We start from the raw sequence: 72089 nt of genomic DNA, 5'->3' as shown, positions 1-72089 counted from the left end.
TATGTAATATTTTTCATTCAGGCACTTGAGGGGCAATGGAATGAAGCACAAAAGATTTGATTTAAATGCTACGTTACGTGAGTAAGAACTTGTTATATGAGCACGTCCTCTTCTGGCGACATGGGGTTTTTAGGGTTACATCAAACTTTGGATCGTACTTATAATATTATCCCGGGGGTCTCAATAGCTTTATTAATATTTATTTTGCAGGTCTAACCCTCTCGGATGAATTGAACTGAAAAATTTTGATTTCTAAGGGACAAAATATCGATCTAAACTGTACGAACATGCTGGCGACCCGAATATCGCAGTTTTGCACACTTTTTTTTTTTTTTTGGAGAATGGCCCATAGATATGTTTATAAGTAAATGTTTGTCAATGATTATACATATATAAATCATATACATAATGCACTTAATTGATTATACTTGATACTTTATCCGATATTTGATTTGTATATATATGTATATGGGTGAAAACGTTGAACGATGTACAATTGGGCAAATCAGGGGTCAAAATTAAAACATGTGACTCATTGATATAGATACATCTCAGTGAAATGTCATTATTGTCAGCTTTCTTGTAAACCCAATTATACTGGGATATCTCCAAGGGTGTTGTTTTTATTCAAGGTTAAATAGAACTGTGACATAATGGCGAACGTCTCTGACTAAAATAAACATCGTTTTAGTGAAAATTCAAATGAAGGGTGAAAAAACATTCAAATGAAGATAGTTTAATCTTGTTCATACTTTCGAAGACTGTGTTAATTTGTTCCTAAAATATTGTTTGCCTCCTGTGAAGTTTACAAAAGCTAATACACATGGAAGTTAAAGACAAAGTGGAGTTTTTGTCATTTAAGCAGAGATTTTCATATTCTTATCTTCACTTTCATCTCATTTGAACAAAACATGTAGCAGGGGTCTCATTTGTTTAAATGTTAATGTTCAGTAGATACTAATAATGAATTAGTGCATTTCGTTTGATCAAATCACCATAAAAGCCCTATACAGACGCTGGAAGTAAGCCATGCTTTGATCAGAGACGTTCTGGTTTCGCTCATAGACGTTCCTCAGACATAGGCAATACAAATGATGTCCTTTGATCCATATTTAAGAGTTTTGTGAGCAAACAACATTTTCCTTTATTAAACACATGTCTTTTAATCTTTTGTCAACAATTCAGAATGGTAATTTCACCTTGAATTATTTTTCATACTAATTGATTATAACTACGAATCTCCAAATTGTAAGAGGAATTTCGATTTCTGCACCAAAAATCAACAACAAGCCTGTTCTTGATATATCATTCAGATCTTACAACACCTTTTAATGACAGACAACAAAATTACCTGAAAAATTTGCAATTTCAACTACTTTACCTAATTACTCATTTATATCAGAGACATTTGCTTTTCCATCAGGGACGTTTCGGCTGTAAGTTATCACTAAAATTAAACATCAAACTCCCTATTTTAAAAGATGCTCGCAACTGGACATTCCACATTCATTAAGAAATCATTTACCTAGGCCTAAATGTCGAGAATTGTTTTTGTTTATGATGACCACTACTTTGCATTTTACCTTCAGGTGTATATGCAGGTGTGCCCACACGCTATTAATTTTGTATATGTTTGCTTTCAATTGTAGTCCAAATCTAATTTGACCCCTTAGTCTAAAATATAATTGTATGAGTATAAGCCAGTTTGTATTTTCATTAGGGACCTTACCTGGGCCACTGTTATGATGTCGTCTCAGAAAGCTGTAATTAACCTTTGCTTATCCTAGAAGCATCAAATTTCGCTACGCTTTTTTCATACTATGGCAGATATAAATTGTAAACAATGTAATGCACTTGCCACAACACCAAACTCAAAAGAATATCGACAGTATGGTATAGCAACTGTTTGTTGACGAAAAGTGAACTGAAAACCTCTTTCAAGAGGTTGACAATGATAACATAACGATATCACATTTTATCTGTCACATCGTTAGGGGATTATTAATCCTTCTTCCTTCAACTCAAAGGCGATGCATTATAGTGTTCATAGTGGAGACTAGGTAAGGGACATTCTTAATAGACGTTTTCTTGTTTCATCACAGACGTTAGTATTTTTCCTTTTCTCCTGTATTTGGCTTACAAACCTCAAAAATATCACTAGAATATTTCACCTTACTTCCAAAGGAAAAAGCTTCATTCAAGGGGAAATTCAGCCCAAATGTATAAATTTATTCGCTGATAAGAAAGAAAATCATACGGGCTCCACAAAAATGAGAAGGTTGTGACATTTTGAAGTTTCGCTAGTTCTTCAGTAAACAGTTTTTGAATGGTCATTATGAATCTGCAAATGGCAAAATGAGCATGTCATCCCCTCACAACTTGCCATAACATTTGAACATAATATTTTGAAATTTCCAGTTTTTCATTCAAACATAATTATGCCCCAGGCTTAAATCCGGGTATATATGTAACTGAACACTATTCCGAAGGTATATAATCGACCACGAATAGCATTATGTTTCAGATTTCAATGCCAGAAACATTAAATTTTCGTTATTTTTTGTACACGATCAATGGAAAATGGAGAGGTTATGACATGGTTAGCTCACTCATTTGCATATTCTTATCCACTGTACAAAAACCTTATTGCAGAAATTGGCAAAAATTCAAAAAGGCAGTTAAGTAAGGGTGCAATTAAACATAATTAAGGGTTCAAGTGTGTCCTGCCATTGTTTCAAATTGGGTGCAAATTATTTGAACCTTTACTTCTTAGCGTATAAGCCTCAAATTTCACAGGCTCAAAAGCAAACGTAGTGACGTGCATTAAAAACGGAGTCGGCATTATAACATTGAACTGAATTTCTCCTTCATTTGGTATTCAATGTCCTCAATCAGTGCATAGTATCGACTGTGTCGCTTGCGACACCTGAAACCGGGGTTGGGAAAGTCATTATTGTGTAAACAGATGGCACCTCCAATCAGATATCCGTCCGGTCTTGCCAGTACCACGGCCGTGGTCTGGAACTTGTAGGCTCCATGAACATGACTGAGACTAAAGATCCTAAACAGGATATTCGGAGTGTTTACAATCCATCCGGTCTTCCCATCTTGCTGTAAGAAAAAAAAATAGAGTAAAAATGATATTAAAGTTAACTTACCATGCACTGGAGCAATGTACGCACAAAATGAACGTCTCTGATCTAAATTATAAAATCAACATTGTTTCTAGATTGCGCAAATTACCTAGAACAATGTATGTATACGAGGGCCATCTACTGTGGAATAATGAAAGATCGATTCCCAATTGTAGTAGTTGAAAATATGTAAAACGTCCCGTATAACGTCTCTGACGTAAACATCTTTGCTTATCAGTATTTAATGGGTTTGATTTTTACAAGACATTAGCATTATATTTGGATTGAGGAACCTATGTGCTATGTCATCCCCTCACTACTTGCCATAACATTTGAACATAATATTTTGAAATTTCCAGTTTTTCATTCAAACATAATTATGCCCCAGGCTTAAATGCGGGCATATATGTAACTGAACACTATTCCGAAGGTATATAATCGACCACGAATAGCATTATGTTTCAGATTTCAATGCCAGAAACATTAAATTTTCGTTATTTTTTGTACACGATCAATGAAAAATGGAGAGGTTATGACATGGTTAGCTCACTCATTTGCATATTCTTATCCACTGTACAAAAACCTTATTGCAGAAATTGGCAAAAAATCAAAAAGGCAGTTAAGTAAGGGTGCAATTAAACATAATTAAGGGTTCAAGTGTGTCCTGCCATTGTTTCAAATTGGGTGCAAATTATTTGAACCTTTACTTCTTAGCGTATAAGCCTCAAATTTCACAGGCTCAAAAGCAAACGTAGTGACGTGCATTAAAAACGGAGTAGGCATTATAACATTGAACTGAATTTCTCCTTCATTTGGTATTCAATGTCCTCAATCAGTGCATAGTATCGACTGTGTCGCTTGCGACACCAGCTGAAACCGGGGTTGGGAAAGTCATTATTGTGTAAACAGATGGCACCTCCAATCAGATATCCGTCCGGTCTTGCCAGCACCACGGCCGTGGTCTGGAACTTGTAGGCTCCATGAACATGACTGAGACTAAAGATCCTAAACAGGATATTCGGAGTGTTTACAATCCATCCGGTCTTCCCATCTTGCTGTAAGAAAAAAAAATAGAGTAAAAATGATATTAAAGTTAACTTACCATGCACTGGAGCAATGTACGCACAAAATGAACGTCTCTGATCAAAATTATAAAATCAATATTGTTTCTAGATTGCGCAAATTACCTAGAACAATGTATGTATACGAGGGCCATCTACTGTGGAATAATGAAAGATCGACTCCCAATTGTAGTAGTTGAAAATATGTAAAACGTCCCGTATAACGTCTCTGACGTAAACATCTTTGCTTATCAGTACTTAATGGGTTTGATTTTTACAAGATATTAGCATTATATTTGGATTGAGGAACCTATGTGCTTCAAACGTAGGCACCAATTCGCCATGATGGGTCATTAATATTGGTTTGAGAACAGATCTTATTTTGTTCAGAGAACGTCCCTGACCTAATCCTGTTTTTCTTACATTTCTGCTTCTCTCACAAAAAAAAAAATACGTAATTCAAAGTGACCATTACATTATAATTATAGACTACTGACCTATTACTAGTCATAAAACACAGTTTCTGTCTAGGCAATGTGTTTAAACTTGCTCAATCAACAGAAAACCTTAAATTTGAAACTCTTCTACATATTTTCAACATCTTTCACGAAGCTTCATTTTTCTTAATATTATAACACGCCCGTGTAAACTTTGTTCTTCTTGTTCCTATAATACTAACCGCACCCATCCAGACCTAATTTTACTTTAATGTTCTCATAATTTGTAGAATGGATGTCTTTATTTCATGAAACAGTAATTATCAGAGACGTTTTTCATTTTGCTCAGAGACGTGCGGTCTTTGATCTTCATGTAGAATCTTACATATTTACTGTCCATCCTTCTTTAATCTATTTATAATCTAAAGGTTAAAATACATAATTTCACAGATGATACTAATTGGCAAATCTACGGAATGATAACTGTTATAAATCGACACAAACACCAGGAAAGTTTTTGTTATTACTCACATTTTCAGGATTTGTGGGCATTTCCGTTGTTGAATTATGCCGACTCGATTCCAAGATGGCGCGTCAGTGCGTACTATAAGCGCGCAAATAAAGTATCATGCAGTGTGTACGTGTCAGATGAGGGAATATCCCTTTAGAGATTTTCAATCAGAGACATTCGCTTTGATCAGAGACGTTTGCCAATTTGGATTTTCAACCAGAACTCATTTTTATGGACAGTATGTTGCTCTTGTTGCCAATCATCATAATCGCCTGGCTCACACTGACGTACTGATCACCAGTTTTTATCTCAAGCATAATCAACTTTCATTAATGACACCATTAACCAATGGAACATCTCTGATGGTTATTCAGTATAATTTGCTTTAATGAGCCACCACGCGATTACTTTGTACAGCTCACTCACAAATTTTGATGGAATGGTAGTATGGATAATACGCTAAATAAATATGGCCTTACATATTTTCATATTCATCCTGGAGTTTTTGCGTCAAGGAAAAGATAATTCATTCAGAGACGTTCTTTTTCAGACATGAGTGAATTCAAAAGTTCCTGATAAGATGAATAATAAACACGTTCATGGCAGAAGTACTTGATTAAATAGTTGGAGCATGTGGGCTTACTCACAAGAAAAAACAAAGCTGTAGAATTGGATAAGAACAAAAATTGCGACGTCTGATTCTGGGATTTTTTCATAAAATATGTATTTTTGTCAATTTGTTCAGCTTTAAGGCATTATTTTTTAAGGAAATGCGGTAACAACAATACAAAGTGTATATTTTCTGAAAGGCACAACCCTCCCCTACCAAATGATACATAAAACTATGAAAAACACCCACAGGTGACAATTTTACAAGGGTTTGAATATCGCAAAGCCCGAAAATGGCCAATTGTACATCGTTCAACGTTTTCATCCATATATATATATACATATATATATATATATATATATATATATTATATATATATAGTTATACATATATATATATATAGTTATACATATATATATATATATATATATATATATATATATATATACATGTGTGTGTGTGCGTGTGTGTGATCACTCTTCTACCACTTCGTATATGGTTGCTGATCGTACAGGGCCCAGTTTGTAACTATACAGACGAGCGCAGCGGGTACCCGTTGTACTGTGTCCGCCCGTCGAACCCTGGTCTAAGCTGCGAGGATTGGAGACTGTACACCACTGATAACACCAAGTCAACAAAATATACCATGGGTGCCATCACACTGAAAGAACAAGAGTATTTTAGCTCGTAAGTATTCTTTTAGCCCAGTATTGATTGTGACTCAGTATATTACAATGATTTTGTATTATTTGGATATGGAAAGAAATAAATTGAATGAAATGAAATGATTATTGATATGTTATGATTGCACAGTGATTCCGTCCCGTATTTACGGTCAAGTAAAGATACTCATCCCCTTATGCTCCTAATCCCCGCACTTATACACACTCGATTTGACTTTTTTTTTGTATGTGCCCCTAAACTTTGGAACAATTTGCGAATTAGGATCCAGAATTCCACAAAATATGTCATCACCAGAATCCCTTAAATCCTGACTAAAGTATTGTATGCTAAAATCCCCTGATTGACTGCTATTTTCATACATGTTTAATGAAATGTATTTTATTTTACTTAAATCATTGTTGTAGCTATAGGTCTATACATATTGTATATCTTCTCTTGAGCGCGTATATCAGCGCGATATAAATGTAACATTATTATTATCATTATCATCATCATCATTAATATACAGTACTAGTAATCCATATTGCCGCTTATTTTGCTGATATCTCTGCCCCTATGAATATTTCATTCTGCTGTATTCCTATTCGCAATGAATGCAATCATTGCATGCGTCACAGAGAATGTGTGTGTTATGACAACAGTGTTGTCCTGAGAAACATATGTACTGACTTGATTTCATTAAAGATACAGTATGTTTAACATAGAAAGTAATAGAAAGTAATGGTAATAATACACGGGCCAACATCATTGTCACAAAGGTCCCATACAGGGCCGGCGCAGTGTTTTCAAAAGTGTGGGGGCCCACTTCCGGGTTTCATGAGCTAACAAGCAAAAAATTAAAAAAAAAATTTAAAAAAAAGGCTCATCTCTTCTCCCCGTCCACTTCCGGGTTTCTTCAGCTGACAAGCAAAAAAGTATGGTGCTTAAAAAGTGTGGGGGCCCGAGCCCCCACGGCCCCCACGGCTGCGCCGGCCATGCCATATATTAGGAGGTGCTCACGTATCTGCTTTAAGTTACTGCAATCTCCAATACTATTAATTGCGACACGTGTATACTAACTACTCCTGTCTGGAAAAAAAAAAAAAAAACGTTGCAGTTTAATACCTCGGGAAACTTGTACAAAAATGACTGCAAATCTTGAACTTGACGCTCAATTCCAAATCATACAGCCTTTCCGTATTCCCTTGTTATTTAGCTTTACCCTATGTAATTTGTTTGTTTGTTTGTTTGTTTTTTGCAGACACAAGAAACTGCTTACGAGTTCTCGTGTAGTTGTAAAGGTAGTCGGTGATATGACAGGTGTGTATGATATTTCATGAAATATGTGCCAGACGGTTTTATGTACCGACTCTTCTACACTACTCTTCTCTCTTTCAGAAAAATGAGACTAAGCATAATGTAAACACATATTCACACACACACACACACACACACACACACACACACACATTTCTGTATATATTTATAAACTGAGACCAGCCTTTCATGAATTTCACAATAATTTTCAAAATAAAATTGAAATAAGTAAACATAGACGTAACAATTCTTGTTCGGTGCCTTAAGAAGGCCTGTCTCGTCGCCGCGACTCGTGCGGCTCAAGAGGACAAAAAAGGGGGGCTTGTTCTCTCAACTAGAAGGCGACTCCAGGCCGACGTCCGTGATGTCTCCAACAAGGTGACACCTTATTCGCCCGGAAGCAGCAAGGACGTCGTCGGAAGGTCGCTCCTGGTCGCGGAGACGTCTTCGAGACGTCGTGGAAAAAAAAATAGTCTCCGAGGCTCGGCCACAACTAAGGAGATGTCGAGGACACGTCGGTCGTGGAGACGTCTCCGAGACCAGGTGGGAGACTGGAAAAAGTCGTTGAAAAACAAACAAACAAACAAACTCGAACATGTTCGATTTTCTCGCGACTCCTCGGAGACGCCGCCAAGACGTCGCCGAGACGTCTCCACAACGTCAGTGGCCGCCAGGTCGCCACCAAGTCCCCAAGCCAATGATATACCCACTTGAGCAACGGACACCCACTTTACATTATGATGCTTCTGACCTCAGAAGACTGCTTCGTACCGTCACTCTGTAAAATGCATAAAATTTCAACCAAAACAATATTAACGTCATGAAGCAATTCTGACATCGTGCCCTGCTTCGTTTGGTCAGTGTTGGATCTTTCCACAACATCGCATCCACCACACAACTTCTCACCTCACATGTTCCCCTTTTAAATTTTTGATCAAAATATAAAATAATTAATACTCTGCCTTATTGAAAGTTTCTGGTCAAAATCATAGACTTTGCTACCTCCAAAAGTACTATTCACGCATGGGGCTTTACCCCTCGGTGAATAGTATATATACATATATATATATATATATATATATATATATATTTTTTTTTTTTTTTTTTTTTTTTTTTGGATTCACGAGGCAAAATATGATGAAGCATATTGTATACTCAAATGATTGGTTGAGGGCGAACAGGTGACCAGGCATTAGGAAAATATAATGACTGCTCAAACATATCTATAAAAACGCAGAAAGATGAAAAATGAAATTGTACTCAGGTGTGAAATAAGAATTTGGGGATGCTTTTTAAGATACGGAATTTCTTATTTCCTCCGCAAAATGAAATTAAAGAACTAACTCTAGCTTAAAGGTGATGTTTACCTTTGGGAGCAGTAATTTTAGAAATGTTCAAGATATCACATTTGATGCATAAGTGTAGATCAGTTATATCACAAAACATCCTACCATATAAATTTTTTGCAATAAAACTTTAAATATAAGGAAAAATCGAAAACCATAAACCATAACTGTAGACGGTTTAGTCTGGAAACATTCTTATTATAACTATTGTTCATTTTGTATATTTAACAATACTTTAACATCGGCTATACTGATTCAAATTTTTACATTGTTTGTTTCCAGCTCTAACTCACATTTTCAAACTATTTTGGAGCACTAATGCTGGTTTTTGTTTCATTTTCAAATGGTAAATTATGCCATGAATTCTACTTCTTGTACCGATTTATTACTGTTTCGGTAACTTTGCGTGCTGATGTCTTTTCTGTCTCAAAACTGACATTTAGTAATCCCACATGCTTGTAATGCCAGAACGTGTGCCTGGAATAATGATTTCTTAAATGTATTACACTAAAGTCAAGAAATCATAACGTCAAAATGTTGATTTAACGTTACAGTATAAAAAATAATTTATGAGTAAAATATTCGCGAGTACGATATGTGATCTGTTTTTACTCTCCGGTTTACATTATTTCCTCTCTTTCTCTGCGTCAAATTTCCAGATTGGAGAAATAATTTGACTCGTTACGAAGAATCTCTCCCCGGTTGCCAGCCTGGACAGCACCTTAAGAACACTATTCCATCTGGATTTTTTCATAACGACGTCTGGTACTCGGACCAATGTCGAATTCGCAGATTCAACGCTGAGTCCACCCTCGCGTGCTTGAGCCACAAATCCGTCCGCATATTCGGAGATTCGACAGCGAGGCAGTTTTACATATTTTTCACGTCAGCCCACCCAAGCCTTAAAGGGAATATTCCGATAGATACCACTCAGTCTATCGTTGGTCCATTGATTGCCAAAGACTTGCAGAACAATATCACGATGACTTTCAACTTTCACGGTCATCCTGCGCGCCCGTCAAAATTCTTGCGCAGGGACCCAGTTCATTACGTCGTCAACAGACTAAACGACCTAGAAGTTGATGACCATACGATCATTTTGTTATCAATTGGAACACATTTTACGATATATTCCCTGGAAATGTACGAACGTCGCATGAGAGATATCAAAGCAGCCATAAAGAGATTGCATGCCAAAAGTCCGAACACGCTCGTCGTGATAAAGAGCGCTAATACCAGAGAATACGCCCATATTGTTCATGTTCTCCAAAATAGCGAGTGGTATATCAAGACCATCGATGAAAAGATGAGAGAAATATTCGCGGATTATCCTCGCGTGGGATTCATCGACGCTTGGGACGTTACCGTCAGCCAAAATTTCCCAGACGGCGTACATCCCAGTCCCAAAGTCCTTCGAAGTCTCACTGATAACTTCCTCTCATTTATATGTCCGTAATATGATATAATTTATACTTTATATCACTGTCATGTTACATACATGTATGAATATATCATTGTAAATAATATATGTATATATTATACATAAATGCTGATATGGGTGTGTGTGTGTGTGTGTGTGCGTGCGCTAGCGCACGCGCATTAAGGTCTCCGCACAACGAGCACGGTAACGGCAACGGCCCCCTTTTTTTTTCCTTTTTTTTTTCTTTTTTTGCTATGGTGCGTCAAAAGGAACCATGTGTGGTTCTGTTACAATATCACTTCACCGCCAATACACAAAATAAATCTCCACCTTGATTTTGACATATGAGTAGTTTTTTGGGTGATTTTGTACAAAAATTATTGATTTATTTCTTTAACAGCACCGTTGCCGCTACCGGGCTCAATGTGTGGAGGCCTTAAGGCTAGTGTATTATTGCCTTTGGGCTTTCCTTCAGAACAGTGTATAGCAAGATGATTCTTATTAATTTTATGATCACGTACTGGAGTTTGATTGATGTAATCAATATTTAGAGCTCTGGCAGGTCATACCGTTCCACTTCGACTAGCTGTCCCAATTTCGATCGAAATTAACCTGAAGTAAAGCATGTAAGGAACTTATTTTTTGTTCTACATTTATGTCGAGGGAAATAATAATAATAATAATGATTATCATGATAATGTTTATTATTATTGTGTTGCTATTGCCAGTATTATTAATATTATTATTATAATGACGAGAATGGTTCCAGGACAAGTACCCCCTTGGCAAGTACCCCGGACCCTTCCCCTAGCCTAACCATAATCCTAATCCAAACTCTAATCCAAATTCTTACCCTAAAGCTAACCCGAACCCTATTCTTTTACTCTAACCTTATCACTAACCAGTATTTAGATAATTAAGCGGTAATTGTCGGGGGGGGGGGGTAATTGCCCTGATACGCAGGAGAATATAAACCAAAAGTACTGAAATTTCTTCTCCTTATAGGCTGTGGACTATCCAATTAGTAACAGTCACAGGCCGCTGAAGGTGACAAACTTAATCCAATGAACACAAAGAACCCAACTGTGTAGCACACCATATACACTGTAGATCAGTTACCTTGCGTAGCCACACCCTTTGTCATACAAAGAAGGTTCATACAACCTGTAGGACCAATGGAAAAAGTCACATGTGTTAATTCCATAAACGTTTTGGTGCATTGCTTTATACAGCCGCGTTTGACCATTGCGTTTTTCATATTTATGCTACTTCCCCACCCGCGCCGCATTCCCACCCCTTCGCGGCATCATTTCATGACTCCAATATACGAGGAAATCACTCATTTCCCTTTAAAGGGGCCGCCTACTTCTGGTTGAGACCTAACTTCAGGTTTCTAACGTTTTTTTTTCTTTTCTTTTTTTTTTTTTTGGGGGGGGGAGATATGAGAAACCTCTTCATGAAATATGAAAGCACATGTAATTCCAAGAGGGATCCAACATTTATTTCATGAAAATTGGTTTTGAAATTGCTGAGATATCCAAAAAAGAGCAATTCTAATAAAAGGTGGGACCCACCTTTTATTAGGATCACTTTGTTTTTGGATGTCTCAACCATTCCGAAACCGATTTTCATTTGATAAACTTTGAATTCCTCTGAATGGTATGCCATGAAGTTTTGTTTTTTGGGGGTTTTTTTTGTTTTCTTGGTATCTCGCAAAATGTTAAAAGCCCAATTCTCATTCTATTCTCCACCCATGCTATACCATCCCTTTAAAACATCTCCTGCATCGAGCACCCGCTATGTGTAAGAAACGAAACAGATGTTTCAGCAAAGATTGCATTGTCAGTGTAACTTTAAAGTGTTAAAAAGAAAATGAGCAAGCATAGATTTGACAATGACCCTATAATTATCATGAGGAGATTGACGGGTTGGATAAATCAATGAACCGTGAAAAGAACGATCTATTTCCTTAAGGTTCATAACAGATCATTAGTCATGTTAGTATGCTTGGTTCAAGTGCCTTTTTTATAATTATGTATTTCATTGTTTAGTGTTGAAATAATATGACATTTGTTGCAATTTTCACTTCTATTCGCCTTTTATTGATAGCCATCCAAAATATGTATTTTTTTTTTTTTAGAATGTTTATTATTTTTTCATCATCAGTGTTCATGCACTATCGTCTTTTCGATACCATTGCATGTCAACGTTGTAGTTGTAAAAGCATAGAATCCACTAGAATTAGAGTTGACAGGAAAAAAAAAAAGAATTTGTGAGCAAGCTATCGTCCACTCCTAAATGTTGGTAGAAACCTGACATTGGTTGTATTCAAAGTTGATATTTGGCAAAATCTTCTATCATTATTCACTTGTTCTTCACTTGTCACTTTCTATGTATAGTGTAGATAATAAAATTACCCAAAATCCCTCTTCATGGTGATGATGTAATTACAGGTGTAATGGGTAAAAAGTGATTGTATCGCACACGTTGTGAGTTGGATGATTTCGTGTACGCCATTGAATTTATTCATTTCCTGGTGAAAAAAAAAAATGGTGACACTGTTTGAACTGACGCATCACTTGTTCATTGTATTTCTAATGCATGAGGTATTTCAGGACATTCAGCTCTTTCAAATAGGTCAATTTCACATTCTGTGCAGTCCCTTTGTACGTGCAGTATTATAATACTCCGATACAAAGGTGTTCTGTTTTGGTTTTTTGGGTTTTTTGTGTGTTTTTTTTTACAAGAGTAATGTAAATGAATGGAAGCAAGGTTAATATCTTTATATATATAGTAATGCCTTGTATAGTAATGTTCTGAAACAGTATTCACTGTACTTTTTTTGTACGAGAAATCATTTCTCAAGGTTATGAAAAACATTCAATAAAGAAAATACTGTTTTTCATTCCAATTTAAAATAGAATCTATTTTAGCACATTAGACGTCTTAGTCCCCATGACGTTGATATCGTATCTTCAGAGCTTAATTCTGTACAATCGTCAACATAAAATAGATTATTGTTCTTGTTGTCATACCGAGACAAGAGTATTTATGTGACTCATCAGCAGTATAATGGCATCCAACTGGAAAGAGTAGATTTTGATAAACAGAAAAATATCATTTCCTTTCGTGATGATAAAGTCTAACAGATAAATAATAAATATATATTTATAAATATATAAATAAATGTGTCGATGGGAATATGTCGTAATATCGCATTTTGTTTTGTATTTGCTCGTTTTTGTCAGTACTTCCTGAATCCAATATTGTAAATGATAACCGTGACACTATATCAGTATAATAATGAGTTTTCAGAATGTCTCTTTCTTGCTGCTCTTTAATTGAAGTGACTTTAATTTTGTAGTTCATGCACAAACATTGTAGTTAAGCTTTTAAATTGTCGTTTTTGCTGTAGTTTAATACGGTGCACATCGATTTCACATTTGCTAAGTTATTGCTTGTACACACTACTGTAGACATGCATGTGCTTGTTTCTGCTAAATTGTTTGTACTTTTCTTTATGTAGAAATATCTAAGAACGGTGCATTTCCACGTTAAAAGGGGTACTCTAATTTACGTATACGATTATTGCGATTACTGAAATATTTGTCTGATGAAAATCAACCTGTTTCTTTCAAATTGTCTTCCAGGTCTGCCAAGCATTCGAGTTTATGTCCGACATAAGCTTCACATAAAATTATAAACTTTTACGTACTGACGCATGGGCAAATAAACAGCAATTATAATAAAGCTGTCTTATTCGCGGGCTTCACTTTTCCAACAAAGCAGTGATTTGGTTCAAAAGGTCCAAATTATGAAGTATACTTCGTAGCCGATGTTTCTTTTTCCGATTTTAAATGTGAGTTTCTGTATTGTGTATTACATTGATTTTTGTAATCATTGTAACTGGTATTCAAAAGAATTTCTGTGATAAAAGATAGATTATTGATGCAGAGAGGTGAAGATGTGGTATGACATATTATGATTTCTTTTTTTCAATTGTCACCCTCTGTATACAAATGTATTTGTATCAGATCGCAACTGACTGAATATATTTTTCACAATGTCTGAAAATTTTCGCTTGTTGTCGGAAATGTGGATCAGCAGTTGGGATCTTAAACGTACAATTGAAATTGAATAGAGGACAGAGGGCAACCATTGGAAAAGAAAGCCAAGCAGAGCACATGAAACAACTCTTTCCTCTTGATCAATTAATCTCTCTTTTTTCGTACGATAAGCCTTGTCCGCCCGAAGGACTAATATTCTAGGATAACAATGTCGGAGTTTCGGCGCCTGGGTATTTTCATTGTGTCACTACCGGCAACCATGGATACGCAGATTGTATTGTCGCTGCCTAGAAAGCATTAGATGGCAGGTTCGATTCCTACTATAGTTTTTTTTTCGGCATGTTTGTTATAAAATAAAAATTTAAAATACATTTGTGTAAAGGTGACAATAGGGAAAAAAACAGCTGCAGCGCAATATGTGTGATAATGGAAAAAGATTTCAATAAGAAAACAAATCAGAATGGAACTGACATGCATTTTGATATTCTTGATACTTGCTCTATGTAATGATATCATGAACTGATATGAGTTGGAATTCATTATACTTGCTCCATTTTCACATGTTTAGTTTGTCATGCGAGGCTTCCTTTCTCTCTGAATTAGCAAAATGTAACTGTGAACTGAAATTAACTAACATAAAAAACGTATTCCATGAATGATAGAACACGTATAGACCGTATTTTTTTCCTTTATCTTTCTTTCTCTTATGTGTGGAGTTGGCAATCCATCTATACCCAAGAGACACTTTCGGAATATGATGATAGAATGGAAAGTGTTAGTAAATGCAATTTAACATTACTATACATTGTGATGGGAATGTTCACTGCAAAAAGTCCGGTTTTAAATAGTGAACACCGAGCTGGTGTTAAATTTTCGGTGCTCATTTATGGTGTTAGATTAACACCTCCGGGTGTCATTTCCAAATTTTAAACTGTTCTTTGAAGAGTTTCTTAGTAACTGCACTTCTTGTTGATTTTTAATTTAAACAAGACGATCAAGAATTTTACATTAAAATACTAGATTTTTGAAAAAAAAGTGAAAATAAATTTACATCAAAGTAACACCAGATGGTGTGGTCTCTTATTGAAGCTGGACGGGTGTTAAACCATTGATATTAACACCAACAAATATCAAATCAACACCATGTGGTGTCATTTTTGAATTAACACCAGTACAGTGTCAAAATAACACCAGGTACAGTGTCAAATTAACACCACGAAGTGTCAGGTGAACACTTTTCAACACCATCACAGTGCATTTTTAACACCTGTGGGTGTGGTCCTCTATTGAAGTTTGATCGGTGTTAGATTTAACACCCGTGGTCTTAAATCTAACACCGATGTTTTTACAATGTTGGATTTCTTTAGAGTTGTCATGGAATTCCAATATTTGCCACTTCAAAAGCATGTGTCTCACCTCATTTTGTGTAAAGCAGTCCTTTGTTTTCGTTTCGTTTATTTCATTTTCAACGGAGAGTAACAATGTACAAACATATCACAAGAAAAGAACTATAATATGAACATAGAAATACACATTCGTCGAAATGTCATATAAACACCATGATTTAAGGAAGAAATGAATAAACGTATACATGCTTTTACTGCGTAGTGCTGAAAATGGAGGCAAATCTGAAAAGCAGACCTTGTAATATGCTTTCCCCTGAAAACCAATAATTATCACTCGTGAATGTACGAACATGTATGGCATGTATGATGAGTAGACAGAAGTATGAATATAACACATCGAACACTAACAAAAGAACTACAGCCTTACAAAACCATTCACAAGGTCGCCTTCTTCAGTCTTTAAAAGAAAGCTTATAGTCAAATTATTTTCCAAATAATGCGTTGCCGGTTTGGCCTTTTCCTCCATTGTTAAGGTCGAAATCGAAACCAGAGAGTGGAGAAAAACGAAGATGCACAATAAAATCTATCTAGGTCATCCGTTTGTACCACCATCTGAGAATTTAAGGAAGTTCGTTCGTACAGTTCGTTTCATACAAATGTGTAAGTCGTATCTTGAAATATGGCTTCAATTACTACTCGTTCCTCGCAATTCTCCGAGAGCTGTCAGTGCTCACCAAACGAGATTTTTTTATTCTTTTGTCCGTCGACAGAGAAGAGACGAGTTGGTTCTAATATCCGCCTGTGCGAAGGCAGTCAAGCGGTATACATGTACTAGTATTCCATGGTCAATTGCATACGCTATGTGCTATCAAACAATGCAAGATATCGATCGGACGTGCAGAGCTTGCGCTGATGGGCTCGCAACATCCTTTGTTACACACTATGGAAGGGCATCCGAATTGAGTGGGGTCAGGAAAAGTCAAATCTCGTGGGCTCATCTTTGATGGCTACGTACGTCTTCATAGGAGTTTTTTTAGGAAAACACGGACACTACAATTTACTTGATACGCTGGAAATGGTAAATCATGAGACAAAACTACACGCAGATGTGGTACAAAAAAAATAGAACAGACCTTGTTCGTCTTAATTTCATTATACATAATATTGTATTCAGAGTAAAATAGGGGAACGGAACGGTGTCTATATTTGATGTTTCAGCCCTTGCGGGCTTAAAAAGATTAATAGCACTCTGCACGTTTGCACAAAACAGTTCGTGCTACTAGTCACTTACTATAGTAAGTAAAATGATACATGCATGATATCTAGCTATTCGGGATGCACAATAGAACATTGCAAAAATACAGACCCGCATGGTGGTAAATCTATGAAAGTTTGAATCTAAGTATAATTCAAGTGCTAAAGATTTTTATAGTGGACCCTTACTTAAAAGCAATCTTGTTAAGCATAGGTCCCATATTGAACCGAATGTAAAGACCAAAATGCGGAGCACGAATAAGACAAGACAAAAATACACGGGAACATAGCAAATTCTTCTCGAATACAGATTAGGAGAACAATGGTAGGCCTATTGATAAGCCACTTGCGTGATATTAGCATGCTGCAGACGGGAAAACAGAGTGTCATTATGTTAACAGTAAAATGTAATAATGCGATTTGGACAACTAGGAAATATTTTGTGTCCTCGGAAGTGGCTGGGTTAAGTGTTGCAGAGACTCCAACTCTCCCGTTTTCGACGGGAGATCTCCCGCCGAAAGCCCATTTTTGCAAAATCTCCCGTTCTCCCGCTTGTGATTTGATTTCTCCCGCCCTGGCTCTGTGTCTCCCGGTGGGAAGGTTTTATTACTTATTGCTATCGTGTGTTGAAAAAATAAGCCTTAGAAAGCACCAGACCAGAGAACATCAGAACCCTAGGATTTCAGTACGAACTTCGCGCTTCGCACACATCAACTTGGAGTCTCCCGTTTGCTGAGGTTTCGGGCGGGAGAATCTCCAGATCAGAAGGTGCTTGGGGTTGGAGTCTCTGGTGTTGGGAAATGAAAACATTATGACAACAACAAGAATCATCTACAGCCAGGTGCAACGAAGTGAGCACAACAATGGTGGTAGGCCTATACCACTTTTTAAACTAACTCACATAATTGACCGTGTATTCATTCGGATGAATTTTATGAGAACCAAAAAAAAAAAATAATTATAATAAGGGCAGCTTTATAGTATATTGTTTGGGAATGATAACAGTGTTCATCTGTATTCAATGCAAAAAAAAAATCAAATCCTTCCTTTGACAGTAAAGCATTGAATATTTTTCTTTTCATAGTTTTGTCCCAATTATAGCCATGTATAGCAGTTCAATACATCTTAGGCCTACCCATCTTGCATATCCCCTAGTCGCCGGAAGACCGTTGGGGGCGCCACAGAAGACTTTGCAGCCAGTTTCCTCCATTCCTCCCTCTCCTCTGCCTCATTTTGTGCCTCTGTCAATTATATTATGTCCAGTCTCGTATGTTGTCTTCCCATCTCTTCATTGGTCTACCTCTTGCTCTCTTTCTTCTCACTGTGCCTTGTAAGATTGTTTAGGCCAGTCCTGTTGATCTCACTGTGTGCCCATACCATTTGAGTTTGCGTATTTTCACGGTTGACAGTATGTCTTCAGAGGGCCCCGATGGCTTGCTGGACTCGGTTTGTTACGTCATCATTGGTAATGTGATCTTTGTATAGGAGATGCCAAGTAGTTTACGATAACATCTCATCTCTGTTTCCTGTATCCTCCTTTTGATTTGATTTGATTTGATTTGATTTGATTTGATTTATTTCCGCATTCAATCAGATACAAATTGAATACAAATTTCAAAAGCACAAAGACAAAGAATAGCAAGTGCAGTGAAATATATCGATAACAGTACACAAACAGATACACATAAGTGATTGCATTGAGCAGTACACATACACAGAAACATAGAATAAAATATACAGTATTTTAAGTAAATAACAGAGATAATTGAATGCAGGAGACCGCCATCGTAAGCAGTTAAGCTTAAAATGGATGGGGCCTCATTCTAGAAAGTATCCTCCTTTCTATAATCTTCGCGTAGGGTCCATGTCTCACATGCCAGGAATATAGAGAAGACAAGGGATCACATCTATTTTATTTTTTTTTACTTTATTGCTCTGTCCATCTAATTGAAGATGTAAACACGCACAAATTTACTACTAAAATACTAGTGGCGGATCAAGGATTTGAAACAAGAGGGGACAGAAATTGAAATATTCTTAGATTTAGCTATATTAATATGCATTTTCAGTGTATATGGTGCTTAAAAATAAGATAAAAAATAGAAGGGGCGCCGTCGATCCCTTGTGCCCTCGCTATACATAGATTTTTTTAAAAAATGTTCAAATTTAGACAAATTGAAAAGAAGCTCTCTAGTTTACTAATAAACACAAAACAACCATTACTTTTGAGTTAAACTCGTGGAACTGTTAAAGAGCTCGTTCTAGTGGCGGGATGAGGGCCGGGGAGGGAGCTGGGGGATGTGGAAAGACAGGTCAGGTGGGTCACATTTCGGCCGCCGAATATTCGGCGTCCCTAGCTACCTACATACATCACCACTGATACTGAGATGGGACTTCACTAACGTGATTTTGGTTTCGGCAGGCCGGTTGGCGTGTTTTTTTTTCTTAGACGGCACAGATTGGGGACTCTAACCCTAACCCTAACCCTAACCCTCGCCCTATTACCCTAACCATCAAACCCTAGCCCTAACCCTAACCCTAACCCTAACCCTAAACCTAACACTAACCCTAACCCAACGTGTTTCCCATAGGTTTAATACGCGCCATGCCCCAATCTGTGCCGTCTATAAAAAACGCGGCCGGTTGTTTGTACATTATGTACAGTAGCCTGACTAGTAACCGCTCACCCCTTAGCGCACGAGTGTAGTTGATGATGACCGCGAATATCTGCCCTACATTCTCGAATACGCACTGCACGCACTGCAGTACGCGTGTGCGCAATGCTAAGAATTCGATGCTCAAACAAATTGCAATATTCAAAGTATTCACGACTATTTTATGATGTTTAAATGCAATTAGCCACATCTGGAGATTCCCGATGGCCGGAAAGGTCTCGTCTACTGAAGTTAGTGGAATTAGTGAGTAGGCCGTGATTTTTTAGCTAAAATCCCGCAAAGTTGAGATAAGTCGTACGAATAGGCGCTAGTCGTCGACCTGACAACTGTCGGCAAATAACTGAACGATAGTAGTGTACGTATTTACGTGGAATTGCGTACGCGAACAAAAAAAGTTCGAAACTCGTACAGAGATGGCTCTTGACTAGTTACCGCTCACCCCCCCCCCCTATAATTACGTGTGTACAGTATGTGGCGCGTGCGCTTTCAGACCACTGATTTATTACCTCCCCCCTCCTCCCCGCTAACTATCCTCTTGGATTTCCGACGAAGTGGGAGGCCCCCGAAAATTCAGATTTTTAATTATAATCAAAGCAATTGACATTTCATGCATTCCTCTATTGTGACATTGTTATGAATAAATATATAATTATATACATACATATAACTATATATATAATACATGTATATATACGGTTACAACTCGATCGTTATTCATAAGGTTTGTTAGTCCCAAAATGAAATAAGGTTTCAAATAAAAATGTCCCCGTTTCTCGAACATTATATCGAGTTTCCCGAAGTACACGTTCCAGGAAGTCAAAAAAGGAAATTGCAGCTACTGAAGCAATATGAGGAGATGATTTCAAAACTCACATGAAATCCAAACAGAAGAGAGAGTTGAAGAAAAGAAAGGAAGAGAAAGAGAGAGAAACAAAGAAAAAAAAAGAAGAAGGCACAAAGACATTGAGAAAGAAGAGGGAAGATCTAAAGAAGAAGATAGAAGAGATGAAGTTGGGTACAGGAAAAAGAAAGATCACAGAGATGGGATTGTTTTAAGGATAGAAAAAATGAACCATATATTAGAAGAAATAAAACAGAAGGAAGAAATGAAGTTGGAAGAATCTGAGTGCAAAAAAAAAAAAGAGAGAGAAGTGAGCTTGGAAGAAGAAATGTAAAACTGGAGAGAAGAAAACAAAGAAGATGACTCTACGAAGAAGAATAGCGTAGAAGAAAAGAAAAAAAAAAGAAGAGGAACAAAAAGGAAGGAATTGAATAAGATGATGTTAGATATGTATGTCCAGCATGCAGGAAAGAAGAAGCCGTGAAGATCAATGGGTTTCTTGTGATTTTTGCGACACATGGTTGCACTTGGAATGCAGTGAACTTACAATAAGGTTGAAGAAGACATATCAAAATACATATATCGGTGTCCTTTCTGCTGAACTGAAAGGGGAGCATGATCGCAGTCTCTCTCTCTTCCCTTCTTCCTTTTGGATAACCTTGCGTACCAGTGGAAAAAAAGATGATCTTGTTCATATTGTATTTAAATGGAATTTTCAAAATGATATTTTGAATAACTGTATATTCAAAATAGTGTTGAGGTGTGTGTAGATTATATTGACTTTTTCTTTTCTCAGAAGAAATATGTGTGTCGACATTATAAAACAAATAATACGTATGAGCGAGCGGCTGAGAAATACAGGTATTTACAGGACTCAAAAGTGATATTGCTGTTATGACTATATCCCATGTAATATTTTTGCTGTATATATACAAAAAACATATCAAGTTATACCACTGAAGTTTGTTTTTATGCATCTTTATTTCAGACATATTTAACGAAAATTACTAATATGACCGAAATTTTAAGCACAAACATACTCTTGCATTCGTAAGATTTATGATCATAAGTATTACATGTTTGAAGGTATACAATGTTTGAAAAGATCGCCAGCCTTGCTGTAGATTTGCCTGTTTATGAAATGTTTGCAGATACTTTTTTTTTATAATAACATTTTTCGAAGTGCTCATAACTGGTATGTTTTTATTCTTTTTCAGCATTCCCTAAATTGACCAGAATGTCTGGGGGACTTTCCATTCAATATATATATAGAATTAAAAGCTTGTGTGGTGAACTGTATAAATATGTATACTTCTATAGTCCTTTTTCATATACTTATAATTAATTCCATGGAAATTGGGATGCAATGATCAACAAGAGATTATATCAATGTGTGATCACAAAGGTATGAGGCAACCCCCCCCCCCCCACCTCCTCCTCCTCCTCCTCCCGCTGAGCGAGATTGTCGGCGCTAACGAAACAATAATTTTTGCATGCATGAAAAGTCAGTTTTCTTTTCTTTATTACGCACCCCCCCCCCCCCCCCCCGCGCCTCCATAGGAAAAAAAAAAAGCCTGGTTACGGGCGTGGTTTGACTCCATGACATCCAGGCAATCACACTTTGGTATTTAGAGGTTAATTTAAACATTACGTTTGATCTATGGTGGCCGATTTGAGTGAATCCTGGCGTTATCAACGGTGTTAAGATAATTATGTTTACACCATGTTGGTGTAAGAATTTTAACACCCTGATTTTGCCAGTTTATAAGTTATGTGACCTTGAAACGGGTGGTATCTAAGTCCACACTTTGGTATAAAGGTTAAATTTATTGTTTTCAAGCTATATGTTTCTGTATTTCGTAGAATGATGTATACCGATAAGCCTTTTGTTGTATGGAAAGTTTTGAGCCTAAAACCAATTTATGCCAGTTCTGAAATCTATACTGTAGGCCTACAGACATTGCGCACGCCGTCTAGGCTTTTAATGGATGGGTGATATAATGATGTTTATAACGAAAGCTTTGTTGAAAAAGTTGTGACATTGACATTACATATAATTGAATGGATTTCTTTTGGAAAGTTCCTTGTTTGCCACGTTTGTACAACTTGAAATGATCCTAGAAAAAAAAAATGGAAGAAACAGAAAGCAAGAAAAGAAAAAGAAAAAAGAAAAGGAATATTAGAATAAAACAGCGGAGGGCACTGGTATAATGCACGTGAATTTATTCGCATTGGATCTATTCTGCGTTTTAGATGTTTTAATAATTGATCGCTATACATCAAAGACCTCACGAATCATCCATTTCAGTACATTATGAATAATGGCTATTTCATAACTTGTATACAGGGGAATCCTGTTCTAACGAGATCGGATACAACGAGAATCCGTTTATAACGAGATAAATCGTCCGGTCCCAAACAAATTTGCATGTTAGCCTATATGGAGATTTGGAGTTCCGGCTATTGCGAGATAATTTTCGGGCCTAAAAACGGAGAAAAGCAAAGATGAATTTGTGCGGATTTTTATACAACGACAACTTATTCTCTTTTAAGCCGAACTTAACAATGGGCAAAATCACGCTTTATTTCAAAACCAGAAAAGGTTAATTCTCCGTAATTATTTGAATTATCGTTTCGTGAAAACAGACTATAACATAGTATTATGCCAGTGCCAAACAGAAGCAATCAAGGTGATAACGGCGCTAACAAGTTCATAAAGTCTCTTTCCGAGGGCCGTGATGGAACAGCATCGGAATATTTAGAAGCTATAGCCTTCGCTATTTATGCCGAAATGTCATCACAAACGCTACAATTCGAATTAACGTTATCTAATGGCTTAAACAAGAAAAAATATGGTGTATATAATACAATGTAATGTTTACGTATCCTAAATGTTTCCAAAGATATACGTAACGGGAATATCTGTGAGCGGCGAACACAGCGAATTGTATGTTTTGGGAGCTTTGAACATGTTCAAAAATCCTTTGCGATAGAAAGAACTGCTTGTTAAAATTAAAACTGTTCTTGAGTTTGATCGCAACTGTTACCGAGCCCTGACGAAAGTTAGAATCTGCCATTATTCGCTGCATGCTTTCGCAAACATTTTATTGGCCGCTCAGTTAGATACCCATTTACGTAACTTTGATAAGATGAATTGAATTAAATGTCAAAATTAAAATACGATGGGATCGTATGCTAAAATTTTAATTAAGTCAACTATATATAGCCTATCGAAATACAAGTAGGCCTACTATTTCACTCGATTTTGCAATCCACAGTTAGCCGGTATCTATCTATACGTGGTTTTCGTTTTCTTATAAAACGGCATTGACCCATCAAAGTCGTCGGGTAAAACATTCACGCAAAGCACGCATTCAACCTCATGCATCACAACCGAGAAGCTGTTTCCCTGGAAGAAATAAAAGATGAGAGTGTAAATTGTGGTGTAAACTTTCACCATAGTACACGTGGTTTATATCAGTAATTTGTCATAGAATGAAGGATACATTCGGATTTTACTCACAGCTTTCATCCACGCGAGTTACGCTAAACGCAGCGTTGATAGCGCGATACTATTTACCTGTAGTTGCATAAATTTTGCTTCATCTCTCCCTCTCTCTCTTCTCAGATGTGCAGCTTGATCAGCATGGGGCTAACAAAAGGAAGGCCCCATATACGATATGATTATATGATTTGACAAATCTGAAATATTTGATAACATGTGTCTAGAACAAAAATAGTAATCATCGCGAGAATGCTCTCTCATTTTCCTGTCGCATTTCTTGTTTTTCTGTTCATCAATATGACGTCGTCATAATAAAATGCAGGTAGCCCATTTTTAATAGAGCATTTATATATAAAGTGTAAATTCCACAAGCGTTAGGATACAACGGGAATCCGGATTATTATGACGAGCAAAATCACCCGGAACCGACGATCTCGTTATAACGGGATTCCCATCTATAAATTCTATTTTCGCAACTATAAATAAGCAGACCCGTCTTCCACATAATAATAATAACGACACATGTCCAATGCAGCATACTTACACAATAAAGAAAGTGAACAAAAACAAACCGAACATTAATGTGATATTAGATTGTTCGAATTCGGACAAGGAAATTGAATACAATTATATAGAATATCCACCACACCTTATGCTGCCAAAAATTTATGTTTATCTCAGCCTCGGCACACGTGTTGGCAGACTTGCCCTTTGCTAGTTAGCATCATTCAGAAAGGGACTTAGCATCATTCAGAGCCTTGTAATGTGCGGCGCGCGCGCCATGTGTTATAGTGAGCGGCTAGGGGTCGGGCTAACTCGGCCCACGGGACATCTCGTCCCACCCGTTGAGGGTGGGCCGAGTTGTCCCACCCGTTGGTATCGATAGTGATCGTGAGCGCTTGTCTGTGTTTGAGTTTATTTCGTCTTTATGACGTCTTTTCTAACCGTAACTTTTATGGAATTGTGCTCATTGGTTTCTGTAAAGAATATTTGCCAACTTTTGGGGGATACAACGACGTAAAAATGAAATTTCAGACGTTTTTATCGCGGTTCGCGATCCCCATAGGTTCACGTTCATTTCGCGCGGTGGGCTAACTCGGCCCAGCTAAGTTTTAGCTGTTGTTTTGTCAGTAAATCTCCGTAAAACTATCGATTTTATCATGTATGAAGGTGTATTCAGGGTTCCTTCAATTAATTTCATCTTCGAGGGAATTTAATTTTGCACATGTTTGGTGAAATGTTGGATATTTGTTCGCATGATTTCATCTTTGCCGTGTCCGCACCGCACTGGTCTCGCCACTGCACAGCTCGCTCACACACACAGGGGCAGAGCTGAGCTGGCAGCGCCATGCCCACTCGGGGAGGCGGGGCGGCGGGGCGCGGCGCGTGGGGCGCGAGCGGCAGAGGGAGCAGCCGGCCATACTCCGTACCCGTATTAGTAGAAAAGAAATCAAATTATTTCTATCATTCGATGTGAACTACATGAAGGTCATTATATGCATTTGATTTTAACTGTTAAATGTTTTGTTGTTGCTGTTGTTGTTGCTGATTTTATGTATAGATCTGCGTTCTACTCAAAAGTTATTTCTGTCCAATAAATGTTACCTTTTTTCTTAATAAAAACAAACAAGCAAAAGTCAAAGGGGTGAGTCTGTTTATGGGCATTACCGTGGTAATTAATAAATTGTTTGATATCCAGTGGTCAGTTATTTGACCTGTAGATATGGATGGTTTGGTTGAGTGGTTGATATCATGAAACCGGTAATGAAATGTAGTGCTAGCTAGATTGGCCTTGTTTATGATTGTAGGGCCTACCTTTTGTGTGTACTTTCAAAAATAAAAAGGAATTGTTTTTGTTTTGATGACATTGCCATTTTTGCCATGGGAATCCTTACCCTAATTCAAGAGAAAAATCCTCTGCCACCTGTACCTGCACGATAATAGCCAACCGTCAAGTTCTTTTTCTTTTTCTTCTTTGTAATTTTCTTTTTATATATGTACTGTATATACAGTGTATATCTCTCTCTCCCTCTAATGTATACTGTGATGATCTATTGAACCAAACTTGGACTTCATATCTTAATCTTTTCCATGCCTTAGCCCTATTACATGTGTTAATCTTTTACATTTTTATTTATTTGTACAAAACAAGGCTGATTATAAAATTCTCAAATCCTTGCTTGTCCTGCACTCATACTGTTGAATTCATGCACATTTTTTTTTTCTTTTTAACAAGCAGCAAAGATGAATAGCTTCTCAAATGGTCTTCCTTCTCAAGCACGGTACTCAAAGTGTTACCTAATTTGCAGTCATGCAGGGTCACAAAAGAAACATTACAACATGCACTGGTAGGCATTGGTAAGGTCATGCATATAAGCTCTCATCTTCCTTCACAAAAGAATCTGTTGTTTTGTGGCCATTGCATCCTTTCGACTGTTGCCCTGCCTGCCCTTGATAACAATGTACCGGTACTGCTCCTTCCAAGACTGCAAGATCACAGCAAATTTCGAATAATATTAATGTGAGCATGTAAAGTATGTTTTGTTTTGTTTTGTTTTGTCATTTTAACATCTATTACTTTATTATTTCCTTTCTATTTTTTTTTCTTGAATAACAGAACATTCTCATTTGACTTGAAATAATACTTTCATTTTCAATTATCACATTACCAAGTATCATCTGTGTACAAAGCTTTCTTTCCACAACTGCTTTGTAAAGTTCTGTATTTTTTTATGATTCTTCGTCTGGCTCTATAGATCGCCTACTGCCAATATTTCTGCTTCCTTTCCCCGTCTCTCTTTCACTCTTCCATCAACCCATTCTTTTCTTATGCGTGATGAATGTGTTTGTCAAGTGTCAAATGAGATTTGATTTGAAACACTGCATACTTCATGTGAATTGCACACCAGTATTTTTTTTACCGAATTCATATTTACATAGAACAACTAGTGTGTGCATATCTACACTGATGTTCAATGTAGACAAATTTGATATCTTTAATTTAAAAAAAAAGTCTCAAGTAGCGCTGTACTATGGATTAAAAACATATGTGACAAAAACATCATTTTTTTTAGAGTCATCACACTTCATCATCAGTGAATAGTGTGCATTCATAAAATGTGAATTTAATTCCACCACATTTTATAGTGTGTTATAACGGTAATACAACATTTGTTCCTGTGACCTTGTAACAATTGCTCTGGTGTATTATTTTCTCCAAGGACTTGGGATCAAGGTTAGGATTGTGATAGGAGTAGGGTTAGAGTAATGCTCCTTTGTAGAATTTATGTTTGGTTTAGCATGCAGAATTTCAAGTGAACAATGTTTGCAGGAGCAAATGTCATGGAACCATTACGACACTGACTTCAGTCCTACTTCAGTTGATAGGCCTACTTCAGTCGATAGTTTGCTTTCTTCTAGATTTTCACCTCTTGACCTACCTGTAAAACATACATGTAGTTTACCAGATAGTTGCCAATTGATGAACTCTGCCCCAGGAGAGGTGCATCGCAGGAAATGAGATTGTTTTACATATGTCAATCCACATACACGTCATGAAATGTTGCATTATTGTAACACTCATTTCGGTGTCCAACATTATGCTCAGTCACTCCGCAAAACCAGACAATGTCCTCTCAAAACTGAATATTCACTACAGCTGTAGGGGCTGAAGAAAGCAGATCTGTTCTCAGTCAGTTCCAGTGGTAGACTCTTTTTAATTCTACCCACTTACTCTTTCCAGAGTAGTTAATTTACATATTAAAATCATAAGATAGACAAATCAACCAAAACGAAAGGAGGAAAGTAGTTTCACCCGAGGACCGAAGGAACCGATGGAAAATAAAGGTAGGGCCTATAGGTGATCACAAGGTGAAGTTGAACATGAATGGAAACAGATCAAAAGAGTTTGAGGACGTAGGTGTGGAGGTGAGTGGAGAAAATTAGGTTGTGTGGAAAACTAAATGTGGATAATTCATTAGGGGTATGTCTGAAAAGTAAACTACAAATATGGAAAGCTACACAAAACAACAAACCAAAGCTACACAAAAAATTAGTTTCTGGTCACATTAATGCTATGACATCATTGTTAGGTGTTTTGTTGATATTTTTTGTATCTATTGGTTTTCCACTGATTGCAATACAGTATAAGACAAATAACCATAAATCTTAATGATTATAAATAGTCAAAATAAGAATTACAGTAAAGATAAAAAAAAAGAGCAGCTTACAAGATTGAGGCATGGCCACGGAGACTTTGCAAAACATATAAGGGACTGAAAGGATATCCAAAACACACCAGAGACAGCCCCACAAACCAACATGAACTTACTCCATAGCTACACCGTACAGAAGCCAGATCCCATTTATTATGAAGTTGGAGGTACCGGGTACACATCGGTGTTTTGTTGATTTTTGCTCTATGAATTTGCACATTAGTCTTGCATGCTTCAAGTCATAAACATAATTTACATAAACTTAACATATCTAAATTAACTAATAGGACCAATATCCAACATGTCAGAAGGATGCATATCACCTTCCATGTACCCGAAACAATTTACGCCAAAAAAAAAAAATTAAAAAAATACATTGTGTATTATGTTCACCATGGGCCTAATTATTGGAATGAACTTCCCAATATGCTGCACCGCACTACCTTCTTTCAAACATACTCTTAGGCTGCGTTCACATAGGAGTATACTATTTGGGTACACTTATAGCTTGAATCGAACGCCAGGATTTCCTAACACCGGTTCACATAAGAGGACACTATTCGAAAATGCCAAATAGCATAGAATAGTATAGTGGGAATCGTGCTTGTTCGATTTTCTTGCAGCGTATACCATTTCTCGTTTATGAAATGATAACGATTTTGGTCTCGATTTGCCCTTTAGCAAAAATAAGCATGTAGACTGACATTCTGATGCAGTTTAGAAATTTTTAATAAGATTGCTGGGATGGTTGTGTACGAGGAAGAAATCCGGATGGTGCAGGTGATGGTGTACTGGGTCGACTTGACGGCGCATAGCGAATAGCGAATAGTGAATACCGTATACCGAATACTTCTATGTGAACGCAGCCTTAAGTATTCGTTATTCGCTATTCGGGCACCGAGTACACCATAACCCGCACCGTCAACTCACCATCCCATGCAGTGAGGATTTCTTCCTCCTACATCCCAGCAAATCTTATTAACAATTTCTAAACTGCATCAGAATGTCAGTCTACATGCTTTTTTTTACTAAAGGGCAAATCCAGACCAAAAGTGTCATTATTTCATAAACGAGAGACGGTATACGCTGCAAGAAAATCGAACAAGCTCGATTCCCACTTTGCTATACTTTTCGCAGCTATTCGGTACTTTCGAATAGTGCCCTCCTATGTGAACCCGTGTGAGGAAATCCCATCGTTCGATTCAAGCTATTCGCGTGCCCTCGAAAAACGAGCCCGAATACCCGAATAGTATACTTCTATGTGAACGCAGCCTTAAAGCAACATCTTATTAGCAGCTACGGCACGCAAGTGCATCACCGGGTACCTGGTAGCAAACTTGTTGCTTTTTTTCCTTGTCTATTCTTCTACTCCGGAGGGATCCTAACCAGGAATGCAGGTATTGATCAGCCTGCCTGTTATTCCACAAGTCCTTCATTATTGTACATGATTTCAGAATTCTTGTACGTGGCAGCTTGCTGGTTACCATGGTCACACAGTCTGGTTCTAAGTAGGAGCCCTGCTGGAATGTGACTCCTGATGAGCTTATTCTCCATGTATAAGTTGCAGCTGAACAAACTTGCTGGTATGTATAGGCCCCATCGTATTTCTAGTACCATAGCCCAGTTCTAAACTCACCTTTGACAGTGTTTGACTTCATGCTGAGACAGACTGCTGTACATTATTTTATTTTGTCTGTACTATTTTCATGAGAAATAAGAAAATACATGTAAATTGAAATTGAAATTGAGAGTAACAGGAATGGAAGAGACCAACTAAAATGTAAAAACCCAACTCACTATGACTACAAATGAAAATAAACTGGACGAAGGTGTCAACAAGCTGAGGTGAGAACTTATTTCTTCTTTTTCTATGTCACTGTCGAACATCCCAATGTAGTGGCCGACTGTACAAGGGAAGTTAAGTTCGGACTACCGAACTTAATATGGAATGTTATTAACAACAGTATTTCTGTTAGCGATTATAGTACATTGAATAAATATCACTTTGAAAACAGACTTCACCATAGTACTAGTAAATCATTTCACTTTTCAGACACAAAAAGGTGACATTGTCACAAATTAAAACTCATATTATTTCACAAATGTTACATATTCGTAAATTAAGGAGCAGTGTCCCAACATAACGAATAGTGTCATCCGAGTCACGTGATAATTGCCAACAATACAGCATGCATCCAAATCGTTATTTTATGTGTGTGTGTGTGTTGTGTGTGTGTGTTTTTTTCTTCTTTTTTTTTATTCAGTATCAATCATTAATAACGTTGATGCTGGGGGATCTAAAGACAGAAAAACAGCAAAATGACAACTGCAAACTGCATGAGGTTGGAATACATATTATTGAGTCATCCCGGAAAAAAAATATCAGAAAAAGATAAAAGACCATAAAAAAAAACAACAGAAAAAACAGAGTCAAGCAACCCCCTACTGTATATGCCCAGCCTTTAGCAGAAACCCTTAACCTTGCCCTTTACCTTGGCATATTGGCTGGCGGTAGCATGCACACCAGCTCAGCCCAATACACGCGACGTTGCAGCAAAACACAGTTGAGTTGAAACAAGTTGCTCCCTCTCTAGCTCTCAGCTCAAAGTTCAAGACAATCGATAGGACAATGCCAACTGACTAAGCTGCATAGAATTTACTCACACGAGAAAATTGGGAAGTGCAGCAAATGACGCCTTTTCCTCCAATTTCAACCACCGCCCGTATCCGTAGCGACGTTTACGGAGTGGCTGGCTGCTCCCTCTGTGCCGTTCGCGCGGGTGCCCCGCGCCGCCGCCCCGTGCCTTGCCGAGAGTGGGCATGGGCATGGCGCTGCTCAGCTCTCTCTCTGCCACTGTGATGTGTGAGCGAGCTGCTGGTGGCGAGACCGGTGCGGTGCGGATACGGCAAAGATGAAAACATGCGAACAAATATCCAACATTTCCCCAAACATGTGCAAAATTAAATTCCCTCGAAGATGAAATTAGTTGAAGGAACCCTGAATACACCTTCATACATGATAAAATTGATAGTTTTACGGAGATTTACTGACAAAACAACAGCTAAAACTTAGCTGGGCCGAGTTAGCCCACCGCGCGAAATGAACGTGAACCTATGAGGATCGCGAACCGCGATAAAAACGTCTGAAATTTCATTTTTACGTCGTTGTATCCCCCAAAAGTTGGCAAATACTCTTTACAGAAACCACTGAGCACAATTCTATAAAATTTACGGTTAAAAAAGACGTCACAAAGACAAAATAACCTCAAACACAAACAAGCGCTCACGATCACTATCGATACCAACGGGTGGGACAACTCGGCCCACCCTCGACGGGTGGGACGAGTTGTCCCGTGGGCCGAGTTAGCCCGGATCCAGCGGCTACTAGTCACGGGTGAGCGGCTACTAGTACAGGATGTAACGACGAAGGTATCGCGCGTTTATTCCGTTATAGGACTTCGTGAGCAGATGATCGTAATACACATAAGAAAGAGCAATATCGCCAACCACATTTCACAGGATTGGATCGGGAAGGATATAATTTGGTAAAGTTATTCACAATAAAGTATCAAAGTGAGCGGTTACTAGTCAGGCTACTGTACAATGTATGTTGATGTACGCGGCGCCGCCAGTGGTCTACATTGCACTGTTATGGATACAGCTAGCTCATAGGAAAACTCGACGTGATCCGGTGACAGACGGCACGAAAGTTGTAAGTTACTTGCAGATGTGACACATAATGGTCTATGACGGCTAAATTATGTAGAAATTGGAGCACAAGTTGCTATAAAACTGGAAGTCAGACGTAAGTACTAGTAATTAGAGCAATTTACTCTTACTGAGTCTTAGTCCCACGCATGGGAATATTTGTGTGCGCTTGCTGACAGCTCCTAGCCGCGCAACCAACCTTGAACTGAAGTTGAAGTTGAGACCGTAGCGTTAGAGCTGTAGCAGCATTGACGAGATAATCCCTCTTTACACTGAAAACAGAGATGTGCAAAACAATTGATGTGAATTGCCAGTCAAGTGTTACGACAAATGTAAGGTCAAGGATTGACCGAAAGATCGGTCTGCATCTGTCCGTCGGGGAATGTTCCGCGGAGACTGCGTCTGGCTTCACGGATCCCCTCGGTAAATACAAAAGAGTCCTCCGGACAGACGGATCTTTCTGTCTAAGTCAAGGAGTGCCATGATGATTCAGTGTAAAGTACAGTTAAGCAATCATTTTTTTTTTTTTTTTCAGTAAAATCTGCATGGGTGCAGGTGCTAGCATTAAAAACTGAGCTTGGGAGAAAAAGGATGTTTTGTTAGAGCCCGTAGGAGATTCATGATTCTTGGGTCTGGTAGATCAACCTTCTTGAAGGAATTGATCCCTATACGACATATATACAACAGTTTGATGATGTGCAGGAAGTAATTGGCATTATTTCGAAATAGGTCCCCACTCCATTCACCACCGCCATTCATTTTGTCATAGCCGGGGACGTCTTTCAACCTCCATAGACTTTGCACATAGTGGAGACGCACACGCAGAACGAGAGGGGACTGATATCACGATTTGGCGAAGTAATTTGTTTTGTAACACTAACAGTGTGTTTGGGTTTTGATTAAAGAGAGATCCTGTTGTTTGAGTGTTACCAAACTTCTGTTTTCAGTAGGTATTAAAGTCAGGGCTATCTGTTGCTAAGCCCATCCTGCCCCAGCACATTTTCATCTTCCAACACTCCTGCATGGCCTCTGAGTCATAAGCTCACACATTATGTAGAGTTCTCCCAGTGCCAAGGACATGAGACTCATGGCATAAAATTGAGTTTGGGTAAAATGGTATGCACATGAAATTAAGACTTTCTCAGTTCCAAAAATCTCTCTGTTATGATGGGTGCTCCCCTATAACTGAACACAGTGGAACCTTGCTGTGAAGAGGCTGGAAACTCTCATAACACAGAGCATTCAATTCAAAAGGAATTCAAAGTTCATTTGATGAAAATTGGTTTTGGAATGGCTGAGATATCCAAAAACAAAGTAAAACAAAGCAATCCTAATAAGAGATGGGTCCCACCTTTGACTAGAATCGCTCTGTTTTGAATATCTCAGCCATTTCAAAACCAATTTCCATCAAATAAACGTTGAATTCCTCTTGGAATTACATCCTTTTTCACATTTCATAAGAGGTTTCTAATTATCTCACCAAAAAGTGCTAGAAACCTGAAGCTAGGTCTCAACCAAAACTATACCATCCCTTTAATTGTGATGGTTTTTAGATCCTCGTTATTACGGTGCTCCCCTGTATAGGTTATGTCTTTACTCTGGGATTTGAAGATGTCAGGTTATGGTGAGCATTCTGCACTTTGGGGTAGGCCGTTCCAGAGATGTATGGTGTCTGGGAAGAATCTCCCCCTATGAAGCACTACGATTCAGGTTTTGGAGATGACCAACTCTTCCACCGAAAGCAGGAGATCTCCTGCTTCGAGGTCATCTTCACAAAATCTCCCATTCTCCTGTTTGAGTTGGAATTTCTCCCACTCTAGCTGTGTGTTTTCCACATAAAAGATATTTTCTCCTTTGTAGAATTTTTCTTTAATATCAAGTTTGACTTTAAGTTTAATGAGCACTTTCTTTTAATCAGTCATTTACGTTCTAAAATAAAGCTAAGACAGGACCAGACAGCATCTACATAATTCCATAGAGCTAGACTCTCGCTGCAAGGGGTGCTGCACCTGATGATATACTCTGCTCGCATATTCCTTGTGCACTTACATGTTCGTCAGATCAGTCTCCACTTTGCTGGGCATCCAGACGGGAGACTCCAGATGAAGATATGCGTGGAGTTTTGGTCTCTGGATGATGAGTCATTTGTCACATCCTTTTGTTGTTGTATTGAGGGGAATGAGTCAGTTTGCTATTTTTGATATCTTTGATTTGGCTGGTGATGCAATAAGTCATCTGGGCTAAAAAAACAAAACAAAACAAAACAAACCAAAATATTTAAAGTAAAATTCATCAGTGAATTCACTTTGTTCCAAGCATGTGCAACAATTGCAATGTTTAATCAGAAAAAAAAAAAATCACTTGATGGTTACTCAAGAGATAACATCCTCTTGCAGTAATGATAGTAATATATAATGATAATGATAAATCAATAAAACAAAGTAAGTAAATGTAGTAATTTGCTCTTCACTGGGATGTAGATAACCACACCAGAATGTGCGTATATATACCAGTGCCCAGCTATTTTTGTCTGTAATGCTTGACATTGATTAGTATGATACCCAATTTGTGCCGAGAGAAAATCCCTAGATGCTGCCACTAATACTTATTCTTCATTCTCAGGTCTACAGACACCTGTCAGTTTGTATCTTTGTCTCACATTATTATTATTATTGTTATTGTTGTTGTTGTTATTATTATTATTATTATTATTATTATTATTATTATTATTATAATTATTATCATTATTATTATTATTATTATTATTATTATTATTATTATTATTATCATTATTATTATCACCATTCTTACATAGCGCATACCTTTGGCAAGGTCTCTCACGTGCTTTGGAGGGAGACAAAGAAACATACAAAAAAGATAAAATTTTACAGAAACAGTAGAATGCAGCATAAATCATCATCTACAATCACTATGTTACTTTCTGAACATATCTGTCTTTCCTCTACACTGGTTTAGATGAAAGCCAATATCAGATGACAGCCTGCATGTTGCACCAGAGGAGCTCACGGCAACCAAGATGGCTCTCATATTTGGTATCGGAACTGGGCTGTTTGTCCTGGCTCTTCTCTGGTCCCTGGCCATTCTTCTGTGTGCAGTCTTGTCAAGGGCTGATAATCTGAGGTTTGTCTCCTTTTTATTACCATTTTCTCCTTAGTCCGTGTCATTTTCTTTTTCTTTTTCTTTTATTCCTTTCCTTTCACTCTTCATCTTCTTCTCACTTTTTCTTTCTTCATCTTCTTATTTGCAAGTTTTCTTTTATTCATTTGGTAAATGTAAATGCAGTTTGTAATGGTGTGGGGTAATGTCCACTTTGCATTGAAAAAATTCAGAAATTACTCAGCATTCACATATTCACTTTGGTATCTCTACAGTGTGGCGAATTGCACATAGAGGGTATTAGATGGAAACTCTCAGTATATTCACATCTGAGTGCTGTAAAACCGTAGATTTTTTGCGAGACCCAAGATTTGCGAAATTAAAAGGCACGAGAAAGTTCTTGTCTACACTTAATGAATTGTATGCCAGTGGTAATTAAAGAAAAAAAATTGATGCTGCAAAAAGGCCGTTGGCTCCAATTCACTGAAATTCCATGCCGTGAATATTTCTCATTTTACAGTAATTATGACATAACGATATTCTACCTGTCTTTTATTTACTACTGGTATACTATGGTATTTTCTAACAGGGGAGCAGCATTTGGTTTTTCCTTCCTTGTTACTATCATCACCATCGTCTTACTTGTTATTCCGAGAGAGGGAAGTGTGCCGGAACCTGAAGGAAATAAGGTTTGTATAATATTCAATGTTTTAATATTTTGAAATATGCTGTGATCATGTGGCTGCTAAACAGGCAGTGACTGCCTGTACAGTGAACTTCCATTATAACAAAGTCCTTGGGACCGGCAGTTTTCTTTCGTTATATTGAAATTTTGTTATATCCGAGCAAATAAACAATAGAAATACATAGAGTGGATTATGTTGTGGCCTGAATTATTACAATGTACTTTGTTGTAACCAGAATTTCGTTATAACTGTGTTTGTTATAACAGGAGTGCACTGTATCAAAAAAAACAAAAACCCGCCCTCAGGACTGACATTCCAAGTCCCTTCTGAAGGACTACATTGTATGAAATCTGGATAAAGTGAATTGCCTTAGGACATAACTACTGTATACCAGGAGGCTTGAAGCAGGACCCTTGGGGTTGATAGTTTAGTGGTCTTATCCACTGAGCACAAGTTCATATCTTCCCTGATTTATATCTGCTTTTGATCACATTTTCAGTGTTGTGCTTATCAAGTTTTACTCTTTCTATTCAAATCAATTTTACTGTTTTAAAATCAAACACAGTTTAAACAAGCAGTCGCTTTTCAGTTGAGAGTTGCGTATTCAATCAGTAACCAGGAATTCTAACATTTAAATTTTAGAAACGTGACAAAGTAAGTTTGTTTTGATTTTATTTTCTTTGAGAGCCATCACCCTGTCCCTCAAAAGTTGTTGTTGTTGCTCTTGTTGTTGTTGTTGTTGTTGTTGTTGTTGCTGCTGTTGTTGTTGTTTCTGTTGTTGCTGACATTATAAAATCTCCTTTCAACTCCCGACAGATCACAGACCAAACCTTCATCCCCCGGGTGCTCATGCTGACCCTGTTTGGCCTCTTCGCTTTCCTCTCCCTCGTCTTCATGTTCTCACTGCACTGGACGGAACCCATCCACGCAAAGCCCATCAAGAGCAAGAGATTGTAGGGTGGAGACAGAGCAGCTGATTCATGTGCAGCGGAAAGTCTGTTCAAAGAGATCTGGGACTGCAAAGGTTTTTGCTGATACAGTACTATCAAACATCTTGCTATATCCATGGCTTAGCCGAGTCCTACATGAAGGGGTGAAATTATCACAGTGGGACCACAAAATATTGTCATATCTGGTATTTTTTGGTTGTACAGTGGACTCCCGTTGTAACAAAGTCCTCGAGACCGGCGGTTTTCTTTTGTTATGTCGAGATCTCGTTATAACCATACAAATACACAATGATTATACAGAGTGGATAATCTTGTGCCTGAATTTTTACTTCTTTGTAACCGGAATTTTGTTATAACCATGTTCGTTATAACGGGAGTGCACTGTTTCAGATTTCTTTAATTCCAGATTTCCACTTTACCCGCGTCATGTAGGTAAACTGCTGGTTGCAACCATGATGTGCACCCTCATTTGAAGTTTCAGTGTAGCCATCAGCCTATTAAAAGTATGGAGCAATGGCATAAGCAATAACAAGGCAATATTTTGGCACTGTACCACTCTATGTTGTGTGATGATGTCAAAAGTCAGTATGAACCACAAGACAGTCATGTCAGTAAACTGCATCAGCCTCGAAGACGTTCGATCATTTAGTGCCAGAGGATGGTGTTTCAAATGACGAGAGGAACAAGACCCACATCCAGAGACAGCTGAGCCTCCAGTGTGAAAGACGATGACTGTTTCTGTACTGTTTCCTGATACACAGGATCTACCTCGCCAAGACGTCGGAAAATTTTCTAGACCAGTAATCCACTTCAAAATTCACTTTCATACTCGATTGAATCCTATTAGTATTCTCTGTCTTTGGCATAAACCCCACCATGGAAAAGTCAATATCAATGCAATAAATGTACAGTGGAAACTCAATATAAAGAGATCAGCCTCGAAGACGTTCGATCATTTAGTGCCAGAGGATGGTGTTTCAAATGACGAGAGGAACAAGACCCACATCCAGAGACAGCTGAGCCTCCAGTGTGAAAGACGATGACTGTTTCTGTACTGTTTCCTGATACACAGGATCTACCTCGCCAAGACGTCGGAAAATTTTCTAGACCAGTAATCCACTTCAAAATTCACTTTCATACTCGATTGAATCCTATTAGTATTCTCTGTCTTTGGCATAAACCCCACCATGGAAAAGTCAATATCAATGCAATAAATGTACAGTGGAAACTCAATATAAAGAGATCCGCTATAACAAAATACCTGATACATGTACACACTAATTTCTCTGGTCCCAATGAAATTATTTCCTTTGTTTTGTACTGTTTATTGACTGCTGATATACAGTAATGAAATACATTAGTATCTGATATAAAGAACAAATTATCGTGGTCCCAAAGATGTCGATGTACCAAGTTTCCACTGTACATTATTCATTTGCATGTTTAACCCATTGAAGACAAGTCCCGAGTATACTCAGGCAAGTGTCTACGGGAAATGCGTGTTGTAGCATAATCAGCCAGTCCTCAATAGGTTAATGCCTACAGTGTGCAATTTACTTTTTTGGTAATGTGACTGAGGAGCCCAATACCAGTACATGCAGGTAATACGTAGAGGCCTGCCTCTTCCTTCATAAGTACACAAATAATGAATGTTTATGAGTGCAATGGATAGACTATTTCATGAGGTGAAAGATAAAATAATCCATTCAACGAGGCACAGCCGAGTTGAATGGATCAATAATTTCATCTTTCACCGAATGAAATATTCTGTCCATTGCACGAATGAAAAACATTCATTATTTGTTTTATATATCCTTTAGGAATAAAATCTTGTCATTTGATGTTTTATGAATTTAGAAGCAAGAGAGAATGTGTGGCATCTGAGATGGAGAGAGTGCTCACTGCACGTTTTTCACTAGCGCACTGTCGCATACACACTGCAAACGCAGGCATTTTTACGTACAGTCTGCTGGGCTCTAGGCGTGCGTGCAATGGAGCAAATCGCATGGATCCAAGATTACACGGTAAATGGAGCCACATAGCAAACAACCGATCAAATAACAAGGATCTATTCAGGTGTAATATGTGACCGTGCACCTCAAAACGAACATAAAGTCGCACACACTGATTTTGCGTGAGGACTGAAAAAAGTGAAATGGGTCAACCTAGCCGAACTTGACTTTTTGATATTTTCTGAAAGAGAGGGTCTTCTTTTACATTATGCTGAAATTTGGTATCATAAAACGGGCAGGAAAGTGTGTTTTTTAGCAGTTTATCTCGAATACTTTTGGTAGAATAGTGTGATTAGGTGTGTCTTTAGAATCCCTTTTTCATTTCTGAAAAACCTTGTCCACACTCTTCACTTTCAACTCTAATAACTTTTGTAAGGATAGTGCTACTGCTTTGAAAGTTGGCATGAATTATGGACAGAATGTGTTAATGAGGCATGCTTAATTTCAGTTTAATTTGATAATCCCCTCATTGTTGTTACTCTGGTGGTTTACTTCCTGTTCTTTGTCCCTTTCATCGCACAGCCAGCACGGTTTGGTAAAGATTAAGCGCTTGAATAGACACTGCACTTCAGAGCCTCTTTTCTCAGTACACACTTTTTCTGAGTTTTTGCTTTCTTTCCAATATTTAGATACAGTGTAGGTTAGGAGAGTCCATTTGATTTGAGTTATACATCATTTTAAAGCTTAAAGTCTGCTTTTTCAGAATATGGTCTTAACTAAAAATTCATGTCTGGCGACTTTTTGTTTGTTTTGAGGTGCAGGGTCACATATAATGCATGCTATGTAAGTGTACAGACGTGCATATTGCATTTTCTTTTTGTGTTGGAGGATTGTTTGTTTGTTTGTGTGTTTTTTACCATGGCAATGTTCCACAGATCTAACGCATGATGCTGCCGAGCCTTATATTGAATGTGATCAGAATGGGGGGGAAAAGCTTTAGTACTGTATAGTAATTGAATTGGAATTATTGCCCATACACTAACAATTTTTCCCTCAATAACCAATGAACTCCCAAAAGATGGGAGTCGGTCACAAAGCCATGTACAGTACATGTATTCAGTACACTTTTGCATTTGTTGAAAGCCTGGATAGAGGTAGCTGGCTCTATGGCAGGCAGTCAAAACCTTGACGTAGTGTAAGACAGACAATGTGTTCTTTTGTAGTCATGTGTATTATATTTGTTCATTCATCCATAGATTTATGTATCATAGAGATTTGGCTTGTAAATACACTTCTTTATTTCTGAGAAATTATTGTTGGTGTGACATTGCTTTCCTGATTGTCATGTGGCATGGTCTTGTTCCTCCATTTAAATGTTACAAAATCAATTTAGAAAAAAAAAAATATCATTATGCTAATAAAAAAAATCAGTTTGACCACAAAATACGTAAAGCACCATTATTTAACATTAAAAGTCCATCATTAGAGCAAAGTTAAATCTTATGGTGGTACATTGTACCTCACACGTTATAATTAAGGAATATTCTCGAGGGTATGGTCATTAGCTATTCTCCTTTTTTTTTCTTTTTTGAGGCTTTAATCGAAAATACATGTATCTAAAATTTAAAAAAAAATGGGCTGAACCATAATTTTGCTATCAAACTTCATACAATGGTTGTATATGTACAGTATATATATATATATATATATATATATATATATATATATATATACATACATACATGTATATATATCGAAACAAGGAAGGAAAAACTGACCAGAAACAATTGTAATAATAAATAGCGAAAACTTTGAGCAAAGAAAATGGGTTTCCACACGAGCAAAGAGAGTTAAGGGTTTGGGACGAACACCGATCTAGGGCTTTCAATAGCTCAGTCGGTAGAGTACCGGTCTAGTAATTCAGAGGTCTCGGGTTCGAATCCCGATGAAAACCCATTTTCTTTGCTCAAAGTTCTCGCTATTTATTATACATGTATATATATATATATATATATACACAATACGTATATGATATGTATGTATTTACTCATTCATTCATTCACTCGTTCATTATTCATTTATGCAATGTATATCCAGTACCAAAAAAAAAATGAAATAGACATGGCTGAAGCAGGCACAACATAGTATTTAGTCCTGTCTGTACTCTTTTAATATCACAAGCTGTGGTAGATAAGTGTGACATCATTTCGTGTCGTCAAGCATTAGAGAAAGGCAACACATCTCCATATCTTGCCTACATCATTCCTCACAGTGTTACAGACACCAACACTAACACCACAATACTGTATAGGTATCACTAGCGTAAGCTTTCCTCTTCAAAAAAAGAAAAAAACGCACACATTTCTGAATACTCGGTGGAGAAAATTTAGTCATAACCTGAGTAGAGGTAATGCTTAAAAAGCGAAAAGGGAAATTGAATTTACTTTTAAATGCAATAATGAACACACACACACACACACACAAAAGAAACTGCATCTGATCATGAGTATCATGATCAGCAAAATGAAATTCGATTTTTACCAGAAAATAATAGCTTTCTGTCCACTAAGCTGGCCTCTTCTTGATGTATGTATTTTTAATTTGAATACAAATGAATTAACATGAAGAGCCCAATTCAAAGGGCTGTTGCAGGTAAAGATAACATATCACAATAACAAAACATAAATTTCTTAAAATCTGCATTTGGAAAAAAAAAAATGCAAAGAAAAACTTCGCAACACTGTCAAAATCAGAGTCTGTAAATAAGGCATGCTATACTATGCTCTCTCCCCCCCCCCATTCTCCCTCTCTCTCTCTCCCTCTCTCACCCCCCCCCCCCTCTCTCCCCCCCCCTCTCTCTCTTTCCATAAACTTGAAAAAAAAAGGCAAGAGAACTCAAAAAGCAGCATTGTTTCTCAACCAAGAATAAAAGCAATCCCTCGATCTGCACTTCTGACGTTTTCTTTCAAATACTTTATTATAATCTACACATTCACAATTTCAGTACACACTTCACATGCATATTCCAGGCAAACAGCAATGAGATCCACATACGTACGTATGCAGTCACAGTAAACGTGTTATGGTCTTTCTTTTTTTCTAAGTAGTGTAAGGGCCAATGCATAGTGGGTCGTACTCGTGTATAGACTGGATTGACAGACACGTAAAAGTGTCATTCCCTAGCTTCTCCATGCTTGAAGATGCTAAATATCACTCAAGCACACTTGACCAGACTTTGGCTAATAGCTAATCCCAACCCTGGATCCATCATTTCGACACTAACTTCATCTCCAGTTACTTTATGGCTGATTCTGCATCATATTCCATTTCACAAAGACAGCATCTCAGGTTTTTTTAGGAACAATGATTTGCCCCAAGCAGAAATCATTGATGTTAACCCGTTCCATGCTGAATTCTGACACTCCAATAGACTTAATACACAGGCCACCAGGTTCCCGTATGGAAAGGGTTAATTCAGTTTATGAAATTTCCGAAGCACGAGCAGGCATTACTTATCTAGAGATATCTACTACAGTACAACCTTGTTACAGGTACACTTCCATTTATATGTTACAGTATACATGCTTTATATCACAGTGATACTGTTTCTTTTCACAAATTTGGCGAGTTGACGGGTAATTGTGATAGTCACGACTCGCAAAAAATATTGCCTCCCCGACAGAAATGTATTGAATGTAGGGTAAAAAAAAAAAAATCTGAATATTTCTTGTGAAAAGTGACAACACATTGTTCTTATTCCATGGATGAGGTTCTAGATCGTGAATTAAACCAGTCATATTATGCCTTTAAAGCGCACATTTGTGAAATGTGCAGCATAAACTGTAAATTTCTTGCTCAAAAAATTTTTTTTTTTTTTCCCAGACAGCAATTCTTCTGAAATATCAGTGCCTGTTTCCTTCATAAATTATGACCTCTGGAAAGAAAGAAGAATATAAACAAAAGATAAAAGTCTTTAAAAAATGAAAGCCAACATCACGCAAAGGAAGCTCAGTAAAGAGCATGATCTTCATCTGAAATCTCCAAAACATCGTCTCAATGCCCTTGTGTGGGTGTACAACTCCAATTATACATCGGCAGTTAACAAGTTAATGACCAGCAGAAGTGCAGCAGTCCACATCCACATTTACTGAGGAATGACGCCATTGCCGTCTGCCCAGGGAGGTTGACATGAGCGAGGGCACCCTACAGGGCTGCCAGGCCCGCTGCTCCTGCGATGGAGAGGCCGAGAACCAGGTAGCCAGTCTTGTAAAGAGTCTTGATGTCATAGCCATAGCCCATGTCCCAGAACTACAATGAAGCAGAAAATAAAAATAGAGGAAGGAAGTACCAGCACTATCAATCATTTCACTTGTGTGTCATGTACATCATCAGAATTATGCAAATAACTTGTGAAAAATGAAACGAAGAAATCCAGAAAAGCACTCGTACAGAGCGCAGACCTCTGTTAAGTAGCTCGTTAATACCCAAGCTGAAAATCACCAAATTTTCCAAGATAGAAGCTTTTTTGTATACGTCATCAGCTTCCAGCAACACGGCGCCTGGCCCGAGCAGAGCACACGCTTTAGAGCGCATATGCAAACCTCAAATACACCCAGCTTGAGCTCCCAAGTTCACTGACCTTAAAGACAGCCAATCCCTTTTGCATGCAAATTTTTGAAAAATTGGTGAGAACACTTAGGTATTGTAGAAAACACTATTTGGAAACCTCCTGTAAATTTTGAACTCAAGAGGGTCTTTATTTGTTTAGTTAAATTGACCGTTAAGATTTTAATAATTTTTGCGAACTTCGCAAAAATTACAAATCTAAATACTAGTCTAGTTTTACAGACCTGTGTGATGCACTTAGTTGTACATGTAGTTCATGTAAGTGGTGTGTTGTTATTTGCCATTGATAACAAAGTAAGAGAAGCTAGTGAATTCTTCTTTTCTGACAGCTTTAACATGCATATCTGTTGTTTGAAGTATAAGTATCATATTACAACCACAGGAGGATTAATGTATGCAGCTGTGCCTAGTACACAGAATATGTTACGGAGAGCGTTTGGTGCATTATTTGAATTTTAATGGTTAACAACCTTCAAATATCACAGAAATGTTATAGATTTACAATAGTCTTGTCATTCTGGTGGAATATATCATGTTCTGTGCTATTTGGGAAGGAATGCAAAAGGGAAGGGCCATCTAGATCTTTAACTGCCAAAAGATTATAAAAATCCTTCAAAAATCCATGAAAATTTCCAGATCACTACATAAATTTAATCCTCTGTTCCTTGTGTCATTCTTAACCTTTCCTGCAAGTTTCATCCAACTTGGTTCACAACTTATGGAGTTATTTTGCACACATACAAACAAACAAACAAACTAATAAACAAACAAACAACTGTCACTGAAAATATAACCTCCTGCCGTGGCGGAGGTAAAAATAAATGATATATCACTATAGCCAGACGATACAAATACCTAGCAGCTAGTGCTTCCAGCATGGGCGTAAATCCCGGGGGGGATGGGGGGGATATATCCCCCCCTGAAATTGAGGAGGGGGGGATGGCCTGTACAATCATCCCCCCCTGAATTTTGAAAAAAAAAATGGAGGAAGCAGAAATGTGATTGTATCAATTTTGGCATATCGCATGACGTTTGTACGCCGGCCTTTAGACAGGTAACAGAGCTGAACAGTATTCTATCTTGTAGGAAAATGTATACATAATTTTCTCAAGCGCTCGCTCGCTTCGCTCGCTCGCGAAGAAAGTAACATGGACATACACTGTAAGGTATGGCTCAGACGTTGACAACGTCAAATAGTATAGGCCTACATGTAAACATGCTATGACGCGAGTAACTGGGACCATCTGCAAAATATGTACGAAAACAAACAAACAAACAATAACAAAAACTATATCGCCATAATTGAACCCCTCCATTTCCTGAATCATTCCTGAGAAACGACAGTGACTGGTGACTCAGTCAGGATAGGCCTACATCTATGGGCATACCCAGGGAAGATCAGGGGCGTCGAATCTATCTCGGGGGGGGGGGGGGGGGGGGGGGGGCAAAGGGGCATTTGCCCCGCCCCTACGGAAGTGTTTAGGCAGACAAATCATTTATCCCCCAAGCAATTCCCGAGATGAGGACAAATCTCGAACTTTCTTAATGGAAAATTGGAAAATCGGAAAAATGGAAAATCGTTGTATTGCAATCATAAACATGCAAAAAGCTCCGCTATACAGGATCCCTTTCGATAGACTTTGTACACTTTTGAGATTGACGTATATTTCCCTAATTAATCAAAGAGTGTGCAGCAGATCTTTCACTTAACAAAAGCACCCTCATAATGCAGAGGCGCCGATGGGGGGGGGGGATGGTTCCCCCATAAAAGTGGGACAAACAAAAGCGAAAAGTATAGCTACAAACGACAGTTTTTGGAGTGTAAAATGTCAAAATTTTAAAGCTCGCTCGCTCCGCTCGCTCGCATTTAATCGCTATGCCATTCTCCTGATGTTGCTGCCAGTGACTGACGGCAGTTGCGCCCGGTGCGCCTCCCTTAATTTCCAAAGCGAGAAATATAGCTACAAACGGCAGTTTTGGGACTGTAAAATGTCAACATTTGAAGCTCGCTCGCATTTAATCATTATGCCATTCTCCTGATGTTGCAGCCAATAATTGCCAGCAGTTTTCGCCCGATGCGCCCCCTTAATTTCCAAAGCGAAAATATAGCTACAAACGGCAGTTTTATGGACTGTAAAATGTCAACATTTTCAAGCTCGCTCGCTTCGCTCGCTCGCATTTAATCATTATGCCATTCTCCTGATGTTGCTGCCAGTAACTGCCAGCAGTTTTCGCCCGGTGCGCCCCCCCTTAATTTCCAAAGCGAAAAAAATATAGCCACAAACGACAGTTTGGGGGACTGTAAAATATCAAAATTTTCAAGCTCACTCGCTTCGCTCGCTCGCGTTTAATCGTTATGCCATTCTCCTGATGTTGTTGCCAGTAATTGCCGGCAGTTGCGCCCGGTGTGCTCCCCCCCTTAATTTCCAAAGCGAAAAAATACAGCCACAAAAGGCACTTTGGGGACTATAAAATGTCAAAATTTTCAAACTCGCTCGCTTCGCTCGCTCGCATTCAATCGTTATGCCATTCACCTGATGTTGCATGCTGCCAATAATTGCCAACAGTTGTGCCCGGTGCGCCCCCCCTTTAATTCCAAATCGAAAAATATAGCTACAAACGACAGTTTTTGGACTGTAAAAAGTCAAAATTTTCAAGCTCACTCGCTTTGCTCGCTCGTATTTAATCGTTATGCCATTCCCCTGATGTTGCTGCCAGTAACTGCCAGCAGTTGCACCCGGTGCGCCCCCTTAATTTCCAAAGCAAAAAAATACAGCCAAAAATGGCAGTTCTTGGACTGTAAAATGTCAAAATTTTCAAGCTCACTCGCTTCACTAGCTGGCATTTAATTGTTATGCAGTTCTCCTGATGTTGCTGCCAGTAATTGCCAGCAGTTGCACCCGGTGCGGCCCCCCCCTTAAATTCCAAAGCAAAAAAATACAGCCACAAACGGCAGTTTTTGGACTGTAAAATGTCAAAATTTCCAAGCTCGCTCGCTCCGCTCGCTCGCATTTAATCGCTATGCCATTCTCCTGATGTTGCTGCCAGTGACTGACAGCAGTTGTGCCGGTGCGCCTCCCTTAATTTCCAAAGCGAAAAATACAGCTACAAACGGCAGTTTTGGGACTGTAAAATGTCAACAATGTTGTTGCCAGTAATTGCCAGCAGTTGCACCCGGTGCGGTCCCCCCCCCCCTTAATTTCCAAAGCAAAAAAATACAGCCACAAACGGCAGTTTTTGGACTGTAAAATGTCAAAATTTTCAAGCTCGCTCGCATTTAATCGCTATACCGTTCTCCTGATGTTGCTGCCAGTGATTGACAGCAGTTGCGCCCGGTGTGCCCCCCCCCCCCCTTAATTTCCAAAGCGAAGAATATAGCTACAAACGGCAGTTTTTGGACTGTAAAATGTCAAAATTTTCAATGTAAAAAGATTTCACCGTGGGAGGGGGAAACCCCCCTACCATACCCTCCCCCCTCGCTTGCTTCGCTCCCTCACGATCTCATAACCGCTCCCCCTATAAGATCAAATCCTGTCAACGCCGGTGATAGGCCCAACTATTTATTAGTAGGCCTTCGCAGTGATGTCGCACAGGCGGAGCAAGAGCTGAAATACCACGATTTAGTCATTCAATAATATATTGTGAATATTTCATTTTCTATTTTTTTTTAAAGAAAAAAAAACAAAATTTTCACCAAAAGTGTGCACCAGATCGCTGAATTTCAGGTCTGAAAATGCAAAATCTTCCTCGTGTGGGAGAGGGATACACCCCCCTCCCCCTACACACCCTCCCCCCCCCCCCCCCGTTCGGTCGCTCCGCTCCCTCGCATATTTCAAAAACAAAAAATGTCTTCATACTTTTAAGGTCTGATTTTCCGCCGCAAGTCATCTGACAAGCAAAAAAAAAAAGCAGCAACAAGAACAAAAGGTCTTCATATTTTTGCTGCCACTTTCCTCCCACTTTATATTTCATGCAAAAGAGTGGGACATCCGATCCCTGTAAAGTATGCGTGTGTGTGTGGGGGGGGGGGCACCAAGCTTCTCTCCCCCACCCCCCCCCCCCCCCCCCCCAAGGCTGCGCCGGTCCGGTTATGTAGATGGGCTTGTAATCGTGGTGATGGTGACCATCCCCCCCACTCCTCAGTACGGATTTACGCCGTTGTCCCTAGGTAAGACTTTTGTCCCATTTTCTCACACTAGACTAGTGTTTTAAAGTGAACATGGTCAGGAACGGTAGGCGACATGACGGTCCGACCATTGTGCAACGTTAAATGCGTGTCCGGGGATAGTGTCCACTTCAATGAATATTAATTTTGTGATACCAAACTTGTTATGTTTTGATGTTTGCTGCTCCCCATCATGGGTGTTTATTCAAAGACAGTCGAGTCCTAAATGGCACTTCAGCTTAATAAGACCGAAATGATGGAAAGGGTTTTTTTTTTCTTGTCAGTGACGATGAAAGATTCAAATGAAATTGAAGCAGCGATGATTTTCCTAATGCACTTCAACTGCCCATGTATTTTATTGACTTTAGAGAGTTATTATCTTCTGCTTACGTATAGTTTTAAGATTTTTCATAGCGCTGTTTTGATTTTATCCAGGTTTACTGTCGGATGTCATGGTGAGATCAAAGCAGGAAGTCATGTTTAAAATGTTACCATGACGCTTTTGACAGAAACAGGTGTTTGAATTAATTAGCAAGTGATGTATGTCCATTGTGTAGTAGGTCCATGGTGTAATCATACCGTTTCCTATAGCATAGGAGCTAAAACACTGCAGAGATGGCCCTCGAATAGGACATGAAATGGAAGTGTCTGTATAAGAGAGTTACGTCTCCTGCACATGAAAGATCCCGATTTGTTCATTCATTGCAAAGAGTATTATGGTGCCTAACCCAGTGGCAGTGAAGTGGTCCCCCTCAGATCCAACTGGACGACATGAAAGACCAGCTATACCGGGTGTCCCAAAAAAAGCGGAACGGTGGATTTTCAGTACCTTGCGGTCTAAAAGTTATATATCCTTTGACATCATTAGAAAGAGCATCTTCCGCTGAAGACTATGATACCAAAATCATTAAATTTGGTTCAGTACATTTTATTCTACGCCAATTTCTGAAAATGCAGTCATTGTCAAATTTCGCCGGATTTTTGCGACTTATGAGATAATAATTTGAGTGCGACACGCGATCCATACGGTGAATATTGTGTAAGCTCGGTGATCCATGTCAACAAAAGATACAGCTTTCACATTGGGCACAGGCCAGGAAAAAACAGTGTGTGTGTGTGTGTGTGTGTGTGTGTGTGTGTGTGTGTGTGTGTGTGTTTGTTTGTGCGCTCCCAATATGAAAGCGTTATCTTTTGTTGACATGGATCAACGAGCTTACACAATTCACCGTATGGAACGCGTGTCGCACCCAAATTATTATCTCATAAGTCGCAAAAAATTGAAAATGACTGCATTTATAGAAATTGGCGTAGAACAAAAAGTACTGAACCAAATTTAATGATTTTGGTATCATGGTCTTCTGCGGAAGATGTTCTTTCTAATGATGTCAAAAAATATATCACTTTTAGAACGGAAGGTACTGAAAATCCACCGTTCCGCTTTTTTTGGGACACCCGGTATAGCGCGGTTTAATATTGGAGCCATATTCTCAGATGAAAATAGAACAATTAAGCGAACAAGTTATTTATTGGGCAAAATAACATTACGTTTTTCGCTTTCATAACAGAAAAGGCATGTTAAATCTCGCCATTTTTCATGTAAACAATCAGTGGACAACTGCGGTGATGAATTCATACCAACTGTTCGAGAGCTGTTTGATAAATATTTGATAGCAACGCTTCACAATTTCAGAAGGTCCTGGCTAATTTTCATCCGATTGTGATGACATTTTTACTGCTGAGGTTATAAAATAAATTATTCTTCCTTTTCAGACTTATTTTTAACTGGTTTGTGGAATTCTCTAATGGCGGTCATTCTAAAAGAGCAAGGCACACAGGTAGACACTAGATAATGAAAAGCTCTGTTTTGTTTTGTTTTGTTTTGTTGTTGTTTTTTATTCCATCTGCTATGAGGGCTTCCTGCTGATAGCTACCCATAATGAGATAGATGGCATAAAGTGGAATAATAACAAATGATATGTATGCCAAAGTATATCAATTGTGAGCCTCCAGTAGAATCAATCTGGTGCCCTCTCTTGGGCATATTTACAACGCAAGTTCAGCTGGACTCGTGTAACACCTGTCCGTGGAATACCAAAATGTGATTACATAGCTATCATCGCCATGGAAACTTATTCTAAACAACCTCACCTGCCCGAATATCTGTGAACACTATCGTTGCTAACCATGCTCGCACCTGGTTCCAGCTACGCCATAACAAAAGACGCTGACATACCGGCAATCCCTTTGTTACGCTCTACTATCTGGAATATTGAATCTAAAGGCGTTTTCACATCAGCCCGATGTTTCGAAAATTTCGAAAATTTAATAGCGCGCTATTTTGCTGACTATTTTCTGCGAAAAATATCTCGAGCTTGGATTTTTATCGGGCTGATGTGAAAACGCCTTATGAAAGATGTCGCGCGTGGAGAAGCGACACAATTTCAAACACAAACACACACACACACACACACACACACACACACACACACACACACTCGTGTGAGTATACTGAATGGAACTTTTGTGAACTGTAATGAACTGGAATGGAATTTTTGTGTTTCCACAAAATAATAATTTAAGTCGCAGCCAAACATTCAAATTGGTGGGGATGACAATTTCATCATTTTGTATAAGTCTCCCATTGAACTTCACTTTTTTTTAAATGTGAAATCCAGAGACTCCAACCCCAAGCACCTTCTGATCTGGAGATTCTCCCGCCTGAAACCCCTAGCAAACGGGAGACTCCAAGTTGATGTGTGCGAAGCGCGAAGTTCCTAGGGTTCGATGTTCTCTGGTGCTATCTAAGGCTTATTTTTCAACATACGATAGCAATAAGTAAGAAATCCTTTCCACCGGGAGACACAGAGCCAGGGCGGGAGAAATCAAATCTCCAGCGGGAGAACGGGAGATTTTGCAAAAATGGGTTTTCGGCGGGAGATCTCCCGTCGAAAACGGGAGAGTTGGAGTCTCTGGAAATCGAATCAGAATCAGTCAAACAAAAAGGGTTGCAGCTACGCCAAGCTTGATGTCCTGGCAGCCAAATCACTTATTATGGGGGGGGGGGTGTTTTGTTTTGTTTGTTTTGTTTTGTTTTGTTTTGTTTTGTGGTTGCTCTAGACATACGCACTTTGAAGCCATTTCAGGACGTTTTTTTTTTTTCGTATGATTTAAACTATATAATGAAACGAATACAAAGATAATTGCGGAGCTTCGCATTTGGTGCACAGCCTTCCTATCACAGCCGTAGGAGCATTGTTAATTGGCCCAATACAAAGTACCATGAGAAGAGTTTTATTGCATTCTGGTTTTGTTGAATTGAACTATAATAAGTGCGATTGAAGCTCCTAAAAAATAAAAAAAACAAAGAAAATGAAAAGCAATGTATCGGGCATTTGCAGTCATACTCAAGAGCATTCCTTCTTATGTTTTAAGTAAGGTATCACTGGAGAGTTTTATTTTGCTCTTTTTGATGATGGAATTCAAAATGTCTTTAGATGGTGCTCTTACCCGCTTTGCGATTTATCTATTTGTATCGATTATCATCTTAAAGATTCCTTAAACAACTACAGGCAGTAAACTTAACTGAATTTCAGCCGGTTGCAGACATCACTAGGTCTGGATCACAAAGTAGACCTACGGTGAAGCCGTTCGCAGAAGCTGCTTTGTGTATAGTAATAGGCAAACCACATAAAGGCTGCAGTTTATACAGTTCCTTTATGGGCAAATCCATACCAGCATGACGAGTGAAAAGTTAGTCTGAAATGAAAGTTAATTCTTTTATGAGTAGCCGTAAAAGTGTGATTAAAAATCGGATAAAACCTCGTCAAGGTATGATGTGATGATGTTTCACTGATTTCTGCCAAACAATTATCGTACGTACAGTTGAAGATAATGACGAGCTATCAATTCCATCAATCATATTTACACAGACACACACCAAAAAAGAAAAGAAAAAGAAAATGGCTATTAAAAATGCAAAGAATAAGAGTATTCATGGCTGAATAGCTTATTGTGATGATCTGTCATATATTTTTTCTATCTGAACTTGAGACTATTAAAAGGGCATACTTGCATTTAAACAAATATATATATATATATATATATATATATATATATATATATTTATATATATATATGTGTGTGTGTGTGTGTGTGTGTGTGTGTGTGTGTGTGTGTGCGTGTGTGTGTACATTTAACTTGTTGTGTACAGACTATATGTGACCCTGCACCTCAAAACAAACAAAAAATCGCCAGACATGAATTTTTAGTTAAGACCATATTCTGAAAGAGCAGACTTTAAGCTTTAAAATGATATATAACTCAAATCAAATGGACTCTCCTAATCTATCTAAATATTGGAAAGAATGCACAAACTCAGGAAAAGTGTGAACTGAGAAAAGAGGCTGTGAAGTACAGTGTCTATTCAAGCGCTTAATCTTTACCAAACCGTGCTGGCTGTGCGATGAATGGGACAAAAAAACAGGAAGTAAACCGCCAGAGCAACAACAATGAAGGAATTATCAGATGAAACTGAAATTAAGCATACCTCATTAACACATTCTGTCCGTAATAAATGCCAACTTTCAAAGCAGTAGCACTATCCTTTCAAAAGTTATTAGATTTGAAAGTGAAGAGTGTGGACAAGGTTTTTCAGAAATGAAAAAGGGATTCTAAAGACACACCTAATCACACTATTCTACCAAAAATGTTCAAGATAAACTGCTAAGAAACACACTTTCCTGCCTGTTTTATGATACCAAATTTTAGCATAATGTAAAAGAAGACCCGCTCTTTCAGAAAATATGAAAAAGTCAAGTTCGGCTAGGTTGACCCATTTCACTTATTTTCAGTCCTTACGCAAAATCAGTGTGTGCGACTTTTTGTTCGTTTTGAGGTGCACGGTCACATATGGAAAGATGTGATTCTATGACATCAACCCACTCATTACATATTTATTTTGACTGTTCAAGAACTCTATGGTGAAAATTGGCACAACATGACAATTTTATGGCTTCCCTTATATTCTTTTTCCGATTTTAATCAAATTTCACGGTTGTGCTCGTGAAATTTACTCTTTCTTCTCAGAGTAACTTTAATTGGTTTGGATTTTTCTTTTAGCCAATATTTTGAACTGTAAAAACACACACATTCACAAAGCAGTAAAAGCAGATGAATCCCAGTTGGGTGCTATTGATAAGGTCATGCTGAGGACGAAAAGCAGTCACTTATGAGTAACTTGTGCTGATGCTCTGTGCATTTAGGTGCATATTGCTATCACGGGAAAAGTGACTAACTACTGGTATACCTGTATACAGCACGCCGCTTGTGTACTGCCCGACAACCGCGACAGGACAAGTGTATGACATGTCTATATTTATCTACAACCAGTATAGGTCAAGGCAAAGCGCACTGGCAACAGATGACAATTAGGCTGTTGTTTCAAAGGGCACGTGAGCAATTTCATTGCACCTTGTATGAAAGATTCTAGCCCAGATTTTAATGGGCACGAGGAATCTCTCGGAAGAAAGAGAGAGGTATACATGAGGAGAGCTGTTTTGCAACTCTCCATGGGACGTTGGACGCGAGAGTCAAATATTAAAGAAACTCAAGCAGAACGGGAAAAGTTGCAATAAGTTCTGACATAACAAAAGTGAGATAAGGATTTTTTTTCATAGTTTTCTTGATTTTACCGTATATTTTTTACTGCAATATTATTTGGGGAATCGTTCTATATAAGTTCAAACAAGATGATTACATTTCATCTGAAATTAAAGCGATAAGGAAATTGCCTAAAATCGCACTACCTCTCAGACACAGATCCTCTATTCAATCGTTGAAAAATAGTTTCAAGACAGATGATATCAACACTCTGCAAATAGCTATTTCTATGAATGAATATCATTACAAAATGCTCTCCTCAGTAGAGTATGCCTATTTGTAAATTAAATTCTTGTCATTTGATACCAATTTGCATTAATACCCAGCACGTGAGGATGCAACAATATTCCCTTAAATAATACCTCGATATGATTAGCACATAGAGCCCTGACATTATACATGTATCATGGAAATCAGTACCGATTGCCCTCAGATACACTTTCTGACCTTTTTTTTTAAGAAGTTTAAAAGAATATTTTTTGAGCCAATACTTCCTCAACGGAATAGATACAGGCGCCCTAGATTTATAATTACTGCTTGTGTATTGCGTACGACAGAAATCATTTTTTTTTTTAATTTGATGATGTGAAATCAATCATTTGTCAAAAAGATACAGCCAAAACAATTATTTCTCTGTGCGTGTCTGTGCGTGTGTGCGTGTATATGTGTGTTAATATTAGGTCTTATTTTTTTTGTTTTGTTTGTTTGTTCATTTCAATCTGAGAGATGGCTGGATAGCCCATATTCAGCTACGTTAAGCTGGTCTGCCATGGGGTCCAGTTGGATGTAAGGTGGGACCACTTCACCGGGTTAAACACCATGCTCTTTACGATGAATGAATGAAGCGGAATCTTTTACGTGCATGAGTTGTTATACTCTCTCATACACAGGACCTCCATTTCATGTCCTATCCGAGGGACAGAGTGTTTTGCCTCTTGTTCGAGGGGACGGTATGCTTACACTCAACATTGCTCAGTCCATTAGACTCGGGTTCGAACCCGGGCCCTTAGGATCGTGAGGCAGACGCGCTACCGACTGAGCCAACTCACCGCCCTTTTTTTTATTCTGTCAAAAAAATTTGACGACACAAATGAAGCCTCTTTTTCGAAATTTCTTCCTGAACCCACCTCTTCATTTCATTTTCTTACCCTACAAACTCTAATGAAATTATTGATATTACGAACGATCTGAATTCAAGTATAGGACAAACGGCTGTGATAGAATAAGTGTATCAGTCCTCAAACTCAAAGGTCTATACATCAAATTGCTGATCCACTTACACATAAAATGTCTCCATATATCCTACTTCTCTCAAAATTACAAAGGTAAACCAAATTTTTAAGAAAGATGATTTTACTTTGTATGAAGACAGATGATTCATGTCAAATTAGTAACTATACACGTATCTCTATCCTTCCTATTATATCCAAAATTCATGAAAGATTAATAGGCCCTCCAAATACAGTGTATAATAGGATTTATAAATTTATGCATAATCATAAAGTATTGAATTCAATATGGTTTTAGAAATTTTCCCGAAGACTATGTCAAATTGTCTTGTTGCATTATTACTATAAATTTTCACGACTCACGAGGGGACTGCATTCTATATAAGCTTGGTTTTTTAGCAGTCCCCTCCATTTCCGAAGTTTCTTTCTTATGATTCAGTCACATTTTGCCCATGTATTTCTTCAACTAGTATGTTTATTGATTCATGTAAACAAATGATGTGTATCTCAATTTCATTGGGAAATGTAAAAGTTACATTGTACTTAATTTGTTTATATGAAATTGTCATATTATGATTATTATGCTTTGGCCGGAAATGAAATAAAACTGAAATGAAATGAAATGAAATTCTCCCAAATTAGCTTCACGCAGTTATACGACAAGAAAACAAAGGCAATGGCAAATAAATAGTATGTCGTATAGGAATTTTCAGAGATTTATACAAAGAGCATTTGATACGTCACTTGACATTTCACTTAAAAATTGCAAGTTTTTGGCGTTCGCGGAATAGCGTTCTCGTGGGGAAGGGACTATTTGTGACCGTGCACCTCAAAACGAACATAAGTCGCACACACTGATTATGCGTGAGGACTGAAAATAAGTGAAATGGGTCAACCTAGCCGAACTTGACTTTTTCATATTTTCTGAAAGAGCGGGTCTTCTTTTACATTATGCTAAAATTAGGTATCAAAAAACGGGCGGGAAAGTGCGTTTTTTAGCAGTTTATCTCGAACATTTTTGGTAGAATAGTGTAATTAGGTGTTTCTTTAGAATCCCTTTTTCATTTCTGAAAAACCTTGTCCACACTCTTCACATTCAACTCTAATAATTTTGAAAGGATAGTGCTACTGCTTTGAAAGTTGGCATTGATTATGTACAGAATGTGTTAATGAGGCATGCTTAATTTCAGTTTAAATCTGATAATCCCTTCATTGTTGTTACTCCAGTGGTTTACTTCCTGTTTTTTGTCCCATTCATCGCACAGCCAACAGGGTTTGGTAAAGATTAAGCGCTTGAATAGACACTGTACTTCAGAGCCTCTTTTCTCAGTTCCCATTTTTCCTGAGTTTGTGCTTTCTTTCCAATATTTAGATAGGTTAGGAGAGTCCATTTGATTTGAGTTATACATCATTTTAAAGCTTAAAGTCTGCTCTTTCAGAATATGGTCTTAACTAAAAATTCATGTCTGGCGACTTTTTGTTTGTTTTGAGGTGCAGTGTCACATTTTATATGATTATTATGGCTGTGTAGACAGCAGTGTTCAAAACAGATACATCGTACAGTATATTCATTCTAAACATACAAATACTCACACATTTTTGTGTGTGTAGGTGTGTGTGCTTTTGTAATGTAATGATTGATACTGTACCTTAGTTAGCTCTGAGCTAATGTAGTAATTATGGATTTTGTTATATACATCTTTTAATCATGTATACATTGTAAATTTTAAATATTGACAATTTTTGTCATATTACTGAAAAGAATTTGGCTTTTGTGTAAAATCATGTTGAAAATAAAATCAAATAAAAATAAAACAATATTGAGTACTTCAAGTGGAATTAGAGGTGCTCAAATACAGCGCCCAACCCCCCCCCCCCCCCCACCATACACACAAGCACACATGCACACATGTTTTGAGCAAATTTCATGCATGCGAAAACTATAGGTGAAAATGACGAAGTGAAAATCATTTCTTTTGGATGACGTGGAGGAGCATAGTTTTTTTTTTGTTTTTTTTTTTGGTAGTTGTAACGATAGTGTTGAATCATAGAAAATGATTGTGAAATGAATTTCAAAGACAACAAAATCTTTATCGGATTCACAGAGCTAGCACTCTAATTAATGATAATGATAATGATAATGAATAACATTTATATATACGCTTAATACTGATGTTTCTAAGCGCATCAATCCGGGGAAAAAAGGACAAAAATATAACGTAAAAGTGAAATACAGCATTATGTACATATTATAATACAACGACAGCAACGACAACAACAGCAGAATTAAGGTTGTGTAAACAGATATGTTTTCAACAATGACTTAAACATATCAGCATTTTCAGCGTTACCAATATAAAAAGGGAGTTTATTCCAAAGAAGTGGGGAAATAACAGAAAAGGCCCTATCACCATAGATTATAACGTGTACAGGTGCGGGGACCACGTGATAATTGGAGAGTGGAGGAAGAACGGAGAGAACGGGTTGAAGTGGAGGAGCGGAAGGAAATTAAGTCTTTAAGATAAGATGGGGCAAGATTATTGCATTTCTTGTAAACAATAAGAAGGATTTTAAAAGTGATACGCTGATGAATGGGGAGCCAGTGGAGGGATTGGAGAAGTGGAGTAATGTGGTCAGATCTTTTTGTAAGGGTCACAAGCTAGCAGCTGTATTTTGAATTCTTTGAAGTGGTGCAGTACTTGAAGCAGGGATACCAACAAGTAGGGAATTACAGTAGTCACGATGAGAGGAAACAAATGCGTGCATGAGACGTTCAGCGGAAGACTGATCCAATAACTTACGGATTTTACCAATTTTACAAATACCCCAAGCAGTAGAACGACATGAATTCTTAATATGTTGTTGAAAGTTCAGATGCTTATCTACAATAACTCCGAGATCTCTGACGGACTGAGAGATGGGGATAGTAGGCCCTACTATCTTCAAGGGAAAATTCTGTGAGAGAGCTACCCCGCCTGAACTGAGAATAAACATATAAAAATTCCGATTTAACACAATTCAATTTCAAATAATTATCGTGAGACCATTGCTTAATATCATCAACACATCTACTAAGTTTGCAGAGGGCTTCAATTTGGGTTAATTGCCGATTATTGTTAAACGTTGCAGTTGCAGCAGGAGATAATAAAATGAAATTAAAAAAGAAGGGGCTGTAACTTTGCTGTCTTTCTTAAAAAACATAACTCATGAGTCATTGACTATGCAGTTTCATGAAATTATGACAGTTGAAGTAAACGTATAACAGTGTCTGGTCTTGTTTTGTCTACAGCAACAAGTCTTCTGTCGATCCAGAGATTATTCTTGGGAAGTCTTCTCGTCGCAGTCGTTGTGATTTCGTTAGTCACCCTACGCTTGCACACTGCTGGCTTATTGACTGAGCACATGTTCCACCGGGACAGTAAGATGGCGCTAGTCGAGGTACCATTATTGTTCGAACTAGCTCGCTTGACACAGTCATGAATATTGTATAGGTGCACATAACTTAGTAGGCACAGTTTATGAAAAGGGTTGAGAATAAAAGCAAAGAAAATACAAATTCAGGAAATGTATGCCAAATTTGGTTTTGTTTGCTTTTAGTACAAGGTGAAGTAGCCACTTCCGGGGGTCATCTACATCAGCTGACAGACGAAAAAAAAAAAGCCTTCAGCGCAATTTTCTGGTGCCACTTCCATGCTGGCCTTCTGTTAGATCAAGGAGGTTTAAGAGTTGGAGTTCAAACTGGCTGTAATTATTCAAACAGTTGTCAGATTTCTATTGATGTACAAAAGAATTTCACGGGTGCATTTGTGCCTTTGATGATCGATGTTCGAAGCAGCCGTCTTGCTGAGCAATCTGAAGATTCATTTTGAACGTTAACATAATATTGGCCATATTTTGCTTATTTATTTATTAAATGAAATGAAATTTCAGTTAATGATAAAGCATGTAAAACAAAAATCAATCCCGTGCAGAAATTTGTGCAAAAGTGTAAATCAGAGCTGTATCATGTGAACAATGTTTAAAACTGTACCATCCTGGAAAGCCGGCTTTATCACTTTTCCGCTTAATTCCGACAAATAATATTGACCTGGAATAATCTTCAAATATAATTCTTTATTGATCAGATTAGTGCCCGGGTGTGCCCAGTCGAGTAATTTTCATCTTCATTCAGCATTTTTTGCGCAATATTCGCACATCCTCGTGTCTGTACCACCTACCTTGTATAAGAAGGGATAGCGAAAAGTAATTACCATCACAAAGACATATCTTCCTTAGAAAATGGCTGGTGATTATGCAATAAGACACGAGTCAGTTGTCTTCCTATCTGCGTGGCAGATCCAGTTTGGCACATGCTTCAAATATTTCTGAGCGGCGGCATCGAACATCTAGTAAAGGAAATAAGACAGTTGTGACTCCATTTTCTTGAACCTCCTTGGTTAGATCAAAGAAGTACACCCATGCGTGTGGTTTAATACACCCCTTGTCCCATTCGATAACATGTATGGCATTTCCCTTTTCACGTATTATTTGGAAATATCTAGCAGACTATCTCTACTTTGATTACGTTTCAAAAGCTGAAGAGATAAAGTAAAACCACAACTTGTGAAAGAGGATGTAACGCTTCGACTCTTCACAATCTCGGATTTGCCAACGAGGTGTGGTACAGAGTGTACTGCAAGAGCAATTAAATTAGCTTATTCAAATTAATGAAATTCTTCCGTCGAGTTGTTTTTATTACAACTTACTGACAGATTTCCAAACATGAGCACTGAATTGATCAGTAGATTAAGGATTAGAAGCAGCGGTCGCCTGTCGGACGGTGATAATGCAGGAGTTGGTATATAGGTTCGAATCCTGGCCGAGTATGTATACCCATGATTTCTTCTGTGCGTATTTGTTCAGTGCGTATTTACGTCGATGTAGAGCGATTTGTGAATCAGAAATTAGCTTGTTTCCTCCCGGATGCTGTAGTTATGAAAGCTTGACACCCTCTTTCTTGTTGCCAATAATAGGTGATGTCTCCGTTTATGTGTCCGGGGAAAAATGAAATAGTGGATGACGTCAACTTGTCCTCTCAATGAACTAAAAAAAAAAAAAAAAAATTAGTTTCATAAGTCACTTTCAGAAAGACTCTATCTTTGATTGATTGCATGCTGTGGCTATTACAGTGAAAAAAAAAAGTATGAATAGGCCTATGAAAAAGTCTAAATTGCCAATAACGACATAGAAGGCGGGGCTAATAATAAAGGTCAAAGTAAATGGTACCATTTTGTTCAACGGTATTTATAAGCCCACCTATAGATATCCTTATTACAAGGCAATGAGTGTTTTTGTGTATGTGTGTGTGTGTGTGTGGCAGTGATCAATCAGTTCAGTAATAAAACTGAAATAAGACAAAGACGTCGAATACTTGCAGTGCATAATACAGCTCATGGAATAATTTACCTCAAATTCTATGTCACTTATTTCCATTCAAACATACAAACTACAATTTTAGAAGCACTGTGATATTGAAATTTGAGTCGTGGACGTTGGTTTCTAAATTCAAACACATAATTTTGCAATATAGAGGAAATATAAGAGTGCAACAAAATATAGGTCCAAATTCATAAGGCTACAAAGCTTTTGAGCTCTACACTACTATGAGTACTTTTTTGTCAACCTTTCGAAGCATACACACATCGATGTTATTGGTTATTCTTGATCTATACTTAATATATCGTATAAATCTTATGTACAATTCGATCCACACTACGTTATATATAATATTTTTTTTTTCAAATTGATCAAACAATATGATTGTGTAAGGCATGTTTTATATTTTACTTAACTCTTTGTTGGATTGAAATTAATAAAACTTTGAATTGAATTGGATTGAGTAAAATTCATGTCTCTGTCACTTTTTCAGAATAATAGCCACTGGATGAGCAAGTTTCTCCTATCACCTTGTTAAAATATGACGAAAATGAGATGAATACATAGAAATGAATGCTACTGACAAGATTAGTACATTTCTCTCTCTCTCTCTCTCTCTCTCTCTCTCTCTTCTTTCTTTAAAACACAACAACAACATAAAAAAGGGATCATGTTTGAGCGAACGATGATTTTCCTTCTCACATATAATACTATACAGATCCGGTGCTGGATAAATTGACTTCACTTTTTGCCTCACACGGGGCAGCTCTTTCATCTTTTATGTGTTCCTTTTTTCTGTTTTTTTTTTTTTTAAGGATTTGCTTTCAACAGCTCGTCCATATTTTTTTATTGATTTTTTTTCTTATGATTCAGATACGGGCCAATTCTGATACATCAGGTGTCCGTGACTCAAAAGCAGTTAATGCACACAGCTCGTCCAACAGCTTTCGCCATCCATTCTGTCCGGAGAGGACAATCAGAAAATTTTCCCCCTTCCACTATCCCGTCGTCTACCCAACAAACTGGAGGAGTGAGCTTGACACCACGAGCAGTGAATTCAGCACATTCGACGTTGTCAACAGGAAATCGAATTACCGAATTTGCGACGAACTAGAGTTGCGCATCCAAGCTCGAAATGGCCGCAATGAGATGAAGACGCACGGTGGGGATTACTTTCGTGCCAAGATCTATACTATCACATCAAACTTCAAGACAAGTTCTTCACAAGACGGCCAAATAATCGACAACGGTGATGGTTCGTATAGTGCATTTTTCACCTTCAAATGGTCCGGAATGGTAAGGATCTACGTAGGCTTGGTACATTCCAGCGAAGCCGTCTATGTTCTTGATCGTCTCCGAGCGAATCACCAGCCGCGACAGGTCTACCTAGGTACATTTAGTCGTCCCGGTGAAGAGGAAGAGGTGGTGTACTGCAATTCCTTACCAAGGCCTTCCATGGTGTGGACACAATTTGTATTCTTTACAATGGTATTGATAATCTTAACCAGGAACAACAAAAAACACCCCTATTATAACAAACTAGGACAAACTAGTATAACAAACTACGTATATTATGAAAAATGCCGTTGCACTAACCAAACTAACATAAATCACTATCGTAAACTCCAAAATGTATAATGGAAAGAAGTTCAACCAGTCATTTTCCAAATAAAAGTTTGAGATGGCGAAATATTCTATTCTACAAAGAATACATGTACATGTTAAGCGATCTGGTGGGCAAAAAGATATGATTCAAATATTCAAACGAATGGGAAAATTGAAGGTTAGACCATTTTCCCAATCAAAGTTTGAGATGGCGAAATATTCTATTCTACAAAGAAAATATGTACATGTTAAGCAATCTGGTGGACAAAGAGATATGATTCAAATATTCAAACGAATGGGAAAATTGAATGTTAGCCCATTTTCCAAATCAAAGTTTGAGATGGCGAAATATTCTATTCTACGAAGAATACATGTTAAGCAATCTGTGGGCAAAGAGATATGATTCAAATATTTAAACGAATGGGATAATTGAATGTTTGCCCATTTTCCAAACCAAAGTTTGAGAGGCGAACTATCATACTCTACAAAGAATACATATTAAGCATTTTGTGGGCAAAGAGATATGACTCAAATATTCAAACGAATAGTATTCAAACGAATGGGAAAATCAAATGTTAGCCCATTTTCCAAATCAAAGTTTGAGAAAGCGAAATATTCTATTCTACAAAGAATACATGCTAAAAAATCGTCGAGCAAAGAAATACGATTCAAATTTTCAAACGAATGGGAAAATTGCGATGTGAGCCCATTGATTACTCAAAGCCAACGGGTATCTACTGTGAAGATGGCACTGAAGATCTCGACTACAAACAAATGTGACGAAAATAAAATGGTGATTCCTGTGGGCAATAGTTTAACTGATATTCTCTCACTTACAGCTGTACTTTGCACGTTGAATTTTATGAAGTATAACTCAACCCTTATTAGATAGATGAAACATACATAATATAAAAGCCAAAACTAAGAGCTTCTGAGTAAAGCAGGTTCTCAAATTTCCTCACTCAACATCGATCATGCCTTGATTCAGTAAATGACAAAAAAAAAAAGAAAGAAAGACGAATTACATTCATCATTTGTATTTCCCAGGTTACTCGGATTTGCTATTCATTTTTTTTTCTTTGTCAACAGAAAGAAAGTGACCTGTGTAACTTTACCGACAAACGCACAGGCTCACCCTGGTACTGCGAGAAACCCGCCAGATTCGAATGCACCGACAGGGTCATGCACCGACTTGATGCGGTCAAGAGCAACGAGGAATCTGTCTCGTTAATGAGTGAGAAAGAGCAAGCTGCATTTGGCCAGTGGGTATAACCAAAGAGATTCCGGAGGTGGAGGTCCGGGTCTAGGGCAATTACCCCCTTGGGAATCACCCCGGATCCTTCCCCTGACCCTAACCCTGATCCTAATCCTGAACCTACTCCTAACCCTAACCCAAACACTAACCCTAAACCTAATCCTAACCCTAATCGATACTCTAACCTTATCACTAACCAGCATTTAGCCGGGGGGGGGGGGGGGCAGGGGGGGGGGGTAATTGCCATGATACGGGGGTTCCAGCTGGCTATGATTATCCGAACAGCAGTCAGTTTTCTATATGGATGCACAAAAGGATTTTACCGGTGCATTTGTGCCTCTTGTGATCGTAGTTCGATGCCGTCATCTTTCTGAGCAATCTGAAGATTCATTTTCAATAACATCGGGCATATCTGGCTTGTTCATAATCATATTAAATGAAGTCCATCTTGACCCAATGATAAATCATATAGACCAAAAGTCAATCACGTCCAAAATAATATGCAAAATTGTGAATCTGAGCTGTATGCTGTGAAAGTGTTTGAAATAAAACATCTCTTTCACTTTCCCAAGTATTTCCGACAAATGAAATTGATATGTTATAATCTTCAAGTATAGTCTTTTTTTTATATAATTGATATGTCAGATTAGTGTCCAGACATGTCACAATCGAGCAATTTGGATTTTTATTTCAGCAATATGTGCGCAATTTCTACACTGAAAAAACATATGGGTGCCCATGAATTACCAAGCTGGTGTTAAATTTCCAGTGTTCATCCGGGTGTCACTACTATAGGTGATTAGTTACTGTTCTTGTTGCTTTTGAACTTCAACAAGAGAACTAGTACTTGATCAAAGACTGTGAACACATTTACACAAAGTAACTGGTAACAACATTGGGTGTGGTCTCCTAGTGACGCTGGGCGGGTGTCATACCATTGGCATTAACACCAGCGACATCAAATCAACATCATGTAGTGTCATTGCTGAATTAACACCAGCGAAGTGTCAAAAAAAAAACAAGCTGCAGTGTGTCAAATTGACACCACAAAGTGGCAGGTGATCACATTTCAACACCATCACCACATACTTTCTAAACCTGTCGATGTCGCCCTTACACTTGATTGGTGTTAGATTTGACACCTGAGGTTAAATCTAATTTTCTGATGTCATTACAATCGCCTTACAGATGGTTTCTCTCAAATTAAAGGGGCGCTTGCTCCCCCTTTCATTTTTGTTCTTTTTATTTCTTTTGTTTTAACCAACAACAACAAATGAAAGGAGGCGCCCCCTCCAGGATCCGCCACTGTTTACTGACCTGAAAGGAGTGATTTTGTGGGTGTTGCAGGAAGTTATGATGATTGAGAACTGGGTGTGGACATTGATAGTGTAAAATGATTACTCTCAATTTTTTTTCTTGAGTATTTTCATTTAAGGACTCCACTTGATGAATATGATAATATGATAATTTCAGAAATTTCCAATTATAGCAGGATTATTTCATCAAATCTTCAAATTGTAAAAGTATTCTTGTTGTATAGTCTTTTGACCTATATGATATAGTTTAATACATATTGATTGATTGATTTCTCTTATTTATCTTTAAAGATGGTACCGATTTTCTTTCTTTTATCAGCTGGGTATATCCGGTGACTGGCTCCACAGCACAGGTGCATGTTGCGCAGAGAAACTCTTCAGATGATCTTCGAAATTTAGCTAATTCATTCCCTATCTGTTCGCCGGGAATATCCAAAATTCAGCCCCAGATCGCAGGATATTACTCAAATGGTACGTGGATTCCGTCAAACTGCAAAGTTCATCGCTTTTCAACTGCAGAACACATACGATCCTGTCTACAGAACAAACATGTGTACTTTTTCGGTGACTCCACGATCCGTCAGTTGAGTATGTTCTATATTGATAAGCTGAAACTCACTAAAACTATTTACAGCATCGATCAAGCAGATTATACAGGTCCGCTTACAGGGAGCGACAGCATTTGGAATATATCAACTTTCTACGCCTTCCACGGTTTCCCAATTTCAAAAAATGCATGGACGCACATATCAGATATTGAGTATGTGGCTAATCGGATAGATCAAATCAACAACAACGAATCCACTGTGGTAGTGGTAGTGTCGCTATGGGCTCATTTTACTTCTTGTAAGCCTACATTGCTGGAACAAAGATTGCATGGAATATTAGCAGCCATGCGCAGACTACACGAACGAAATCCGCGTGCTGTTTTGGTGTTAAAAGGCGCCAACACGCGAGAGGGTTACCATTTCGTTATGTACGCGTGTTGCAGCGACTGGTACGCTCGGGATTTGGAATATAGAATTCGATTCGCATTGGAGCATTTTCCGCTTAAAATTGGCTACCTTAATGCTTGGCAGATGACTGAAGCTCAGCTGGAGTATGACAATGTGCATCCAACCGGTACCCATGTCGAAAATCTCAGCGACCAGCTGCTAACCATGTTAGGCTGTTCAATGTGACGTGTGCAAAAGACATTGTTCTTGCCATTGAATGATTTTGTGACCAGTCAGTACTACAGTTTGATTGAAACACTATAAAATACACTTTATCTTGCATCGTTGATGTTTACAAGCGCACAGCATCCCATCACTAATTTATCATTTGGCTGAAAGTAAAGTATAGAGTAAAAAGCAAACTAACAAACTTACAAATGATCACATCAGCTGATTATGATAGGCACATTCGTGTTCACAGTCTAATATTAGGATCATTTGGGTTAAAGTAGCTTAGGGTTAGAAATTAAACATGTGCAAAGTCGGCGATTATAGAGAGGATTTCTGAACTCTTTGCGAAACAAAAATGAAAATGAAGTGATTTCATTTGTTAGGTCTTCATTCAGTATTTTTGATAAATACTTTAAGAGGTGTGCCTCTTTTCTTTTGTTCTGTGGTCTCGACTTTCAATAAAACGTCTCAAGAGTGCAACTGACGGCTTGCCATGAACGAATGGAAATCTTCGTATCTTAAGACTTGTTGTGTGTGACTCTTCTGGTTTATGGACAAAATGCCTTTTTCAAATATAAGATTTCACATCTGTTAACAAACATTTTATTGTCATCTTCTTTAGTGAAGGAGCAAGATTACTGAATTTGCTTATTGTCCCCTCGCCATCAGGATTTGGAAGTGGTCACGGTATCACAACCCGCGGTAATTAAATAACAACTGAAGATTTTAATTTGAAACAAAGAAGTCTTGTATTGCTTACTTGTTTATTTATCCAAACCAAAGTTGATATCATTATAATATTGTATTCATGTTTCGTTGAAACTTATGTGATTCAAAGCTCCTTGAATTATTATGTACTCATGTAAGCGTTATGTATAGTGATTTGTATTACTTTATATGGAAATAAAATCATTTGAATTGAATTGAATTGAATTGAACGTGATTCACTTGAACTACAGTCAAAACACTCGGCAAACTCTGCCACGTTTGCTATTCCCTTTTTCCCTTTGTGTGAGCATGTTTGTGTGTGCGCATGTGTCGGTATTTTTGTGTATGTGTGTATTTGCATACATGTATGTCTTTTTATTGTCTGTTTTCAAGGTATGAAATGAAGAAACCAAAGGTAAGATGAAACGAACACTGTTTAAAAAAAACAAATCCTGAAGCCGTACTACAAAAAAAAACACCAAAAAAACAACAACAATGAATTACCCACGGTGTTAACATCGACATGTCAACAGATAACGCCCTGAAACCAATCAGGGCGGAACCACTCAGTCACAGGCTTTCTAACCAAGGAGGTACTAGGCAAGCTCGCCTAGTACCTCCTTAGTCTAACAGAGAAAAGAATAGAACTATGAACAGAATAGCCCTTGTCAATTTCGATCCGAGCAAGCAGTAATTGCTATAATTTCGGAGAGTAGACTGCTGTTAATGAAAATAATAACATCCCCTCTTTGCAGGATTTTGTCTCTGCAGGACCTGCGTGCACTGTTTAACAAGGGAAGGAGCTTCTCTACCGAATAAGACATGGAGAAAAAGAGTCATTGACGTGTGGAATGGATAATCAAATAACTGGTAGCCAAATAGAATGATAGATAAAGGTATTGCATCAATGAATAAACCACTGATCAAAGCACGGACAAAATGAAAAAAAAACCAAAAAATATGGGCGGCGTTTTGATAAGCTGCTCAGCTAATGTATGCCATGTCCATCTGCGGTCGAACCATTCTGAATTCGAGTCATATCGAAACGTTAGCATTGTTTAAAAGTGAAATAATTGTGATGACAAGGGACAAGACGGAAAGTAATGAGGACTACATCCCGTCCGAGATCTCGGAAATGACTGCATAACGTTTCTGAATCAGACGTCCAGTAGAGCTACACTATACAAAATTCAATGTCATTCATATATATATATATATATATATATATATATATATATATATATATATATATATATGTAATATTCCGGAAATAAGCCCGGTGAAACCAAGCTGACGAAGACGATATGTTGGAGTACAGCTAACTTTGCTAGAACTAGCTGCCGATCCACGCAGATAAAACAATATTATTTTATACATGGAAGTGTAAGAAGTGTCCATTTTAGGTAGCCCGATACACTCAATATTGCGGAACTCGGCATTAAATTTTTACTCACGAGTAAAATTCCTGTGCAATTTGAACCTTGGATAGAAATCAAAACATTGTCAGAAGTTTATTTACGTGTGCGTGTTTGCGAGTACTTCCTTGAGGCATTCGCTCTTCGCAGAACCGGCTAAAAATAGCTAGGCCCTAACTGTATCAAAAGTTGTCCATTTCGTTCCGCTTTTTAAGTAAAAATAAGAATAATTTGATATCATCGCAACAAACATTAACTTTGGGGGTTCCCGTTTGTCCGTTTTCTTCTAAATTGTGAAACAGTTAATTTAAGCTGATGATCGACACAACGGACATTTACGCAGAGTGTACTATATTTGTGTAAGATCAACTATGCATCAGTCTTATGGTTTTCAGCTTTTTGTGGTATTAACATCCTAAAGTTTCCGGAACAAAAGTCAATGCAAATTGGATTACTAGCGGATGTTTAAAAACAGTTCAAATTTTGTGTCAAAAATATCTGAAAATAAGATTACCTCTTAGAATGTACTAACAATGAAGATGTTTATCTGCGGCATACTTGAAATTTTTAGTGGCAGGCTAATAACAAGATTTACAAAATCAAGGACCCGAAACTACTTTAAGTAAGTGTTTACAGAACATCGTTCATTTCCGTTCGATATCATTAAGAGAAAGCTTGAATGTGATGAACCAAAAACGATGCAATGGAACGCAATTCAGTTTGCTAGAAAGGAATGATCTCCCTCTCTCCCTCTCTCCCTCTCTCTCTCTCTCTCTCTTTCTCTGTGTCTCTCTCGATCTCTCTCTCACTCACTCTGACAAGATTTTGCGCACGATAGGAATAATAGAATTTTGCAAATTTTTACAAATTATGGCGTAATTACTAACGAATGTGTCAGAGAGAGCAAAGAGAATCAAATCAGGAAAGAAGGAAAGTGAAAATAAAGCGTGTTCGATTAGAAAGGATAACAATGGATATACCACATCCAGACATTACTCCCTTGGCTGTAGTATCCTTGACGACACGTTTGGAAATTATTTCGGTAGAAGTGTAAGTGCTTTAAAGACAGAAGATAGACATGATAGAAGATGATAATCATTGAAGAGTATTCTTTATCAATATTAAATCAAGCAACAACAACAACAAATCCTTCAAAATAAATAATCTTCACCATAAATCCCAATATATTCAAATATAATTAATGAAAAAGACACACATGCACGGCCACAAACTAACTCAATTCAGGATTTCTGTTAAATTGAATGCAGTTATTTGGGACTTGGTTGCCTATTCACGAATTTCAATGACCGATGAGATTCCGTCGCCAGCTTGAGATGAATTTGAATGCTCATTGCTGAAATGCGTGCTCCGATAGTGAATTTGAATGCTCCGATGATGAATTTGAATGCTCCAATAGTGAATTCGAATGACTGGATTTTGAATACTCATTCTATTGTTGATTTAGTGCTGCGAGTGTGGAATGCGTGAAACTGACAGCTCGGAATACAATGGAATAGGAACTTGAATGACTAAAATATGAAATTGACCGGGAAAACCTATATTACCTTTTCCAAGTTGAATCCAAAGTTCATGCGATGAAAATCGGTTTTGAAATGGATGAAATAGTGAAAAAAGGAACAAAGTTAAACAAAGTAGTCCTGATAAAAGGTATGTTCCACCTTATAGTTATATAATCATTATATATTTCTATCCTTGGCCTGAGAGTCATGTTCATCTTCTTGAAACTACCATTTTGTTAGTGCACGAATATGTGAATATACGGACCAGTAGATATTAGTGAGCAATTGGTGGTCATAAAGAGCTGGTAAGAATGTAAGGAGGTATTCACTAAATTTAATATTCATTAGCATATTCAGTTTTGTTTTGCTTAATACAAAGGTTGCAATAATAAATCAGACCTAAAGACAGATCGACCCTCGCTGGCGCCTCAGAGAAGACAAGCCGAAGATCGATACTCTATATCCAGCCGCTTTTGGTCCTAGGCGGTAGGCTTAATTGACAAGTTCCAAATGCTGGGCCTTTTAGGACAGCTCAGCTTTTGTGTTTTCAGATCATCATTATTTGGTTCTCGTATCCATGAATCCGGAATGTTTCTAACCAGAAAATTATACTTCCTTCCATCGTGCATTAGGACTGGAAAATCTGTAACAATCTATGTCCTGGATAATAAGTGGTAAGAAGATCATTCATAAATACATTTTGGTTTCGTGCCTCTCTTCATAATATAGGATAAGTTTTCCCGGCCAATTTCGCACTTTTGTCAGTCCAATTCCTTGTTGCTGCATTCAATTTAGCAAAATTTAGCGTAGATGCAGAGTTCGGTGTTTCAATTTTATGATCTCTTCATTCAAATTCATTTTGGGGTATTCAAATTACCTTTAAACCTCATTCTAATTAACACTTTTTCAACTGAAATTCGTAAAACAAGCACCATTTCGTTATTCGTTCATTCAATTTAGAATGATTACATTGACGTGCGCTCGTTCATTTGAATTCATTTTTGGGCATCCAATTTCACATCTTTCGCAGTCCATTTTTAGCACACGTGTTTATGCTTTGGTTCTTTCTTTATTTTCTTTCATCATAGTTTTTGTCTTGTAAGCATCATCACATTTAATATTTTTTGAGATTTAGAGATTTTAGAGATTTTGGCCACAGTTTTTTTTTTTTCAATGTGCTTATTGAGCCTCCCAGTCCAAAGATAGTGCATGTGCCCACAACTTATCTGGCCGTTGAGCGCTTTATTCAAAGTATGTCGGCCAGTTCTAGGAAGTCATGGTTATGATCCTCAAATGTTTCTATAATTCTATCTCTGTCTTCTTGAGATATACGTCTGTGTCTAACTTGTGCTGTCATGACTGTATGAAGATGAAGTTAATCTGTAGTACTGGTACATGTAAACCTATGATGACATGTATGAAAGAAAAGGGGCGGTACAGAACAACAAACTCGAGTTATATGGGGTCACAAATATGATACTTTTACTACTTAATAGTGTGCAGATGAAACAAAAAGTCACATAGAAATACTCATTCAAATCTTCTCACCTTTTCAGAAAAGAAATAACATGACGTAAATTTGAATGAAAATATTTTGAATTTGACCGCCCATTCGCGAAATGGAATGACTCGAAAACCCTTTTCGGCGAGTGATGGCAAATGTGAATGAACGCAGAGTACCAGCCAATTTGAATACCCGTGCGATAACGAGGGTTTTTGCTAAACTGAATGAACCTTCTATCAAATAGACTGACAAATGTGCAAAATTGGCCGGGAATACCCACATTGCATTGTTTTTCCAATTAAAAAAAAAATAACCCATCTCATCTTTTCAGTTGATGATAATGATAACAATGATAAAAATAATCAAAATATAGGTTTTACCGTCCATTTTCGCACTTCTGAAATTCAATTTCAACGATTTTTATTTGAATTCGTCCCGAGAAGCTCAGAGGATGCAAAAACTAACTTCAACGTAGTCGATTGTCACTGTAATTCTTTTTTTGCCGTCAACCATTTTCAAAGACATCGCATTAAAAGTCGTCGATTGTCATTGAAATTCGTCTCTGCCGCCCATCGATTGGAGAATGTAAGAATCAAATTCGTCTTTGTTCCCATTAAAGGACAAGTCCACCTTCATATACATAAGGATTGAGAGAATGCAGCAATATTAGTAGAACACATCAGTGAAAGTTTGAGGAAAATTGGACTATCCGTTCAAAAGTTACGAATATTTTAAGTATCTGCGCAGTCACTGCTGGAAGAGAAGACTACTACAGTGAATGATGTCACATGCGTACAACTATATAAGGAAAATAAAAAGAGAATTTCACAAAACTTTACTTTTTGAATAAAATGCACATTTCTTCGACTTGCTACTGACGTATGTTAAGGGTAATATTATTCCCCCTGCCTTCTGAAAGAGAGAAGTCGAGTGTTCTTTTGTTATGCGAGAAAAATGGAAATATGTTGAATTTTCTTTATTCTTTCTTTATATCGTTGTACTCATGTGACATCACAAGCTATAGTAGTCTTTTCATCCAGCCGTGACTGAGCAGAAACTTCAAAAATTCATAACTTTTTAACGGATTGTCCGATTTTGCTCAAACTTTTACTGATGTGTTCTGCTAATATTGCTGCATTCACTCAACCCACATGTCTATGAAGGTGAACTTGTCCTTTAATGAAATTGATTGCTCCGATTCTGAATGTGAATGTCCGAACATTTCTGCGTTGTGTGAAATTATGCTCCTAATAGGAACTTGAATGACAAAAGTATGAAACTGACGGGGAAAACCTATATTAATGAAGATGATTTTATATATATATATATATATATATTTTTTTTTTTTTTCATTTTATTTCATTTATTTCCACAACTTGCACAACTGGTTAAAAAAAGAAAAGAAAAAGAGAATGAACAATACAGGACAACATGTCAATCATAATATGCAATACAGGGTGTGGAGGAAGAAGCAAAGGCCATTGACCTGTCAAGGCTTCTCCCTAGTAAACAGCAACAATTATGACACAATACCAAAAAAAAGAATAACAAAACAAATCAAAACAAATCAAAACAAGACAAAACGAAAACTACTGATATGTACATATATTAGCATAAAGGAAATTATTACAGGAAGGCATTATTGCACGTATATGAATTTACGACATATTCTTTATATTTTCTCTTGAATGCA

General features: G+C 37.8%; 3 protein-coding genes across 5 annotated transcripts in view; all 3 read left to right on the top strand.

Moving 5' to 3' along the window:
• The window catches only part of LOC139726659 (NXPE family member 3-like), a 17048-nt gene extending 6513 nt beyond the window's left edge, over nt 1-10535 (top strand). The window contains exons 3-5 of the mRNA XM_071637646.1: nt 6275-6440; nt 7678-7736; nt 9739-10535. Coding sequence (XP_071493747.1) covers nt 6275-6440; nt 7678-7736; nt 9739-10535 — 1022 coding nt within the window. The remainder of the gene's footprint in view (nt 1-6274; nt 6441-7677; nt 7737-9738) is intronic.
• Nucleotides 10536-35115: 24580 nt separating this feature from the next.
• Nucleotides 35116-36905, top strand: LOC139726624 (transmembrane protein 218-like). Its single transcript, XM_071637614.1, has 3 exons — nt 35116-35250; nt 35816-35915; nt 36729-36905. Exons 1-3 carry the CDS (start codon nt 35147-35149, stop codon nt 36867-36869), a joined length of 345 nt encoding a protein of 114 aa, XP_071493715.1. The 5' UTR covers nt 35116-35146; the 3' UTR covers nt 36870-36905.
• A 20880-nt stretch (nt 36906-57785) lies between these two features.
• LOC139726622 (NXPE family member 3-like) lies at nt 57786-65990 on the top strand. Of its 3 annotated transcripts, none has more exons than XM_071637611.1 (4): nt 57786-57930; nt 60781-61365; nt 62602-62774; nt 64403-65990. In XM_071637611.1, exons 1-4 carry the CDS (start codon nt 57895-57897, stop codon nt 65262-65264), a joined length of 1656 nt encoding a protein of 551 aa, XP_071493712.1. In that variant the 5' UTR covers nt 57786-57894; the 3' UTR covers nt 65265-65990. The 3 variants fall into 3 exon arrangements, with proteins under 3 accessions (XP_071493712.1, XP_071493713.1, XP_071493714.1); XM_071637612.1 differs by having other exon boundaries at nt 62602-62778; nt 64403-64556; XM_071637613.1 differs by having other exon boundaries at nt 62602-62746; nt 64403-64537.
• The last annotated feature ends 6099 nt before the right edge of the window (nt 65991-72089 follow it).

Source organism: Diadema antillarum, unplaced genomic scaffold (assembly GCF_040938485.1).
Source record: "Diadema antillarum isolate AM-2024a unplaced genomic scaffold, OU_Dant_1.0 seq00000094_RagTag, whole genome shotgun sequence".
Classification (NCBI taxonomy): domain Eukaryota; kingdom Metazoa; phylum Echinodermata; class Echinoidea; order Diadematoida; family Diadematidae; genus Diadema; species Diadema antillarum.
The sequence above is the reverse complement of the archived record's forward strand: the minus strand, read 5'-3'. Positions and strand labels throughout refer to the sequence as shown.

What these genes read in the sequence shown, in the direction of transcription:
- LOC139726624 (XM_071637614.1), top strand. Translation starts at nt 35,147, where the DNA reads ATGGCTCTCATATTTGGTATCGGAACTGGGCTGTTTGTCCTGGCTCTT. An exon ending in TCAAGGGCTGATAATCTGAG is followed by an intron (nt 35,251 to 35,815) that starts GTTTGTCTCCTT and finishes ATTTTCTAACAG; the next exon opens with GGGAGCAGCATTTGGTTTTT. An exon ending in CGGAACCTGAAGGAAATAAG is followed by an intron (nt 35,916 to 36,728) that starts GTTTGTATAATA and finishes AACTCCCGACAG; the next exon opens with ATCACAGACCAAACCTTCAT.
- LOC139726622 (XM_071637611.1), top strand. Translation starts at nt 57,895, where the DNA reads ATGTTCCACCGGGACAGTAAGATGGCGCTAGTCGAG. An exon ending in CCTTACCAAGGCCTTCCATG is followed by an intron (nt 61,366 to 62,601) that starts GTGTGGACACAA and finishes CTTTGTCAACAG; the next exon opens with AAAGAAAGTGACCTGTGTAA. An exon ending in GAGCAAGCTGCATTTGGCCA is followed by an intron (nt 62,775 to 64,402) that starts GTGGGTATAACC and finishes TTCTTTTATCAG; the next exon opens with CTGGGTATATCCGGTGACTG.